A 72,089-nucleotide genomic window follows, 5' to 3' on the forward strand; every position below is an offset into this window, starting at 1 on the left:
AAACCAGTATTTTATAAAGCTTTTATGTAAATATTTTCATGGGAATAGTTAGTTGATTAAATAAAAAAAAGGCCCATTTAACCATAGTGATTGAAGGAAAATTACAGTCTGGGAAAAATGTGTTCAGTAGCCAGCTTCTATTAATCACCAGGATGTCTGAGCCTTTACCCTCTTACTGTGAAACGGATGTTTGGGTCAAAATATTCCATAAACTGAGGTTGATTCCAGCAGATTCTCGGAGCTGCTTAGTGACATTGTTTAGAAACAAGCTTCAGTTTAGGAGGGCTTTGTTTTTGTCCCTGATGTTTTTCCTTTTTCTTTTCCTTGGTTTTAGTAGTTAAGAGCTTAGATTTTTTTTTTTTTTTTTTTTTTTAGGTAAGTATAAACTGGATTAAGCATTTTCAGCAGGTTGCCTCTGTGAAGCCAACAAAAGCTTAAATATGTTTGTTATGGATGAAAATAAAGTTGCTGACACAGTCTGCCAGGTCTGCAAATGCTAGGAGTATTTCCCACAAACCACTACTGTAAATACAGGGTGGGCCATTTATATGGATACACCATAATAAAATGGGAATGGCTGGTGATATTAAAGTCCTGTTTATGGCACATTAGTATATGTGAGGGGGCAAACTCCTCAAGATAGGTGGTGACCATGGTGGCCATTTAGAAGTCGGCCATCTTGGATACAACTTTTGTTTTTTCAATAGGAAGAGGGCCATGTGACACATCAAATTTACTGGTAATGTCACAAGAAAAACAATGGTGTGCTTGGTTTCAACGTAACTTTATTCTTTCATGAGTTATTTACAAGTTGCTCTTTGTTCACAGCCATTGACATGTCGAAAAGGTTAACACGTGAGGAGCGGATCGAAATTGTGTTGATATCTGGTGAACGCAGTAACCGGGTCATTGCAGCAGATTTCAATGCAAGATGCCCTACGAGACCACCCATCTCCCATGCTACAGTTAGCAAACTGCTTTTTCGTGAAACTGGTTCAGTGTGGGATTTGCCAAAATGTGGACGCAAGAAAACTGTCACTAATGAAGAAACATCAGTGGCTGTCCTAGCTTCATTCAGCAAGAGCCCACAGCATAGCACTCGCCGCATGTCACTGGAGAGTGGCATTAGTCAAACATCCCTTCGGCGGATATTAACTATTCACAAATGGCACCCTTACAAACTCCAGCTACTGCAGCATCTCAACGAGGATGACCCAGATCGGCGCACAGAATTTACAGAATGGACAAAACAAAAATTGGAACAGGACCCTCAGTTCACACAGAAGATTTTGTTCAGTGATGAGGCAAACTTTTATGTGAATGGTGAAGTTAACAAACAAAACCACCGCTATTGGTCTGACACTAACCCACATTGGATGGATCCCTCCAAGACTGTTGGAACAACAAAAGTGATGGTTTGGTGTGGTATATGGGGTACAACGATAGTGGGTCCATTCTTCATCAATGGAAACCTCAAGGCCACTGGATATTTGAAATTGCTACATAATGATGTGTTTCTACGGTGGCCCTGAGAGGCCAAATGGACTGCAACTTCAGAAAACACTTGGAAAAAGAAAAATGCTGCAAAAAGAAAAACGCTGCACTGCAACTTCAGAAAACACCTGCAAAAAGAAAACAGCTGCAAAAAGAAAAACGCTGCAAAAAGAAAAATGCTACAAAAAGAAAACAGCTGCAAAAAGAACAACGCTGCAGAAAGCACACAAAACACAACGGAAATAGGAAAAAACACAATGGAAATGTTTCTGGGGAGATAAAACACGACAGACTAGTTGCAGGAACCAAAACATGCTAACAAGTGCACTGGGACTGGGAGACATTTCAAAGAAGTGGAGGAGAGGTAAATGTGTTGTAATCATATGATTCTAATAATACTACAGATATCTGGAATATAGGCTGTATCCCAATTCAGGGTCTGCAGCCTTGAAGGCCGCATTTTAAGGCGGATTAAGTCACAGCGACTCGACGAAGGCTGTTCCAATTCAAAGGCTGCTCAAAATGCGGCCCTCAAATGCGTCCTTCATTTCCCTGAATTTTAAGGATGTGGCGGTGTATGTGACAGGTTGAAGGACTACTGCATATAAAATTGTTCAGTTAATAGTAATTCATATCAGTTGATATAAGGAGGAAAATAATATAAATATGGTAAGAAAATGGTTAAGAGTTTATTATTTTTCATGTTATATTAATGGCTTTCATGTTACTTAAGAGAACAACAAACTATACATCTCTGATTGGCTAGTAAGCCTTTTCTGGGATCGATTAGTATTGTCTCTATTCTCCACTAGGGGGCTTTCGCGCGTTCTCCTCACTGCAATAAACGACTGCATGAGAGACAAAAGTCATAATCACTCTTGTGATTCTTTTCCCCCTGTTTTCAGGTAAATGTGTTTAAAAGTTGATATATTTCCAATGTGTACACTGCTAAGATATTTAAAAGGTAACCCTTCATTGTTTTGTAAGCTTTAGAAACATTATATTACAGTTTTGTGCACATGTACGTGGCGGTTTTGAGCCTTAGTTTTGTACTGTGTAATGGCCATTACGATAACAGCAGGAGCTTAAAAACGCCGCTATTGTCAGCCATTTTATTAGGAAACCTACTCAAGTATATGTATAGTAAGCACTTCAGTATTTCGGCTTATTATTTAGTGTTTTTCTTCCACCATGTGACATTTAGCAGTACAGAATGTGAAACGTTTCTGCTCATTTTCACTGCAATAAACGACTGCATGAGAGACGCAAGTCATAATCACTCTCATGATTCTTTTCCCCCTTTTTACAGGGGTGTAACATGTATACTTCATGGACCAACATATCCGAGACTTCATAGCGCAGTGGGGGGTGTGGATAATTTTGCCAAAAAAAACGGTGGAAGTGGAGCGGCCGAAGAGTAAACTTTCAAAAGCAAGTACTGAATATTATGTCACTTATTTATGTGCAAATGTTTAATAATGAAGAACATTAAAACATTACTGTTGGCCACATGCTGGCAAAGTTATGTGACATTAGCGATTTTTGTACTTTCAGCGTTTACTTTGTTTTAAAGCCTTTACTTTATACACCGTTCGATAGTTGACTTTAATCTTACAGAGAATGTGATGATTTCATGGATAATTAAAGTCAGTCATATATCCATTTTATTTATAAGTTACACTTGTGTTTGAATCCTGCAGCTTATCAAACATTTGATTTCCATGTGTGACAACTGCAAGTGTCCAGAGTGAGGACAGACTGAGGGACCCACTGCTGCACATCATCTGTGAGGCTTTGCACCCCTGATGATCCACCAGGACAAACTCAGCAGTGTGTGAGGAAGAGGAGGAGGAAGAGCCAGCAGCAGCTGACAGATGGAGAGAATAGACAGACTGTTCCCTGTTTGTGAAGGACTGCTAGAAAAGTTTAAAATAACTAACTGTCTGTCCTGAATCAGTCTTATTAGGTAATGTTCAAATCATTTTATCATCCCAGTGTTTTCAGTGTGGGAGAAAGTACTCAGGGTCTTCAAGTTACACACTATGAAAGAAGCAAGTTTAATATTCAGAAACCTAAAGTATGTATCAGCAGCAGAATGCACCTAAAATAAATGTTTGTTTCAGTTCTATGAAGCTTTGAGTATTTTGGATTAGTAGTACTGCTGTGTTTGTTGCATCATATTGCTATAATTGTTTATATGCTTTATATATTCTGAGGTAAGTTGATCTATAGTGTTACATCATATTCTATAAGGAAGTTATGTGTTTGTATACTTTTCTGCCCAGTTTGACCGTTAAAGCTGCGTACTTTAAGGCTGCAGACCCTGAATTGGGATACAGCCATACATACGTTTTGGTTCGTGCAACTGGTCTGTCGGGTTATTGTCTCCCCTGAAAAATTTCCATTGTGTTTTTTCCTATTTCCGTTGTGTTTTGTGTGCTTTTGCAGCGTTTTTCTTTTTGCAGCTGTTTTCTTTTTGCAGCGTTTTTCTTTTTGCAAGTGTTTTCTTTTTGCAGCGTTTTTCTTTTTGCAGCGTTTGTCTTTTTGCAGGTGTTTTCTGAAGTTGCAGTGCAGCGTTTTTCTTGAAATTGCAGTGCAGTGTTTTTCTTTTTGCTGCGTTTTTCTTATTGCAGCATTTTTCTTTTTGCAGCGTTTTTCTTTTTGCAGCGTTTTTCTTTTTCCAAGTGTTTTTCTTTTTGCAGCGTTTTTCTTTTTGCAGCATTTTTCTTTTTGCAGGTGTTTTCTGAAGTTGCAGTGCAGCGTTTTTCTTGAAATTGCAGTGCAGCGTTTTTCTTTTTGCTGCGTTTTTCTTTTTGCAGTGTTTTTCTTTTTGCAGCGTTTTTCTTTTTGCAGCGTTTTTCTTTTTGCAGTGTTTTTCTTTTTGCAGCATTTTTCTTTTTGCAGTGTTTTTCTTTTTGCAGCGTTTTTCTTTTTGCAGCGTTTTTCTTTTTCCAAGTGTTTTTCTTTTTGCAGCGTTTTTCTTTTTGCAGCATTTTTCTTTTTGCAGGTGTTTTCTGAAGTTGCAGTGCAGCGTTTTTCTTGAAATTGCAGTGCAGCGTTTTTCTTTTTGCTGCGTTTTTCTTTTTCAGCATTTTTCTTTTTGCAGTGTTTTTCTTTTTGCAGCATTTTTCTTTTTGCAAGTGTTTTCTGAAGTTGCAGTCCGTTTGGCCTCTCAGGGCCACCGTATGTTTCTCTCTTTATGCACTGAAGCTGGCACTTTCCCTGAGTTTTTCCAGCAAGATGGTGCACCACCACATTATGGGTGCCAGGTCCGAGCATTCCTAGATGAACAGTTTCCTGGAAAGTGGATTGGTCGTCGTGGGCCAGTTGAATGGCCCCCAAGGTCTCCCGATCTGACCCCCTTAGACTTTTATCTTTAGGGTCATCTGAAGGACTTGGAGAAGGCATTCGATCGTGTCCCTCGGGGTGTCCTGTGGGAGGTGTTGCGGGAATATGGGGTGTCTGGCCCATTGCTACGGGCCATTCGATCCCTATACAACCGTTGCAAGAGCTTGGTTCGCATTGCTGCCAATAAGTCGGACTCGTTTCCGGTGGGTGATGGGTTTCGCCAGGGCTGCCCTTTGTCTCCGGTTCTGTTCATAATTTTTATGGACAGGATTTCTAGGCACAGCCAAGTGGCGGAGGGCTTTCGCTTTGGTGGCCTCAGAATCTCATCTCTGATTTTTGCAGATGATGTGGTTCTGTTGGCTTCATCGGGTGAGGGCCTCCAGCTCGCACTATAATGGTTCGCAGCCGAGTGTGAAGCAGCGGGAATGAGGATCAGCACCTCCAAATCTGAGGCCATGGTTCTCAGCCGGAAAAGGGTGGAGTGCCCACTCCGGGTCGGGGATGAGTTCCTGCCCCAAGTGGAGGAGTTCAAGTATCTCGGGGTCTTGTTCGCGAGTGATGGGAGAAGGGAGCCTATGGCCATGAGCTGTGGGTAGTGACCGAAAGAACGAGATCGTGGATACAAGCGGCAGAAATGAGCTTCCTCCGAAGGGTGGCTGGCCTCTCCCTTAGAGATAGGGTGAGAAGTTCGGCCATCCGGGAGGGGCTCAGAGTAGAGCAGCTGCTGCTCCACATCGAAAGGAGCCAGCTGAGGTGGTTCGGGCATCTGACAAGGATGCCCCCTGGGCGCCTCCTGGGTGAGGTGTTCCAGGCATGTCCCACCGGGAGGAGGCCCCGGGGCAGACCCAGGACACGCTGGAGAGATTATATCTCTCGGCTGGCCTGGGAACGCCTTGGTATTCCCCCGGACAAGCTGGAGGAGGTGGCTGGGGAGAGGGAGGTCTGGGCCTCTTTGCTTAGGCTGCTGCCCCCGCGACCCGGCCCCGGACAAAGCGGATGAAGATGGATGGATGGATGGATGGATGGATGGATGGATGGGTCATCTGAAGGCAATTGTCTATGGTGTGAAGATACGAGATGTGCAGCACCTGAAACTACGGATACTGGATGCCTGTGCTGGCATTTCTCCTGCAGTGTTGCTATCAATGGGAGAAGAGTGGGAGAAGAGGGTTGCATTGACAATCCAACACAATGGGCAGCACATTGAACACATTTTATAAGTGGTCAGAAACTTGTAAATAACTCATGAAAGAATAAAGTTATGTTGAAACCAAGCACACCATTGTTTTTCTTGTGACATTACCAATAAGTTTGATGTGTCACATGGCCCTCTTTCTATTGAAAAAACAAAAGTTGTATCCAAGATGGCCGACTTCTAAATGGCCACCATGGTCACCACCTATCTTGAGGAGTTTGCCCCCTCACATATACTAATGTGCCACAAACAGGACTTTAATATCACCAACCATTCCCATTTTATTACAGTGTATCCATATAAATGGCTCACCCTGTACATTGAAAGGCAATGAAGGCTAAATGAATGAAAATGGAATATCTGATGGCCACCAGAGTTTCACACTCCATGGTAACAATAAGCCAAACATTAATCTTGCATTACCTGTGCAATGATTGAGAATAACCAATCATAGCACCTCACCTTCACCTCATTAGACAGACATTCATTCAAAAATGGGTACACAGAAGGAGAGTGATACATTTTTAAGCTTAGAATTTTTTTCTTAAAAACATGCACGCAAGCAAATACAACAATCACAGAAACACGTGTATTTATAACAAGTGAATAACATAACAAGTACATTTGCATTTGTAGATTAAAAAAAAACAAACCCAAAAAAAAAGCACACAACGGAGCCGCCACGTTTGCAAGAGATTGTGCCATGAGAGTTTCTGCATGGTGGACTCTGAAAGTCACACAGTCTGTGGCAGATTGTGTGACCTTAAACTTCTGCACTCAATGTTTAAGTCTGCTTGTCCATACTACTTATGACTGTGTTTTATCAGATTGGGTGGAAACCAAGAGAGAAACTCGGTCTTCTTTTGATCCAGTCCAACTAACTGAAGTTGCCAACACGTTTGTTTCTGTTTTGGAAGAAACATGTTTTGAATTTCACCACAGCAGCTAACAACAGTTGATGATCCATGCTTATAGAGGCCTTTACTTATGAGGTCGGTTTAGTTAACTCTACTAGTGAGTTTCCACAGTCCTTTTAATCTCCATGGATTTATAGGACACGATTACATGTCACTAACATTGTAAATTCCATCTACTGTAATTTGTGGTTTTTCCTCTGTCTACTCTATCTTCCTGTACCTTTCTGTGGAGTGTATCTATAGAGTTGGAGGTTTCAATCTGTGGCTACTGGTCTCACTAACCTGCCTTTTCAATCTTCTTAATTTCCACCTTGGACTTCAACTCAATCCAAATGGTTGGGGCATATGGATTCAGATGCCTCAATTTGAATCTGTTAAAGGTCATTTTGTGTTAGAAATATTTTTCTGACTTTATAAAGAGCTTTCCATTGTTTTCTCTCTATAATGTCAGAGTCATAGTTATACAAAAGGAGGGAAGTTTATGCAATTTGTTCAAAAAGGTTTATTTAACAAAAAGAAAGAAAGAAAGTGGAAGGCAGAGGAAAGTGGAGGAAGTGGCTACCACAACTAACAATGAAGGAGAGTCTAGCTCGGTAAGCCAAATCTCTAAGATGACCCAAGTCTTCTAACCGAGTCAGACTTCTGCAGGGTTAGGCTCGCCCAGAGCATTGTCATGCAACCCAAATGATTACTTTCACATATTTAAGGCTCATAGGAAGCACTGAATGTGCTGGTATGCTGCCCCCTCATTGGTTTGAATACCTTAAAGCTTGTATTACAGGCTTTGAGGGATTAGAGGTTGTGTCGTCAGGAGGATTTAGGTACATAAGTCCCACTGGTTGGGTAATTGAACTTAAATGGAACAAACTGTGGATATGTGTGCATAAAAATACCACTCTAGACACATGGAACTCAGACTTCATTTTCTGAAGACATTTTTTTTTTTTTTATTAAGAAAAAAAAAACAAAAACATTTTACACTTTTGTAGCTTACAGATTGGCCATAGAAAAACAAACAAAAACCCAAACTTTCAAATTCTTTTAAAAATGTTTTTTCTTCTTCTTTACGAATTGGAAAAAAAAAAAAAAAATCCCATGTACATTCTCAAAAAGGAAGGGCTGGTATATGGTGTAATGAAGGAAAGAGACCATGATCAAACAGTTGACAGAATGTGGGGAGAAGGATAAATAAAATACAACTTATTTTCCCAGAAGACCTAGCTAGACCTGGACCCCAACTAAAAGGCTGTATTTATTCATTAACAGATGTGTCACTGTTACATAGCCCAAAATCCAGCCCTGTTTTGTTTAATGCTGCATCTATATTCGAATCCAAATCTTGCAGATATGTTGTTCTCATTAAAAGACAAAAAAACCAAAAACAAAACAAACAAAAAAAAAAAAAAAACCAACCAAAAATAAACAAATGTAGACAATATGACATTTGAAATCAGGCTATTCTTGTGCGGATCCAATAAGGTTTTTCAGCTTAATTTGATAAGCATTCTGATTGGAATATTTTGTAGAGAGATAGTTAGACATGTCTAAATAAGCAGAATGTAGAATTGTTATTTGATATGGTGGACTCATGTTCATTGGATTTACTGCTTTTGGTGCAAAGGGCCGGCTTCTCAAAAAAAAAAAAAAAAAAAAAAAAAAAAAAAAAAATTATATATATATATATATATATATATATATATATATATATATATATATATATATATATATATATCAAATAATTTCCAAGGTTCAAATACACACACATACATGTACATAAACACACACACAAACACACACACGAGATTTTGATATAAGTAGGTAGAAAATGGGCTTAGTGGCAGTGCTACTGTGTTTCATACCCCTCACGCATTCATACCTTTATCAGTCACAAAAATATGATATTTTGCTAAAACAAAATTCAGTTTGATGTGACACATATTTAATCAGTGCATTTCAAATGACAAGACTGTGGATAGTGGTTTAGTTTGGTTAACTTTCCAAACTACAAAGGATTCTTTGTTGGGTTTAGTTTAACTGGAGATTCAAATATTTACTCTTCAGGAAATTACGTCTTACTTAAAGGTTAGTACCACCTGTTGGTACTAAAAAATATTTTGCAGTATTGCACAACAAGTCATAAGTTGTTGTTTTTTTGTGTTTGCTTTTTGATTAATATTTGTACATGTCACTCCAGTGACAGATTTGCATATTTGAAACCTATCTGAAATATAAAAAAGGCAAATGTGACAAACAGACAATCTAAAATAAAACAGAATGAGAAACTGCAGAATTCGACAAAGATCAGTATAAAATAAAAATAAATGACTTTTTAAATGAAAAAAAAAAAATCTTCAGAAACTTTTTACGTTCACCTGCAGGTGACTTTCACATTTCAACATCCATCAGTAAAAACTTGTGCATCGCTAATGCTTTAGTTCTATTGAAAAGTCATGATCTTTGAGAATTAGTTAGCTTATGTTAACAGATGTTTTACATAGGCTAACTGATAGGGAGTGTATGAAGGCAGGAGAGCAGGTACATACTGTAAATATACACTGAGGGGAAGCATAATTCAATAAATGACTGCATTAGTTATTATTAGTCCATATTTCCCTGAAGCAATTTTAGCACTAAGAAATATTCAGCCTTATTTTCAATGCTTAAGGCATTTTTTTTTCTATATACCTTTTTGTTGGCAAGTTTGAATTTCATTTAATATTCAACACATCTGAGCAAATTAAACTGCAATTGCAGATCTTTCTTTAGATCATTAATTGCATTTTTAAAACCTTAGTGCAAAGATTTTTCAGAGAAACTGAGAACCAGATCTATACAAAAGTGTAATAATAGAACAAAGCATTGTATCTGTATTAAAATGGGAGTGGGGAAACGGGAGCTGAGCTATACAAAGAAGACTTATATATGAAAAGTTGTATGAAAATAGATGCCTGATGGATTTGGTTTCACAAATCCCTTTTAATGATATCAACTACTTTATTCTATTTGAAGGAATTAAATAAATGGACACAAAGTTCACAAAGCTTAAATGAAACAAGAGCCAGGAAATGAAATGAAAATGAGGCCCTGGTCTCACTATCACCTCTCATGTGAAGCTGTTGATGAAAATCCTGCAATGCATGTGTACTGTATAACTGTGTAATGTGTGCATCTTGATCTAATTTCAATTTTTTTATTTTTTTATTTTTTGCTTATTTCAGAACCAAAGTGAGACTAGAGTGTTTTGAAAATGTACCAATTTTACTGGAGAGGCCCCTGAGAGCCCAGAATAAAAAGAAGGCAATACATATTTTTTGGCCTCATTGTTTGATATGAAATCAAAAGGATTAAAATGAAAAAAAAAGTGCAATATAGCCTTATGTCAAGTAACTGTTTTTCATATTTGACTGCGGTTAAAATAGGCAGTTATGGTGTGATTTTCATCTCTCTGTAGCAAAGAAGGATCTAATGGCTTACCAAGCTGGATGAAAACATTAGTTTCAATTGCTACCAATGTAGCTCTGTCACCCAGAGTTAAGTGTCTTTTTTTGGATGCTGGGTTAATGCAGCTGTACAGTAGACAAAAGCATTACAAAGAAGATCCTGAGTGGATGGTCGCTGGTGACGCATACACATGAGAAACCCTTTGTTACACAGATATAATAAAATGAACATAACTGTTGTAAATGTTATACCTCTCACGTAGTCTGCTCTTGGTTGCCAGCTATTCACATAATCAAAAGTATGGCCCCTATGTTAACAAGATGAATGTAGTTTTTCATGCATGATTGCTAAAATCAAACAGAGTTCAAGACAGAGTTAATCCATCACAGGGTTAATGGGGTCTGGGTATCACTAGTTTCACTGGTGTGCATGAAAATTGAACAAAAAAAGTGCCAAGGGCATTCTACTGCAACACGTGTGACATAATTAATCCAAAACTATATTTATATTATCTGTATTCATTTATGGGGAAAAGACAGGTTTGAACAGTTGCTGTTAAAAGTGAAGCTTTTCAGGTCTCAGTTGAAGTGAGAGCAAGCAACATGGAGACCCCAGAAAAGACCAAACTCAGCCATCTGCCAAATTTCAGTGTCTGAAATGAACTGACAGTCAGACACTGGTTTATCTACTGGGAGTCTCTTCCAACCATTGGTTAATGTGAGTCATTTGAGTTACTGAAATTTTGTTTAACCACTGGTTGTAGTGTCCTGCCTAGCTAGATTTCTTTGAAATAAATACTGTGTCCTGGTATTTCCAGAAGAGGAAAAGTTAAAAACCCAAGAATTACAAACTTGTGACTGGAGCCATTGCAGGTTTCCAATTCTTTTTGTATGTATAAAAATTGGCCCACACCCCTCTGTAAGAGATAATATTTGGGGAAACAGTTGCATTGTTTATTTCTATGATGCCTAAGACAACTGTTGCTAGGACCAAAGCTCAAGAAATTTAAAGACTTTACTACAATGGCTGCCAATATAGATGTATGGTTTGTAATAATAGCTTAGTATTTTCACCAGATGAAAGTGTTCCTCCTTCTATATAAAACTACAGCAATTCAATAGTAAATATCAATAACATTAATTAAAAAAAATCTAAACACTGACAGAGGAAAAAAGAACTAATAATAATAATAATAATAATAATAATAATAATGTGTCTTCCTTTGTAGTAAATAAAACAAATTCAATCCAAACTTTTAAGCCAAGAGTGCCTAGTGCAGTCACTAATGTACTGTAAACTGGTCTAGAACAGAGAAAGATAGATAAAGAGATAGATACTGATAGACTGATTAGCCACTACTGTACAGTACGTCACAAACAACACAGTCAAGGGTTGAACCTCCACACTTCAAATCCTTTCAGATATCTCTCTTTGTGCAGGAAAAAAAAAAAAAAGTTCCCCAATTCAGTTTCAGTGCTAGTTTTCTCTTTGGCCCATTGTTTGACTGTGAAAGATGAGAATATTTGGGCACAAGGTGAATTCAGAGGATTCTGTTTTCATCATTATGATTAGATATTAACTTAAAAAAAAAGTCACTGATTATAATTTGATTTGGTTTTGGTTTATGCTGAAATTGATTTTATTTGTTTTTATTCATATTTTGTAACACTAACCCAAATATGTGGTAAGCTCATTGTTGCTGATATTTTAAAATCTATGATTACAAGGGGAAAAGAGCCGGCAGTGATAAGCCATTTAACGCTGGTGTCTGCAGAGTTGCGTTTTTGATATTTCGGCAAAAAAGCTAATAACTCTGATATCAACAAGGCCTCTGCCGAACATAATGGAACAGAATATGCCAAAGCGTAATCCTGTGGCACATGCCCTCAGAGAACTATACGATGATCATAGTATAACTGGCAAATAATAATTATTACTATTATTATTATAATAATAAAATATCCATCAAAGCAGCTAAAAAAAACCCACAAAAAAAACAATTTTTGGTGATCAGTGCCTATTGTAGGAATTCTCTGTATATAGTGGCTACAAAAGATGATTTGATTCCAAGACTCAATAACCACTTTCTTCTAGAATAATGGCTGGTTATGTGCAAAAGTAGCCAGTGAAACATGGCCGCTGGCTGTTTCTAATTTGCCACCTTGCCTTTAAAGCAAGAACACAGTGGGACGTGTAGTCACATGAAAATTTATACGGAAAAATAAAAAACAAAACAGTTTAAGTCATTCAGAAATAGATTTGAAATGTGACTGTTACCCTCTTATGAAGACCACCAACAGCAAACTACTTTCAAAACTTTCCTAAAAGATTTGAACTTTTTCTTTAAAACCCTTATCAGTCCACCAGACAGACAAAGACAGACAGATAGACAGAAAGCTAGCTAGCTTTAAAAGCATTTTAGAGGACAGGAGAGGGGAGGAGAGCGATCTCATGGAGAGCCTCCGCCTCATTCCTTTACATCATGGTTTCTACGATGGTGTGAGTGGGGGCCTTCATCAGTAGGCCCTTGTTCCCATTGGGGTCCAGGGGACAGGAGAGCTCCTTAGGCCCACGGTGGTCTGCAGGACGGGAGCTGGCTCCACCACGAACCGGGGCTGCCACTGCCTTAATCCTCTGTGGGGAGAAAGGTGGGATTAGAAAACTGAAGGTAAGAAATGGTCAAGTTATAGGGAAAGTAGAAAGGACAACTGATGAGCAAAGTCTTATGAAAAGATGTCAGGATATGTCAGACAGATTGTAACTGAATTACAATCTAAAAGATTCCATTAATTCCACTAAAAGTGAAGTGATGAATAATAGAGAAGAAAGAGAAGAGCTAAACAGTTAACAGCCAGGCACCCACCTCAATGAGCGGCCCATCAGATCGAATGATCTTGATGACAACCACCATGGGGATGCAGATCATAGAAGCCAAGGCCAAAGTCCACCCTACTCCAATGGCCCAGTCAGGATACTGGTACATCTTGTTGTACGTCAATGGCTTGTATTTGACCAAAGAGAAGATAAAGCAACCCTGGATTGGAAGAGGAGCAGAAGTGTACGTTTTTTTAAATGTATTTTTAATTATTTTGTATCTGGTTATTTGGTAATAAATAATAAATAAATTACTGTGTTATACCCAAAGCATAACGTATAACGTGGTGAAATATCTCTAAACTATATGTAAGAAAAGCTCATGATGACACTAGTACAATTTTCAGTGAATAAAAAGTTGTCGATTGTTAATTCAGAGGAAAAAAGTTGAAATTATTTCTCAGAAATGAGAACAAGTTTAATTGATTATCTGATTGATGAAACAACAGTCCTTACCATACACAGTAAAGGAGTGACCACAGTCCAGCTCCATTTCATCCAAGGATTTGGTCTGTAGCCAATCATGTCCTCAATCGCATCATAGAAATTATCAACGCCTGTGGAGATAAAATACTCAATTGGCTTGCCTCCTAACTGTTGTGAAGTACTGCAGCTGAATTCTTACTGAAATCTGTTACTGTCATATTGCTGTAGCACTTCAGCCAATTTAGAGCATTATTTTAAATTGAAAAAAATAAAGAAATTATGATAAAATGATAAAGAAATAAATATTTAAATAAAATAAAATTTAGATGCTATGACATTAGGCCTCATCCACAAATTAGAAATCTGAAGGCTCAAATCCTATCAGTGTAAATTGAACCAAAATTATGGATTCCAACAGCATGAAAGACACCTGCCAAAGTAACTAACATGTCACAGATTACAGACAGGAAATAATTTAGAAAATTTTACTTTTAGACAACCTCATCCTTTATTAATTGTTTGCAGATTCATGATCAGAAATAAGTATATTTTTTCTGACAAGATAGATTTGAGGTGTCTATGCGGACTTTTCTGTTTTAAGCTGTCTGTCTGTCACCTTCTATAACAAAAGTGTACACACAAATAGCTGGGATATTAAATAGGTAGACATTACTAGGTACTTAATCAGTAAACTTGTTGTTGTCTGAATACACAACACAAGGTCATGTTAACTGGTGTTCATTAGAAAAGCATTAATAAAAAAAAGTATTATTTATGTAGTACTCACCATAAACCCAGGCAACAGCTATACATTCAAAGAATGCCACCCACAGAAGGCACACACCGCTTGCTGCATAGTAGTCAAACAGCTGGAAAACATACATGCCACCCTGCAAAAAACAACAACAGAAACACAAAACAAAACACAGACTTAGTTTTAAAATAAGTTTGTTTTTTTTGTTGTTGTTTTTTTAAATTCTCCTCTGTCCAGGTGCATTTCAGGTATTTTCAGTTTTCATCTTGTTACCATGCTTTACAACAGAAAGACCTGTATACCAGCATTACTGTGGCTTTAAGTGTATGGGGTTATACTACAATAAGTACAATAGTGGTTTTCCTTTGCAATGAGTTGGTGTAAGAATGACAAGTGTGACAAGAACACTCAACTATGAAAAACTGTTAATCATACATGTACTAATTTGACTATTATAGGATGCTAAGGTAAATACAGAGTAAAAGTGAGCAGCCAAAATGTCCACATGTACTTTGAGTGTGCACACGTTTATCCATTGTGAGAAGTTAGTCATGGGAATCCTGAACTGAAATCAGGCCAGTGCTGCCATAAAAAGATATTGTCATGGGAACAAGAGGGGGCGTGAAAGAGAAGGGGAGGGAGCACGGGTTGGGGCAGAAAACAGTGATGGGAGGTTGTAAGTACAGAGATAATGTTTAAATGTTGATCGTAGGAGAAAAAGCGAAGTACGAGGATTGCCGAAGAACAAAACAAAAAACCCACCTTGTATAATTACTGACCTGTAGATTCTCATTTAAGTGTTTCTTACTTTGCAGTAATAAAGCAAGAAAATATTGGGCTTTTCCCACCTTTGGTGTAAGGAAAATTGGTCATTATAGATTTCTGTTTTGTTAAACAAAGAAGTGGAACTGGGTTATCAAGGGTCGTGTTCAAGAAAACAAAAATATGTAATTAAAAAACAATTTAAACAAAAAAATGGAGTTGTCAGGCTGATTGTATTAAGTAACTCAGAATTTCTAGTCAGGTTTGAAAATGAGTGATTGCCATCTCATATCATAACATAATTAAACATTTTACCTGATTTTTTCATGTCAAACATTTCTCATGAGTATGGCCCATGGCATACTGGATGTGGCATATTGTAAAAGTATATACACAATACCAGGTACCTGCTGTATCAGGACTGCTGCATTTTTCAAATGAAGGAGAAAGGTGTGCTTCTACAGATATTACTGCAATAATGAGGAACTGCCAGGAGCCTTATGTACAAGTAAAGAAAGGTGAAAAAGACAGAATCAGCTAAGATGAAGCTTAAGGAGGATGAGGATGAGAGAACATTGAGGGAAACTGTAGATAGGTGCTACAAACAAGGTAAATGCAAAGGGAAGATGAAATTAAATGAGATGAAAAACAACAGACAAAAGAAACAGACGGGAACAAGAGAGAAGAAGGAGGAAGCACGAGATTTAGAAAAGCTATATCAAGTCTACTGTATCTATTAATATCAAACGAGGGAAGGGAAGTTCTCATGACTTGACAGTATAAATAGCCCCCTGTCATCTCTTTTGGGATCGACACTAATAGCTGTCTGAACACTGTTTTTCCTGGAGTATTGAGTTGGGAGATGGAGCCTGAAATGAGGTCAGCAACCACAGTGTGCGTATGTATGTATGTATGTATGTATGTATGTATGTATGTATGTATGTATGTATGTATGTATGTATATTTATCAGTGGGTGTAGTGAACATGTGGAGAAATACTGCAGAAATACTGCAGAGTGATTCATTTCTGTTCGAGTACTGTTTTTGTAATTCACAACACATCAGAGTTTGACTGTTTTATAATTTTCTAATGATTACACTGATTCTAAGTGCTCTAAAAGTGCTCTGGCCATGATTGCTGGTGCTTTCTTTTGTGTTCACTTTCCATTGTGTTGTTACCTTGGTAACCATGGTGAGTCCAAGCACGTAGCTGATGCAGCAGATAATAGCGATGAAGACCTCTCTGCGGTAACCCTTCCTTAGGAAGGACGGATACAGATCCACCAGTGATGTGATCTGCCCTTCCACCTCCACAAACTGCAGGGGAACCGAGAGATACAGTGGCATTAATCAAAAAAGGATAAATGCACTAATAAGTATCCAAAATATTTCAGTGCAACTTTTGTTGCTGAGGTTTGGCAGCACTATATGACGTGGCTGCGTAAAATTTCAAACACAGACTAGTCAGTGGCCATTTTAACGAGTGGGTGAAGCGGAGTTGTTATTGTTGGTTCTTTTGAAATTGTGGTACAATGTGTAAAGTGTCTAAGCTTAGAACTCAGGTAAAAAGCAGAAGTAGTTCTATTGTTATTCCCTTATGAGTCTAAAGACAAATATTCAACCACACAAACCACCTCAGTTGTGTGCTATCATGCACCCACTTACAGGGCACGGGTAAGAAATACATTTTGGGTCACTCCATAGCTGAATGCAGCTCTGGCTTACATGCAGTGGCTCCCTGTGGCTTTGATAAAAGCAAAAACAAGGAAAATAATTATAACAATGAATATGGAAAGGAAAAATATAAATTTTCTATATTAAAAAAAGAAAAAAAATCATCAACTAAAGTGTGCATCGTAGCCTACCTCAACAGGGGGTCAATAGCAAGGATATATACACATGATTGCATACGTTTTATTGGTGTTAAAGACGTTCTCGGTCTGTTGATAATAAAGATTATTGCAGAGTGGTGCAAAGATTCAAAGAAAAATGACCTTGAAAGAGTAATGTTTGTGTAATGTAATGTTGTGGTTTTTTTTAACAGTTTCTCCTGAATTTGAAACATAATCTTATATAAATCTTTTTCCAGTTGTCGTTCACCTATTAATTTCACCTATTAATGAATACTATTTGATGACTTTTTGTGTCTATATTTATGCACAGAAACAGACATTTTAAAGCACGAAATATCCAGCCAAAGTCTTTTTCAAACACTACTGTATTTGTGCACAAGCTTCTTCACACACTTGGTTCTGTGGTTGGCCAATGAGCAGTTAAATGTTTTGCTTATGGGAACCTTAAAAATAGCTGACGCCTGTAAGTGTCATCAGCATTTCCTTTTATGGCGAACCTCCTGAAGCTCCAACAGTCACCCATGTGTGAAAGTTTGTTTTTCCTCTAACCTGACTGTCGAGGCCAAGCAGCAGCAGCATAATGAAGAAGAGGATTGCCCAGAGTGTAGGAAAAGGCATCATGGTTACAGCTTTAGGGTAGGCAATGAAAGCCAGGCCTGGACCTGCGGAGGAGAGGGGAAGGGGGTAAGAGCAGAAAGAAGGGGAAGGGGGTAAGGCAACATTAGAACCATATGATAAACTCATCTGATCTGCATCCCTATGGGGGAGAAAAAGAAGCCCCAAACAATGGAGACGCAGAACAGGATATGAACACATCATAAAAAACTGGCTAAATGTTGGGAACAATTATTTACTTTGGTTTTATGACTTTGTATATAGCTAGTATGCACTAACACCAAAGTATATGTAATACACATACTTACCTCTTATGAGCAACACATTATGGCACACTATAAACTGTATACACTCAACACAGCACAGTTTCATATCATTAACAAGGACATATTACACTGAATTCTTACACTAAAAGGAAAACAGAAAAATAAATACAGGTAGAGTATGACATTAAATGCACGCTTTAGTATAATGTAGCTGCAGCTCTGTGGAAGTAAGTAAATCATGAGATAACTTGTAAAGCATTCAGTAAATGGATGCATGTACATTATGTAATGGAATAAAACTGGTACATGGGTTATGTGGAATAAAATTACCAAAAAGACCATACAACACCACAACACTGCAGCAATTCTATGCAAAATATAACCTCAACTGCTAAAGACGGTTCAACGAATTCACCCAAGCCATTTTGCATTCCTGACTGAAATTAGGATGACCCTTTCTATAAGGAATGCAAAAGGACCAATGCAAAACAGCAGCAGATGCAAAATGAGTGGTCAGATAAAGAGCAAACATGTTCTTTTTTTCTGTAGTTTCTTTTTTTTTTTTTTTCTTTTTTTTTTTTAAATGAGGTCTTATTTGACTTGCTACATCGGGAACTATACAACAGAAGTCAAAGAACAGGGAAGCAGCCATAACAGCGAAACAGCATTGCAGCTGATAACAAGATGTGTCAATGTGTTGCATTTTTTGTAGCAAATTATGATGAGGCATCCAACCAAACACCGCGCGTTGACTCAAAAAAACAAAAACAAAAAAAAAACAAAGAAAGAAAGAAAAAAACAAAAACCTTTCCTATACCTGAAACAAACATATGCTATATTAACTCAATGAAATTGATCAGTCATTTCTACAAATACTTCCAAAGCTGCATTTGAATGCCATGTCGTGTGTGCTTACATTCTACTGTGAAAACCACAGTATTCTTTGAGTATTCAGTCAGCACATTCTGTCGTGCACAAAACATTCAAGCATTAGCAGTTAAGGCAGACTTACTTCTGATGATTTGGGGCTTTTCATAACCTGCTTGCCTGAGTTGGCTTGATGAGCATGCAGATGTTCCAATACTTATTATATTCTGCTGTCTACGTAACCTTCCGTGTTCATAGACCCACAAAGGTGGACAAACTTTCTAAGGCATGAAAACCAAGCTGATAACCATGATATGCAGGGTGCTCGACTCAATTCCTCTGACCAACACTTCTATTCTAGTTCCCTGTGGAGCATCAGCCCACTCACCAAACAACACTGATCTCTGAAAGTTCTGCACACCCCACCAATACGTTGCCACTCTAAGTGTATATAAACTGGGCTGGCAGCAAGGACAGTTTCTCTTTTTTTGACATTAGCAGACTGAAAGCTACATTTTGGGTTTTTTTCTTGGTCGATCATGGGGCAGAGATGAAGATCAGAGCATTTGATGATGATATACCAGAAAAAACAAATATTAGTATAGATTTCAAGTTTGTGACTCATCTGACAAAGCTTCATGTGCCAACACATTTGAGGGTGACTTATACCTTTGCACATCTGCTTTTAACATAAATCCTGTGATTCTGTCTGAAAACTACACTTCCTACGCTGAAAAGATGTCGACACTTACAATTCCCTCAAAGCCATTTTCCAAAATATCTCAATCTCACGATGCCGTGAAAACAACTACTCTTTTTCTTTTACCTAAAGTATACTGATAGTCATGCATTCAAAACAAAATCATGTCTTACATGGACAACATGATTGGAGAGGAAAAGAAACCCAAACAGATAAAGGCGCTGGCTCTAGCTACCATGATTAAAAACAACAAATAAATAGAAAGAATCAAGAACCACATATGCCGATGTCACGCAAAAAAAGGAACCACAATAATGGTGGCAGGAATCTCTCGTGTACACAAAAGGAACAATTCAGAACTACATCACGTTGGCACAAGATCCATGTACAATATGACACAGCTAATTCTAAGTGCACTCCGCTACAGTTTTCAACGCGTGCCTAAAAAAGCACAATCGAGTTTCAGATGCATCTCAGCCCCAACTTGTTTCGTTCGAATGAGCGCTAACAAATCAAGTCAATATTTCTACTTTTTGTCAAGGAGTGTTTGATTTCGGAAGCTTTTATATTCTGATGCCGTCATTCAAGATCAATCAGCGAATCCATTCAATTCCAAATTTCAACTCATTTCGAAACTGGACGTGTAGTCGAATTCTCACTCAGGTTTCGTTGCTGTTTTTCTTCATAATTGCTATTGTTTTATTTGTTAACCAGGAAGCAGCGCCCACCATCACTGCCGCCTTTACAGAACCCTCGTACCTGACTCTGCCACATCAGCAATGTCCACCCCTTGCTCTTGTGCCATGAAGCCCAGGACGGAAAATATTGCGAAGCCAGACACAAAACTGGTACCACTGTTGAGGGCTCCCAGCAGCAAACAGTCCCTATGTCACACATATGTCATGAGGAGGATTTGTTAATGAACACACAAGGATCCCTTTAGCCCCCCCTCTCTCCCCTATCGCTAACCCCCTCACTGAAAACTAATGGCTCACCTGTAGCAGTTGTATTTGTACTTGTTGTAGCTCCCCAAGGACGTCATGGCACCCAAACAGATGGCATAGGAGAAGAAAATCTGGGTGCCAGCATCAATCCACACCTACCAAGAAGGAAGTGGGGACAAAAAGGCTGAGGCTTGCTGATGGGGGGGAATTTAAGGGGATTTTGTACAGCGAAGCAAGTGGGATAAAACTGTGTTTCTGGTTGTTTATGAAAAACCTTTTTTGGCTTTTCTTTTGCCACATTTTACAAATCAGTGTGCAGGCATGTGTTTTGTTGCCATTCAACCAAAAAAAGGACAACAGCAATTATATTATTGCGGTCTCATTTCCTTGTAAACCACATGTTCCATTTTTATGAGTTCAACAATTTTGGAATTTAAATTTGGTTCTTTTCTGTATGAACAGCCGGACAGGTATGTGGTCAAACTAGTGAAGGAAAGCTATAACAGTGTTTTCTTGCTCATGCACCTCAGGTTAACACCTACCTCTGGGTCCTTCAGGCGAGTGAGGTCAGGATACAGGTAGAATTTGATGCCTGCAGTAGCACCTGGCAGCGTCACACCACGGATCAAAAGCACAATGAGCATGACGAAAGGGAACGTGGCTGTGATATAGACCACCTATAAGGGGAGACCACAGGTACAGAAGAGCAAGGTCACACATTTCGGAGACAAACTCTAAATGATCCAGTTTGAATTATTTTACTGCCAATATATTAGCTTATCAAATCTCCATCCACAGTAGTTTTATTTTGCCAGCTAGCTGATACTCTGGCTTTATTACAGATAATGGATTTGATCAGTGTGTGAACTTGGGAATATTTTGGACAACAACAGACCACAGGTGGTCCGTTAAATCAATAGCGGTGTACCAGTATCTCTTATGTGGAAAACTGTGACCACATTTGGCCTTGCAGGAGTGACAATAATACAAGAATTACAACTTGGATCAACTAGAAAGTATCAATCAGGTCAGCGCAATCAATAAAGTGTGTTAGGGCTATAAAAAGAGCGGTCTGGGATTGATTGCCTTTGGTCTTGGAGCAAGCTGTTGCTGCTGTTACTGCAGCAGCAATTCAACGTGGTCTGAAATATTCCCTATATTGAAATACCCAAGATTACATTTATCCTGCAATACTATAGAAAAATGTAGAGAAAATACCAATTTATAAAACAGACAGTTTTCACTTGTCAAGGATATATTAGGCTGGAAGTGAACTGTCATTTTTTTAAATTGATGTTGGAATTGGGAAAACTGGCAAGCATAAAATTTCAGCAGCTGTGACAAGGGCCAAATTAAGATGTCTAGACAACAGGGTCAAAGCATCTCAGCAACAAGAGTTCAAGAAGGGTTTGGGCAAAATGCCAAAATGCTCATGGCATTGACTTGTTGTCCAAACTTCTTAGACCTTCCTTTGACCAGGCATCTGTGTAGCATACTAGGAAATGAAGTGTAACATATGAAACCCCCCTCACGCTCTACAGATTTGCTGCAAATGTCTCAGTACCTGTAAAGAACAGGAGAACTTGTGTCTCAACAGGCCAGAGACATTGTTGTAGCACAAGCAGGGGCATACACATTACAACACTAGTGGCTCTTCACTGTAGATATTATATTTAGTAATAAAACAATTGCAATCTACAAATTCTTAGGTAATTTCTTGATGCATGGAAGCACCCAATATCAATTTATCAGAAAAATCCGTAGTGATTTGTCAAGCAACAAGAAATTGTGTTACAACTTTGTCCTCTTTTAGTCACCATTGACTACATTCTACACACAGTAGTGTATTAAATAGTAATATTGTAACATTTAAAACATGAATTATGTCACCCATATTTGCCTTTGTTTAGTTTGAAAACCTATGAGCTTATTTTTGTATTTACACAAGGAAATGTAAACATAGCAAATTGTTCTCCTGGTCAGACCACAAAGGCGAGAAATAAAAATCAGATAAGCATGACCATGCCTTGGATGTTAGCTGAAATTAATGTCCTGTAAAAACCAGGTCCCTGTATTCTAAGAGGAATAAAGAAGTGACGAAGCAATGAACACGAGACACTACAGGATATTTACCTTTCCAGTGGATTTTACGCCCTTCCAGATGCAGAAGAAGCAGATGACCCACACAAGCAGTAAACACAGGGCCAGGTCCCATTTAATCGGGCCGATCTCGTCTATACCACTGGAGATACCGAGTACATTGTGCCTGTAACAATAAATAAATGGGTAAATAAATAAATAAATAATCCTCTGTAGGTGTGTGTCTGCAAGCTGCAGGTTTCATTGCCGACTTTCTACCTCACCTTGACTGAACTTTTACATGACAAAGAATGAACAATTGTTTGTGGTTATGCAAGTGTGCAGGTGTGTGTGGTTTTATGTAACTTACTCCCAGAACTCTGTGACGGGGGAGGTGAAGTTGGAGGCGTTGGCAGCCACCCAGAGGGTTTTGTTCTTGCGGTAGGTGTCCTCAATGCAATGATCAGTGTTCCAGGGCTGATTGCACTTGGCCCAGGGCAGCTCAGGCTGAAAACACTGGGATATAATAAAAAAAAAAAAAAAAAAAAGATAAATGATGACAACTGCATTATTACTATTATTAATAATAATTACTATATTCATGTTCTGGTAGCAGGCTAGTCACTTCTTTATGCAGCTATTGTTGAATGTGTCCCCTGAAAAATGTAAGTTTAGACAAAACTTGCATGGCAGTTAGCTGGTAGTTAAATTAACAAGAATCAAAGATTGCACTACCCGGATGTAAATTCCTCACCTATCTCCATTGTAAATAATACATGCCTGAAACAAGTGGAAAATGAAATGGAATATTCAACAGCTGTCTTTCCCCCCCTCAAACCTACCTGGAACAGGTAGTAGAGGCCCCAGGCCAGGATGACAATGTAGTAGATATTCAGCAGGGACACAATCACAATGGAAGCATAACCAATGCCTGGAGAGAATAGAGCGGTTCAGGGGATTAAACAAGAAGCGGGTCATCAAACTATTAAATCACTATTAATAATTATTAGTTATACTATTACTTTTCTCTGAAATAATATACAACAATTTCAATATTGCCATTTTCTGGCACGTCAACTTATATAAGACATGATATTTTAGTGACTGTTTCCAAAGCCCCGCAATTTTCAACACACAGTTTTCTTGTATAAGAGGAAGAGGTTTAATGCTGATGTTTGATTGGCCACAAAAGACGACGAGACCAGTGGCAGAGATGTTCAAAAGAAGGAGAGAAAAAAAAACAAAACAAAGATTTGAATCCTAAGCAAAACTCTATGGGAAATTTGTGTAAAGCACAAGATGGCAGTGGTTGAATATATAATACACCATTTTAAAAATAGTTTTAAAATGTAAAAAGAAAAAAAAAAAAAAAAAAAAGAGAACTGAAAATTGCAAACTTGGATTTCACTAGATAAAAAGATTTCTACAAGCCAGTCATTGCATCCTCACAAGTTTGAGTCTCAGTGATACTTCCTGTTTTTAATGGTTTTGTGCACTAAGTGTTACATGCGCTTAACAGAATTTACAGTGCAAACTGCAAGATTTGTACATCTGCAGAAAAGTCAGCAGTATCAGATCCATTTTTTTACAAAATAGCTAGTCCTTATAAAATGATATCACAAGTACAGGACAACATTTACCCAATACAAGGTCTAAAGCAATCATTTATTTCTTTTTTAACCTTCAGTTTTAATTATAGTGCATCTAATATGTTTAATATCAGCTAAGATTCATTGCATCAGTACTGGCCTTGAATGACTTGAATAAGCTGGTGGTAAACACATGAGTTGTGTGTGCACTCCTGTGTGCTCTTATGCACTACACAAGGATATGAAGGGAAGAAAAACCCCAACCCTTGCTTCAGATGAGAACAGATGTTGAAACTGGGATTTGGACCAAGATTTGGACATGGATTAGATTTTAGTTTAGAGGTCACCGACGGTCCTCGTAAGTATATCAGAAAAAGCTTTGTATTGCTTTTGTAAACACAGCCGACTGAGGCCACTCATACAAATTAATGTCCTTCTACGTCACTGGCCTTCTGTGTGTGTGTGTGTGTGTGTGTGTGTGTGTGTGTGTGTGTGTGTGTGTTGGTGTTGTGAACTGCCTGACTAAATTCTAATTTGCAATCTGTGTCTGTGCGTGTTAGTGTGCTAATGAATGCATGGAATATTTTAACATTGTATTATGTTATTTTAATCACTGAGCTAATTGGCAGCGTCATAACCTCTATATGTCTAAAAAACACAGACATGCACATGCTCACAAGATACACACAAACACTTGGATCACATGGTACGCTGCAAATCAAAGAGCTGTGCCCTCCTCCATGACGTCACATCTTGCGTTCATCTGCTGACCTTAGAAGCCCTCATTTTATGAATAACATATCACAACGTTGCCACCCATGTGTTTTACCAAGCTTTGTTTCAAATCAAATAAGGCCAAGTTGTAATTTTGTTTACCCTCACTGACATTGTGTTCATGTTCTGTTTAGCCACAACAACTCAATGACAGTTTTATTCTTCAAGCCCTCATAACTTTCAGTTTACACAGAAGCAGTAATTTATTTGTGTAAGAGTGCGAGATGCAGTCTATAGTTCTTGCTGTTTTTCTATTCCTTTCTAATACTATCTAATACTGTCTAATACTATCTGCTCCGTTTTTATTGGCCTCTCTTTGGCCTTAAAGCCAAAAAATGCCATCAACACTTCAAATTTCTGAATCCAAGCTAATCACATCACATTTCACTTTAAACCCACAACATAATATATTGCAACAACAAATACCAGTAAGTCCATATTATATTTGATAATTTTTTGCTTGGATTTTCTCCCCTTGTTTATAATGTTCTTTTTATTTTTTCTAAGTCTTGTAGTATAGACCTTTCGCTTCTGTTTCACTCATATCCTCTATTTTGTCTTTTGCTTTTACCATGCTTTGTTTCCCCCCCTGTCTTCCTCTAATTCCCTCACTCTCATCATCTCTTCTCCATTCAAACCTCTCTCCTCTGTTAAATCCCTCTCCACCTTTTCCTGTTTTTTGTCAATCCATCTGTCTGGTCCTCAGATCTGTGCTCTGCCTTTTTCCCCTCTCTCTCTCATCATCTCTCTGATGTGTTGCTGCGCTGTTGCCATAACAACGTGTGATTCAGGACACTTTGTACACTGTCTTGAGAGTGTGTGTGTGTCTGTCTGTCTGTCTGTCTTTGATATCCATGTACAAGACTGCAAGAGGATAATGTGTCTGAAAAGAAGAAAGATTGTGTATTTATGTGAAAGCAAGAATAGCAGGACAAGTAAATAATTAAGATCATAAGAAAGAAATGAATGTGTTTATAGCTCTGAACTGAAGCCACGAATGCATTTCAGAAATAATGACTGTTAATGTGCAATTGCTGAAGATGGAGCAGTATAAATATTACAAAAAAATGACTATTCAGAATTGAACAGACAGGGAGGAATACATTAACCTTATTTGGCTGGTAGTGAACAGGAGGAGAGGGGGAGGTGAGAAGAACAGTGAATGAAATGAAGAAGGGGAAGTGGAGATGCCCAGGACAGAAGGACAGGAGGGAAAAATAATATATAAGACATTTAATAACAGGAGGAGAAAGAAGACGTTAGAATTAAAAAAGAAGAAGAAAAAGAAAAAAGAAAAGACTTGAGCTCAGTAAAGTGGAAGAAAATAACTACAGAGGACCTGTCAGAGTACACTGAAGAAATGCCTCTTGGCAGGTGTGAGCCAGAGAAGGTTAAAGCACAATAGAGTCCTCAGTATGTTGGTGTACCAGTGCAGGCTTGGCTGCCTGGTAACGGCTGCAGGGTAAAGTCTCAGCAGCCTGATTGGATGAAAACCTGGTGTGACTCAGCCTTATGTTACACAGCCATTTCTCAGTGGAAAAAACAGAGGTCTGGAAAAATTCAAAGTCTCGGATTGGATATGGAAAGTACTCTGCACTCAGTCAAATTGGCGGGCTATCAAAAGAAGGGGAAGTAAGTGAAGCTGAACTCACAGGTACAAGTGCAGGTGCAGGTGTATGGAAAGAAAGTTTTTTTAAGTCAATAACTGGAATTTTATGATCATTATAATACCCAAGATTTCAATGAAATAGTTATAGTGATGTGTCTGAAATTACTGATTCAACAGCAGTAAGTAATGGGTTTCCTTGAGGAAAGTCCTCATGAGACAAGTTACACCCGAGACAGAGTTAATTAGGGTGAATACTCCATCTAACCACCACCATAATCTCCAGTTTCTTTATTTTAGAACTGATATCGTGGGCACCTATAATATGATTCCTAAGAAAAAGCTCATTATTTGAGCAGGGAGGATCTAATTAGGGACTACATACCAGTAAAGATGGGACAGAGCTTCTCCCAGCAGGTAATGCCACCCTCAGAGGTGAACTGACCCAGGGCGACCTCCAGGAAGAAGACTGGCAGACCTCCACCAAACAGGAAAATGAAGTAGGGGATGAGAAATGCACCTAGATGGGGAACACAAGGGAAACCATTAACCTAAAAATATGACCCCCATGAGTTGACATAAATTGTTGCAGCATTTGAAAGCCTTACCTCCACCATTTTTATAGCAGAGGTATGGGAAACGCCAGACGTTCCCTAAACCAACAAAACCCCCAGCAACAGACAGAACAAAGTCCAGCTTGCTGGCCCACTTCTCTCGCTGGGGGTGCTTGCCCTCTGCTTCATCTTCAGGCCGGGTGCCAGGACTCTTACCGGGAGATGGTTTCAGAGTGTCCTTATGGAAGTCTTTCAGACACTGAAGTTTCTCTTTTTGAGCCATTCTATTGAAACAGAAGACAAAGAAGAGATCAAGTCAAAGCTGCATTCATGAAAAACAAAAACAAAAATATTATTAATGTATAATAATTAAAATATATATATTATTTTTGGTGCCTTCTTTCATGAATGCACTGCATTTTTACTGAACGATTGAGACTGAGTTTTTCAGTTGTGGCAAGGGACTGAACTGGAGACAAAGAACTGTGAGACTAAACACATTAGCTGAGGCAGGAAAACTGCTTAACAGTTGCTTAAGATTCAGGAAGTTGTAAAATTATCATCTGCTTCACAAACCATCCCACTGAATGGCTATTATCAGTTGTAATCACTCCCACAGGCATTACCAGCAGGTTATGCACCCACTCATAAACCATCAGGTTAGGCATCCTCCATTTTTGTCAGTTCTAAGAAGAAAATGACCAAGAATATTTAGGAGACCTCCTGTGGTCATGTAAATAAGTGCATAAAAAATTATCTGTTGGATACATGAAACTGATTACTGACAAAAAACAAACAAACAAACAAACACCCCAAAAAGAACTGTATATCTTTTTTTTTTTTTAATGCTCACCGAGAGGTTTTGTTGCCTAATCCTTACTAAATAGCACATGAAAAAGAAAGCTGGTAAAAATAAACAGTTCAATTTGAATGCATTTTGTTCAAATGAAAGCTAAAACTGATCAGAGTCAAGATAAAAAGATTTGAATATATGGTAACACGTTTAAGATGAAACCGTAAAACTAGTCTTCCTTCTTCGGCACTTCCTCATTGAAACTATTTAATATGGCGCTGTGATTGGCTGAACATTATAAGGGTTACGATGACAACTGTAGCTGTAAATTTCCATTCAGCAATGACAATGAGGGACACAAAGACAGTCGTGGAAGAGACTGACATACTTAGTAGTCAGCAGATGTCTGTCACTGTGGAAAATGCCACATCCCTCTCTTTCCATGTGCTAGGTTGCTGCACCCTCTAGTTCTTTGTCTTCATCTTTCAATCTTATTGTGTCTTTCAGGATGATATTTACAGAAGGTAAAACTGAGGGAAAGACTACTTTTCAGTGGCTATCTGCAGATACAGGCTTTGTTTCCAGTTTATATTTACCTGGATATTTAAATTAAAGTTGTTGGGTTTTTTCTCCCTTGCTTCTACCAGACCCAGGAATGTTAGTCAGAATGCATGATTCTTATGTTTGAATCAGATACAGCATGGAAGTATTTCACTTTAGTTGCACCTACAGCTTTTTTGTTTGAATTTGTTTTTAAATTGGACACAAACTGTGGTCAAGTGACTGGACATGAACGGTTGTCATGTTCAGTGTAACATTTCTTTAAAGGCTTTTATTGCAGAGTAAGGTGTTGATGCCAGCGTCACTGATATCATTTCATCTCACCTGTCTAGGAAGCTAAATCAGGGTCAAATGTTTTATTCATTTGAAAAAGTGATTTGAAACTGAAATTCTAAGTTTTGAGATATACATATATATCGTTGTTTGGAGAGATTGGGGGTGGGGTGGGGTTGTTACTAGTTAGAAATGAGCATTTTGGTTAAGGATGGCCACCACTCCTTCATGAGATGTTGCTGGCATGCTGGCAGCAGCCAGCAGGTATGAAACACTGTTTTTGATTATCCTGTGACCAACTGCATTGATGGGTGAATGCTTGTAACGTATTGATGTACACTAAGGTGGGTAAAAATTTACCCCAGCAAGAGAGTTATCCGTTATCTGAGCGGCTTATAGATCGCTAAGCCGCAAAAGCTATGAAGTCTGAAGAGAAACCTAAGATTATTTGTGTGTGTGACTAGAACTAAAGGGAGGCACACTCACACTGAAACAAAAGGAGAAACTACTGTGTTTTTTAATAGCAGCATTAAGCAGTAGCCTACAAATCTTATAATGAACACAAACTAACTAATGGAAATAAGTTAGTAAATCAATGATTAAATCAGGCACATAAAGGATCATTCCTAGCCTCTTGTTAATTTAAGACTAGTGTATTGGTGTTTGGCATCAGCAGATATCTTCAACCAAGGTAGAATTGGGAAAAAAAAAAAGCTGTTCATGCCTAAATACTAGCTTTTTCTGCCAATATTTGGTTGACTAAGTACAAACAGCCCTGTACAATACCATCTCTCATTTCAAACAAGTTAATGATTTCACAGTTAGTGACACATATATTTATCTTCATGAATAACTTCCTATAGTAAGTTAATGAGTAATGCTAGGAGGAGAGAACTGGCTTTTTGTGCATATATTGTGTGAGTGACTTTCTGCTAGGAGAGACAAAGGACCCCTAACAGCACTAGATATGTGACATTATACCTGTATATATTTGGATTAAGATATTAAATTGAAAAAGGAAACCAGCTAGTAGACAAAAGAGGAATTCACGTGATACTGCAATGTGCTCTGTTGTGTTGCAACATCACAGGAATTAATGCAATAAGCTGAATAAACTGACTCAGGGAGTGAAGCCATTTGCCTAAAATAGCTAGGGTGAAGTTAAATCAAATACATAAAAAGAAAAGCACAACAAGATTAAAATGTTTAGCTGGGATGTACTGTGTACTACCAGTTCTTTTGGAAATTACTAGTGTAGTAGTTGGGAATCATCCAGTAATAAAACAGTTTGACAAATCGGGCACTTCTAGTATCAACAACATGCTAAAAAGCAAGGGAAAGTGGCATAGGTGCATTTGAAGTATTCTAAAGTCCCCAAAAATTGGCAGGTACATAGGTACTTTGACGATTTGATGATTAAGCTTTTGGGGGCCCCAACAGTCTTGTGGAAGTGTAAAGTATAATGGACGGCCTAAGACATTGTACATAGCATATATGTAGTACAATCTATTGAGCTTTGTGCAAGGAGTTTAACTTGTGAAGTGAACAGAATTATATCCTGAAATGACCTTTTTTGTCCCCAGTCAGGTGCTGGTGAACATGTAGGAATAACTTGCTCGCCAAGTGTTTTAAGTCATTTGTGCACAGGAATACACTGACAGGAAGGCCATTGTTTTCTGATTCAATTCATCATGTTGTTAAACTTACAAAGCCATACGAAGACAAACACATACCTTCAAGTTCCCAGCAGGGCCAGTGAACAAACTTCCTTGTATTAGGAAAGCGTGTAGAGGATCAAAAGTAATTCATCGTTTTGCTGCAGGGGAATGGCCTATGTTTAATGATTTGTAACTTTAAGTACTTTACAGTGAATGTAAAGTGACGCAGTGACAGTCAGTTGCTGAAACAGCCAGAATCACCTCTCATGTTTTGGAGGGAATTGCAGAGTAGCTTAAAATAATTTTTAAAAATAAAGACTTGACAGTTATATTAGTACTACTCCCCAATTTTCAGCTAGGAAATCATTAAAATCTCAAGAATTATGAATAGCATTTAGCTTGTCCGTTATGATCGCTAGCACTAGCTCCTTTAACTAGAAATGTTACTGTGCTGAATTCCAGTGAGTACAATTCGGTCAAAGCTGAACGATTTGTTGAACAATTCTTTTGAACTAACTGATTCTAGTGATTCAGCATACTGCAATGAATCGTCTTGAACATCACTGGAAAACAGCATCTGATGAGAATGTTTCCTGGGCGCTTCTAAGATTAGATCTTCTAGGCACATTAACTGCGTTTAAATCCTGGGGCTGACCGAGAACACTCTGAAGTGATGTGTACTCAGTCTGCCCTGGGAGTGCTTCAGGACTTCACAGGAAGAGATAGCTTTACCTCTCTGCCACATCATCTATCTTGTGTAGTCTGCTTTCACTACAGACTTGGACCCAGATAAGTGGTGGAAAACAGAAGTAATTGAGTGGTGACCATGTGTAGCTGTAGATTTAGCTGCTCAGGTGGTTCATCCCAAGAAAAAGGCATCATTTCAAAGAGACTGAACCCAATCTGTTCACGGGAATGTTGCTATTCCACAATTTCCTACAACATGACTCCCACGGAGTTAGACTGGCCTTGGAAACCACTATGAATTGTGGGATGATTTAAAGTTCAGGCCAAAAGTTTTGTGCACAACAGAGAACCATTGTGTGTGAGGGTGGACCTCACTGGACCCAGACTCTGGATATGCATTCAGTGACTTCACATATTTACTACAGTCCCAAAGTACTTACATAACACACTCTCCTATTTTGAGACCATGTACATTTCCACTGGGCTGGCTGCAGCTGCCCGTTACATCCACTCTCCTCTTTATTTGCCTCACATTTCTTTTACTCATCCCCTGCATATTTGTTTTCTTTTTTCCTCGCCCATATTTTGTCTTCTGTTAAAGTCTTCTTTTACGCTCATCACATTGTGCTTTTAACAAACATGTCAATATTAGATATTTCATTCATTTCAAATGAGCTATTTAGGCTATTCAGCCTATTAGCTTATGAGCAATGAATAGAATTATTGGATTTAGGGCTTAAGGATGACAGATTCAAATATTTTACCAAAGACTAGAGATAAGATTGGACGTTTCAGTAACAAAATAATCAACAGCAGTCTTCCAAACACAGTGAGATGCAACACAAAACCAGCTGTCCTCTGCCTTTCCAATTCCCATTTTCTCATCATCTTGGTTGACCTCCTTTGCTTTTAGTTTTTCTACATTTTCTTCATTATACATCCTTCATGTTTCAACCCCCCACAGGGCCTTTCAGAAGTCTCGACCCTTTACCCCCACCCCCACACTTTATTTCCACAGCTTGCTTCTGCTGCCCCCACCCCCTTTTCTTGTAATCACTCACCCTTTTCCTCCTGGGTCACTTTTTAAATCAGCTTGTCCTTGTTTGCAAATTTTCTGTTGTTTCCCTCCAATAGCTACCTTCCCTCTTAATTTTACTATGGTTATTTTCTACAAGGCACTCCTTTAGACACTCTTGTTTATTTACAATTTTCCCCCATTAATGCTACCTCACTTTGCATAAGTACAGACACTTCTCGATGCTCTTTTCTCATTTTCATTTCAGACAAATAGAAATGATCATACAAAACTTGTAAAAGAAAGACAGGAAAAGAAACCGAAACACAGAGTGAATATGAGTAAAAAAAGAGTGAGAAATAGGTGGAACATAGGGACAAAGGAAAGAGTGACTGAAAGCTGTTAAAGATTAACTTGGATGGGGAAAGCTGAAAACACAATGGCATGAAGACAAAAAGAAACAATGAGGTCCGTGTACACATTTGTTACTAAAAATTAATCATGCTACAGAAGGTAACGGCATGTGAGAGTCACATGCAGACAAATACAAAAATAGATGTTGGGCTGATGGACCAAAAAAGAGACTAAAGGCTTTTCTTTGAACACCAAGAATCACAAGAAGTATGAGCATGTGAGGCAACAGAAAGTTATCAAAAGTTACCAAAAGGCTTATCAAGCTACAGTTAACACTCACTGTCGGTTCTGCTAACATTTTTTTTCCACTCTAGTTCTGCAAACTATAACAGGTCAGTGGAGCTGAGCTTCAATTATTCACATACTGCAAATATGTATCTAACAATTAAACATTCAAGAACTTCAAAGATTATGGCTTGTTTTAGTGTCTCTGTAATTTCAACGTTTTGCCCAAAACTTTGGTCATATTTTGGTTTTTAAGAGATTCCTGATAAGCTGAGGTTTATTATGAAAGAATAATGCAAGGTTTTAACCGAACCTTTCGTCATAAACGTTTCGGTTCACAGATTCAAAATTGCATGTCCAGCAGATACATTGTAAATTCGTTGTTTTCATTTTTACCCCTCAGCTGTAAAAGGCCAATGGGGTATTGTCGTCACCTCAACAGACTGGCACTGTGGACACCCAAGTTTGTAAATGCAATAACTTGAAAATAAGGCGACGTAGGAGTTTCAAATTGATACCATAGGTTTGTCTACTAGGAGACTGAAGGATAGCACTTGAAGCTCTATTTTACTCATTATAGTATTCACAGGAGTTTAATTATTGATACGGTCCCTGCCACCACAAGAAGCGAATAAACCCTAGCTTATCTCCCTTGTCTTGAGGGTTTTTTTGCAACTTCCACCATATTCATCAAGTCTACAGAAGTATTGAGTTCAAGTTCTCTGGAATATATTGTGCAAAAATTTTTTCTCAGTGTCTTGTTTTGATTAATCATTTCTTTGGGAATCTTAAAAGAATCCTAAATTTCTACATTTCCTGGTAAACTGGATTGTTAGCCACAAGGTGATGCTGATCTTTTATCTTCTGTCAGTTATCTTGCATGAAATGTATTAAAGTCAATCACCATGATAACGCATGCACATATGCAATTTTCATCAGCCTGATATACAAATATATAAGGTGTTAATCACTATCGTTGTCGTTTTCACCTTCAATAGCCAAGATAAATAAGATCTTTCAAAGCTGTCAATGCTTTTTAAATAAATGTTCAAACTGAGACCTCAACACATTTATACAGTCATACAAGATTAATGGGGCAGCTCCAACAGCAATGAGCTCATAGTGAACTTACATAATGGTGTGAATTTATGTTGCTTACCGGTTCAAGTTGGTTAATATTTAGTGCGGCATGTCTGATGTCAAGGCCACCTGATCATAAATGTTTGATATCAGCACATGCAATGCAACAGTTTATATTTTCATCCTCCACGTCAGTATAGGTTTGCACCACCTTTCTCAGATTTAATCTGTAAAAAGTGCTGTTGTCACCATGACTAAGATTTTACTAATATGCACATGCATGCACACATACGTGAATGTACACAAACACACACATGCGTGAATGCACGCACACATGCACGCACGCACACACACACGCACGCACGCTCCACTACCCTCAGATTACTGACTTAATAAATCATTTAACAGCAACAGCCTACAGTTGACACGTCAGCTTTCAGCAGTAGTTTGTCAGACAAGGGAACAACAAATTCCCACTACATTTTCACTTACATAAATGACTATTATTTACAATACAACAAACATATTAAAATTGAAATATACTTTGCAGATTAGATATTAAAACACAAATATAAAAGACAAAGACAAGCGTGATGTAAAATCTAAGAAGTGCATCTCTGGACAGGCTACAGTGTTTCCCCACACACAGAAATTCTTTTTATTAGTCATTTACTTATTTTTTTTTTTACATCCAAGAGGACAACACAATTCAAAATCACTTCACTACAGAAACATCACCTCTCTTAATTTGAAAAGATCAGTCCCTGCTAACCAGCTAGCTCTGACATTATCCTGAGCTTCCAGTGCTATTCGAGAGTTTCACACATCAAACTCAGCACTCAAACTCACGTGCCTTTTAAGCCTGTTAAGACCCATAAACTGTCACATGTGTAGGGGTCTTTTGCAGGCATTTTAAGCTCATTATGTGCACTCTCGTTCTTTATCACTCCAACCCACCGTATTAACATCACTCCTGACATTGTTCAAAGCTCCACTGTCCCTCATCCCACATGATACCGATGACAGCATCAAACATGTAACTGACTGAAAAGTTTGCCAGCTTTCATAAAAAGACATGAGAATGAGGGTATATGATTCTGATAGACTGAACCACTGAACACTTCTTGATTTTCATAAATTTTTACAGCCCCTTGAAATTAGTCACTTGCCAGCAGACTCAGTTACACGAGATTTTTGCCTACATCAGTCAAGATTAAATGAAACTCAAGGCCACTAGCAGAGAAAATACACACAGAAATGTCTCTGTCAAATCCTAACACTAGCCCTATATACCAGTATATTTTCCACTCAGTGTCATTGGGCTCTAAAACACAGAAAACTGCTCCCCTAATATAGTTAAAAGTTAACAAGAACTGGTAACTGACACTTATAAATGATTAAAAAAAGAAAACACTATTAATCTAACCTTGCACTGAAATCTATGGTCTGTGTGGGAGATGTCTCACTGTTTATCAACTGTTAATCAATTCTGTCAAGGCTGAATATCCAATTTCAAACTCAAATAGTATAAATAACTTCATAGATAAGATTTATTTTCTCTCCATTCGGTTTCCTAAACGCTTTGTAAAGGTCTCTTTGTGAAAGATATTCCATTCCAGGTTTTATCATCTTCCTGAGTTAAAAATCCTGGGTAAATTTCCAACTCTGAAACCAACCCAAAAAGGAAATAACTACTTGTTATCAGAACCAAACCCCTCCAAGGCACACTGAGGCTACCAGTAATCATTTTTTTATTCTCTTCCAACCTTTGTAAGACGTCTAAGAGCCCTGTAGTGTAGTGATTTACCCATTCACCTAACACAAGGTCCCCGGTATTGAGCAATCCACTGTAGCGACCCCTTGTGAATAAATGTGAGACCGAACGAAGCGCGTAAGATTAACGTATACAGACGAAAAACGTAATTTCTCAATACTCTAACAATTAAATAGCAATAGGAAGCTAATGATCGCTGCACATGCACTTGTTACTGGAGACGGTAAAATGTCCCCCGTTCATTGTCACAAATAGTGCAGTTACGGAGACAAAATTAAGCGAAGGAGAAAAGAAAGAAAAAGGACGAGAGAGGACGAGAGAGAGAGAGAGACGTTTTAAGGGGAAGCAGCGTGTGATGCTTTCAGAGCGACAAACGAGCATCTCCGCCTTCTCGTCTCACTTCCCCTTTCTTTTTTAGTTCAGCAACGCAATTATTCGAAACAAAGTCTATATATAATAAACCTAAATGACCAAAAATATAACTTCTCATTTGGTTTAAATAATGTGGATATCCAAGGACCTAAGAATAAAGAGACATATATGTATATAAAAAAGAGAGACAAAGACTGTAAGACTCGCGTAGGCTGTAAAAGCAAATAATCAGATAACAGAACTAAATCCGCTGCTCGCCATCCTAAACAAAGACGATTTAAAATAAATAAATAAATAAATAAATAAATACAGCAAGCAAATGGTAGAAATTAATAAGATCCTCTAAAATAAAAGCATCTGACGTAGACATGTGTGAATCCGCGACATCTCACAGATGACAAAGCTACTGATGAAAACAGATAATTGTACATATTCCAATAATACAAAATGACACTGTAGCCATCTGGGTAACACAAGTCCACCAGTGATCCTTCCTAAACGCTCGCTCACCGACGAGGGGAGAACAGCCTTCACCCAAATCTACCTCACAGCTTCCTCACAGATCTTCACCCGGACATCTCGTGTATACACTGCCATCAGTAAAACCAGCAATAATAATGAAACACATGCGATGGATTTAACTTAGAAATGGACAAGAACTTTTTTCTGTTCCTCGGGGTTTAAAAGGAAAGGTTTCCATTCAGACACAAAATCGAAATAAGTATAAACATCAAAAATCGTAATTTGATATTTTAGAAAAAATCTATAAGAGAATGCATGTAAGATACACCATCATCTCTCCGTGAAATATTTTGTAGGTGTGCAACGAGGGTGCATTTTGTCTTTACCTGCAATGTTGATGTGCTTTCCTCTGTTATTTTGTCCTTTTAATGTCCTTTGAGCGCCGTCCCTTGTCCGTTTCGTCTTGTCCGTGACCTCTTGAGTCCGTTAGAGCGACTGAGGACTGAACGCGTCGGGAGCCTATATTTAAGCCTATTTATAAGCTTCTCTTCCTGACCTTTGTCTCTTAAAACTGGGGGACCAGAGAAGCAGCAGCAGTGGAAAATCACCGGCTTGCCTCCTCTCTGAGCAACAGGAGAGGTCTATGGTGCCTTCAGGGTGCAGCAGCACACTCGGATTTTTTGTGAAGGCAAACTGCGCGTTTGCAAAGCATCAGGAAATGAATATAGCCATTTACTAGCTAGTAGTTATGATCATATTTATGATAATAGTTTAAATTAAGCAATTTTTCCATGTTCTATCTGGGAATTGTTGCTAAATTAGGCTATACTTTGTTTCCTTTGTTTGTTTGTTGTTAGAGTTATTGTTACTTCAACCAGCATGCCTTTAAAGGTTATGTTGGGCCATCCAAAAAAAAAAAAGTTGGTGTTTACAAGCATCACATGCAGCATTAATAGATATTAAAGTGCCAAGTTCTCCATTTAGTCTATGTCTTATCCGCCTCTCACGAGCACGCGCTCAGATTTTCGAGCGCGTTCTTGAATTAGCTCCACTTCCCCACACGCGGCCGAGGACAGGCGAAGAAGTGCACGTGTGGAAATAAACGATCTCTACGAGATAACACCTTTTGTGGTAACACAGATTCAGCAGCTCTTTTTAATGTGTAGCCACATTTTTATTATTTATTTATTTATTTCATTTTATTTTTTTTATTTTCACAATAGAAAAAAAAACGTTATCACAAACAAATCAAGCTCAAATCTAAATCGAAACTAACTTGCCTGACAGAGTTTTTGTTGTGAATAAAAAGATGTTTCTGTTATTTTGTAATCCTATGCTTTGATAAGGAACTGATAATTGTCTTCCTATATTCTGTATGTTTCCGTCAGACTCTTGATGTACACTATAAAAAACAAATAACTAAAAACTCTAAAAAGCACTTTGAGTGCTCCAAGTAGAAAAGCTCTATATAAGAACCAGTCCATGTATAAGGTTATGGCTCCATATACTTTATCCATATTGGTAAATGGGTTAGGGTGATTGAAGGGTTGTTATTGGTAACTGTTGTTTTGAGGCTAACCTGCCATTAACAAATAGATAAATAACACGTGTTTTGTTTTTTTTTAATTTTCAACACCTTTTGGTGTTACTGACCAAAAGGATTGTGTAGAGAAGATGTTGAAGTGGACGGAGGGGCCAAAAAACATTGGACTTAAATATTGGAGATATTTTTGTTGTAGACTCTCAGCTGACAGCGAAGACAGATTATTTTCTCTAACCTTATTGAAGGACTGACTTAAATCCAGACTGTAGTCTCACTATGTAATCTCTGATCTGGGAAACTGATTTATGGTCATTTTTAAAAAATTGATTTGATTTTGGCCAGTGCAACTATACATTACATAGCCATCATGAGAAAAGTTGGATATGATGGCAAATATGTTGCAAAAAGCAAGCGTTTAGATGAGACTCATTCATAACTGGAACTTGCAAATATTGTTTTGAGTTTTTTTGTTTGTTTGTTTGGGATGGGGTTCAAGGAAAGATTATTAATACTAGAGAAGTTGAAACTTGCAACCTGTTGTTGTTGTTGTTGTAAGAAGGGCAGTGCAATTTCTCAGAAACTTTAATGGAAAATTACAGACACAATGTGACAAAACTCCATTCAAACATCTGTTAAATTTGGATTTGAACATTGAATTTCAAAAGCATTATTATTATTGTTATTGTTGTTATTATTATTATTAGTAGTAGTAGTAGTTTTAAAGCACAAACAACAGAAACATACGTATTCAACGCCTCTAATGCAAACTTCCAAGTGCCACCTTAGAAAGCAACTCTTTTCAGGCCTTCAAAGAGAGCCATGCTAGTGGCACCGTTAGTAATCTCTTCAGTAGGAAAACTAGCCACAGCGACAGTGGACTCTTGGAATCCAATACTATCATATATACTGCTCATAACCAAATATGGATACGCAGATGATGAGATCTGTCCCACTAAGCACTGTCACCATAGTGCACAGGATGAATAAAAAATGGGTGTGGATACACAGAAGTAGCTGTGTACCATTCTGCAGGACTTTCCATTCAGCCTTGACCTGGATGACAATTTCACAAAGTGAAGGGAGGAAAGACTTTTCAGTAGATCCCATTTTCTGTTTATTTTGCAAATATGTGTCACTGTGCCAGCAGTACAACAGTGGGGGGAGACACATGTAATACATTTAAAATGCATTGTTGTTTCACTAAGACGAAAAATATATTCAACATTTTATATAGTTCAAGGACATAGACACTGCATATTGAGGAGTAACACTGAATGTAAACACTGAGTTATGTATAACACACACTGTGCTCCTGCAAACTGTCACTAAATTGCTGCTTTATCTATTCAGAGCAAATGGGCAGCGTCCATGTGTCACAAAAGTTAACTAAGAACTTGGCATAAGGTCACTGGCAGGCTAAAGCAGCTGGGTGAAGATAAGGATGTTTACTATTTTACTGCTTTGAGAAACAGAACAAATCATAATATTAAGAAAAAAATAAGAGTTTTGAAACTAACTATTGGCATGGGCAAGAGTTTTTCATGTAACAAGGTGTTGTTTGTTGGAAACAGCGTGGCAAATAGCAGACTTTCCCTACTTTCTTGCTCCAAGCTCTGTGATTGGACAACCTCGACGACTTCGGTTCACTTCCAGAGCACCGTGATGAACTCATTGACCTTACACATTCTGAGAATTGCCTCGGATAATTATTTTTCTCTTAGAGTACCAGATATGACAAAGTACTTTTTGGTCGGTTCTTTATAACTTTTAAGTGATCTGGGTGGAAACTGATAAATGGACTAGCTTCAGCCATATCACTCTTACCTGAAAAATCTGCCTGATCAAAAATAAGAAGAAACGCTCTTGTTTAAAGATGGAAAACATATTTTAGGCATACAGTCAGTGAGAGCTTTCCAATTTTATAATGTTCTCGCATTGCATATTCAGTAAAGGCACTGTATATTTACTTTACTTTGCTTGTAATCTTAAAATGCTGTTAAAAAAGCTAGAGCTGTATTGTTATCTTACCTGTTAAATACTCCTCTTATCTCTCTTCATTTGCATGCTTAACTGTTTCAGTTACAGTACTTCACTTGGTTTTCTTATCATACTCTTTTGCATTTCACATCCACAGAAATGAAAATGATAATCACATAAGGTATGTCCAAGGGGCATGCTACACTTTGGGCAAGCCAACAGTGTAGTGACAAAAACTGCAATTCCTCTAGTGGCCACTTGAGGCTTGCTTCAAAAATTATTCAGTCCACAGACACTCTCATATTAACAGAAATAGCTTTGGCCTCAATGGACAGTTTCTACTTTCATTTAAAATGTACATGTTCATGCTGTTGGTGTCTTTTTCTTCTTCTTCTTCTTCTTTTTTTTTTTTTGCATTTTCAAATTAAATTAATAAGACAACTAATGTGGTTATTTGCCATACTGTCATACTACATGTCATACTACATGTCATACTACATTTCCGTTGAAATAATCTTCTTTGTTGGTCATTGTTGACTCCCAGAAAAAGACATCACTTTTAGTCTGATACATTTACTTTGTACAGTGTGTACTTTGAGTTGAAATGACAATTGCTTTCTCACTTGAAATGAATGACTACATAATCATATTGGTATGTCTGTTGATAATTTTGCTATGATGACCAATCAGTTCATACCGTGCAGTTATGCAAAGTCCTAATTGGAGATGACTAAAAACAATCCTAGATAGTTTAAAGAATAAGGGTGCGAGGTCTGCACAGGTTCAGAACTGTCTTTGATCATTTTTGGATTCACTCACGAGGAATTTTTGAATCATGTATGCACATGCACCAGATGGTAAGAGCAGGTGTTTGCATATTTTTTCATGTTATGAAAAAGATGAGTTTTGCAATACTGATAGGTATCCATTCGTTGAGTGATTTGTGTGCCAATTCTTCACACGTCAGTTTCCGTTGAAACACTCATGAAATGGAACTTAAAACGAGATTTTATGCAGGCGCAAGTTGTATTCAAAGTACCCTAGAGTCGGAAGACGGTGCAGCAGAGGAAAGAGGCATTGAATTCAAAGGCCTCTACAGTTTGTTTGACTATGCTGTCAATTTGGTCTTCCTCTTTTCTTGACTCTCTGACAGAGCAGTTGTTCAAAACAAGTGTACACTTTTTGAGGAGTCATTTCCTATGAAAGTGTGTACACTATATAATTATACTGCCGGCAAACATGGGTCATTTAAAGTCATTAAGTTGTAGGGTAGAGTTTTTTTCCATTTGTGCCTCATTGAAATAGCATGCAAAATAGCACGTTCATTGGTTTTCACTTAAATATATTCATTTACTAGTTTGAAAGAAAGAAAGAAAGAAAGAAAGAAAGAAAGAAAGAAAGAAAGAAAGAAAGAAAGAAACTAAATTTTTGGGTTTCAAATAGATTATATGGACAAACACGATATGTATATACAAGACATTTAATACAAGATATGGCCTCCTCTGGACACAATGCAAAAAGTCACATATCTGTCCAGTGACAGCATGGGTGTCCAGATCTATTGTTTAGGCAAATCCTGAATGAGTGTAGCCTGCAGCAGTGGTCACTGGCTGTGGCTGCCTCTGAAAATGCCAACCCAGCCTTCCCCAGGCATCTTCGACAGAACACTAAATCCTGGGGCTATCAGGGTTAAATGTTGGAAAAGGAAGATTGCATGTGGATATGCTCCTCATCCACCTCATCGCGATACCTTTGTCACATCTATTGTCACAATAGATTTGTCACATCTGACTATTCTTGATTTCTATCAAGAACAGTCAGATCAGAGATGGTGCTCTGATGTTGACAACGAAGGCTGCAGCATCTTGGCCATGCATGCCAACATCCAGCATATCAGCAGCTCATCCTCAGTCAGCTTTAATCGGTCATGTCACAGTGGCGCTTTGACAACTCTGTGAATACATTGCTCTTCTATGTTTTGAGACCTTTGGCTTGATAATGCATCTGAGGTGTACAAGTGAGTTCATTTGTGCCAGGTAAACAAATTACCAGTCCTGCCTTTGACTAAAACCAATCAAGTGGAACTAAAAAATACTTGCAGGATGTTTGGATTTTCAAGGAGACTAAAATGGTGTATAGAGAAATGAATTTAAAACTAAGGTTGAAAACATTTTTGTAAAAAAAAAGAATATCATAAGAAAATGATATTTTCTGATATAAGATATCATTTTGAAGAACCAATATGACATTCCCATGAGTCAAAAGACAATGAAGACAACATGCACCCAAAGCACAGAGAATACCAGGGAGACATGAATTATATCAGTTATAATGCTTTGTTCATGTTACTCTGTCTTTTTTGTAATCACCAAGGACAGATTTGTTTGGGTTAGCTTAAAAACACAGAGAGACGTACGCGCATGCAAATACAAACACACCCATGCTGCCATTTACACATTGAGGAAAACTTCTTCAATGGAAAGATTATATAAACACACACAGTGGCAAATGAATCAGACAAATAACTCACTATGACTTATGAAAATTGTTCAGATGCACCAAACAATTAGCTTACACTGCCAAATGACTTCAAATGAAGTAATCTGGTATGGATAATAAAATAGCCTTCACCAGATTGAGTGTTATGGTGTGATGCAGATGCAGATTTTTCCATTTTTTGTTTTGAATTTTCACAAGGATAAAATTAAAAGCCACCTGATAAATGTTGCAACTGTAAGAGATGTACCATGTGATGTTTTTATTGGTAAGGGTAAATTAAAAAAAAAAAAAAAAAGTAAAGAAGTACAGACCCACCCAGAGTTGAGCTGGGTCGGACCTGAGAGCAGACCAAAACAATGTCCCAGAACCAGTCAACATCACAAAGCGGACATCCAACAGCAAGTCTCAGGCAGAAAGAGTAACACAATCGGCACCTCCTGGAAGAATACACTTATGACTTCATGAATGCCAGGCACCACAAATAAGTGATTGCAGGTAACAGCAGGTACTCACCAGGACTGGATAACACAGGTCAGAACAAATGGGGTCATGAAAGAAGCAAAGATATAGTATTTTTGAACTGCAGGCCAGTTACTTACCTCTCTGCAATATTGAAGCTTCTCTCAGGCATCAGGAGCTGAGTAGGCTCATAAGACTTCCAATGGCCTTCTGAGCTGCCAGATATCAAAGCACCAGCTACTGGTTGATACAGTACACCAGGAGTGTATGACCAGACTGGCTAAACAACTAGACATAGTGCTAGCTGACAACAGGCAGAACACTGCCAAGACCACTGTAATTGGTGCTACAATCCCAGCAGACAAGAGTGTCAGACAGAAGAAGCATGAGAAAACAAAGTAGTACCAGGGGCCGAAGAAACAATTGGAAGTTGTGGAAGATGTCGAAGTTGAAATCCAGAGTGGTTTCAATGGTAATAGGAAGCTCAGGAGCTGTAAACCCAAACTGAAGGAGTGGGTCTAGCAGATTATTTTAATGATAATAATATAATAATATTTCATAAAATATACAGTGACTCTGAGGTCTTTTCAGGAAATAACTTGATTGTGCGTGACTGTCCAATGTGCAGTATAGACTTCTTCTTTTTTGTAACCTAAATACAAATAACGTTTCTGTGTTAAGAAAGACACTGTGTGTCATATATATGTGTGCATACATATGTGTAAGGAGTTAGAAACAATGATTTTAATTTATTCTCTTTGGTTTCTTTCAGATGCCAGAACAGTCTGCTAAGAAAGAAAAAAAAAAATCCCAGGGCACATTGCAGACTCTAACACCATAAAGGGTGTTACTGTGTTTGCACAGCCACTGTTAGTGCAGCTCGAGGTCATGTGACAGGAAAAGTGACAAAGATCTAGATGGTAGACTTCCTGAAAAGGGCAAAGAGAAAATAAAGGCAAAGCTGTGTTCAGTAGTAAATTTAATCAGACTTTCTCCCTTAGTCGTTTATTACTCTTGATATCATTTAATCTCTCTATATATACATTTATATCTATTTATTTATATTTCTGTTTCTTGCTTATAAAATAGAGTCATGGTACCAGGCGTTTTATTCTTTTCAAACTGAATATCTCGTCACTTTTAATTTCCACATGAAATCATACAATCAATGTTTTGACAATAATAAGAAACTAAGCTCAAAGAGATCAGCAGAATGTTAGAAAGAATAAGAATAAAATGCATGCTATTTGTTCACAGAGGACCAGAAGAGGCAGATTTTAAGACTGACTGTGTGCTTTAACTCTCACTGAAACTGCATTTCAAAACAATTTTAATGCTGCACTGTCATGTGTTTCCTGTTAAAATAAAATCTTAAGCCCAAATGGCTCCAGGACGCTCATCCTGTTCTTCATTGCACAAAGCAGCACATATCAGTCCAGAATACCTCCCCCGTGGTATTGAGACTTTGCTAGGAGACAAAGCAAACCTTCTGGCAATGGCATTTATTGATATGCCATCCTCAAGAAGTTGAATTACCTGTGCAGGCATTGCTTCATGTTATCATTAATAACATCCATCCATCCATCCATCCATCCACTTCCGCTTATCCTTTTCAGGGTCGCGGGGGGCACTGGAGCCTATCCCAGTTGTCATAGGGCGAGAGGCGGGGTACACCCTGGACAGGTCGCCAGTCTGTCGCAGGGCCAACACACAGGGACGGACAACCATTCGCACTCACATTCACTCGCACATTCACACCTAGTGGCAATTTGGATTATCCAATTAACCTATCCCCACAAGCTGCATGTCTTTGGACGGTGGGAGGAAGCCGGAGTACCCGGAGTGAACCCACGCAAACACGGGGAGAACATGCAAACTCCACACAGAAAGACCCCGGCCTGATGGTAGAATTGAACTCAGGACCTTCTTGCTGTGCGGCAACAGTGCCAACCACCGTGCCACCGTGCTGCCCCCAGTTCCACACATTTCCACCCAAAATAAATAGATGCTGGTGCACATTAATAACAATGACACTAAATTTAAATTACAAAAAAAAGAAAAAGAAAAATAGTCAGAAAAAAATGTCATTGGCCTCCACCTGTAAAACCATTCCTGCTTTAGGGGCCATCTAATTGTAACCCCTCTAGTGCACTTGTTGTTAGTTAAATTAACACCAAATCAGCTGAAACTGATTAACAATAGTCTCTGGTACTTAACAGACAGGATCATTATCCCAGAAGCTTAATTTATTTAATGTTATTAAAAACATTAGTCGCTAAAAATCATTCCTTTAATTTTGTGAGCAGTGTAATTTAATCACTGCAATACTTAAGAGAATGTAATGCTACTTAGTGCTACACGCTACCTGAGATTTGTGCTTAAACTTAGATTTCATGCCTATAGTAATTATGCTAGCATGCTAACACAGCAGCAGCTCTATCTAAAAAGTGATTGTGCTAGCATCTGAACCACAGTGGTGGTTGTATTGTGAAAAATATTCTTTTACCACGGTACCAGGTTTTACCTTCAATTTTGGTCTGGCTTTTATGTTTATTTATTTCAATAAAATGTACTGAATCCAGGGTACCCTACATGTAGCTCAACCATTTCTACTATAAAACATAACCATAGTGTGAATGTGTGTGTGAATGGGTGAATGACTGAATGTAGTGTAAAGCGCTTTGGGGTCCTTAGGGACTAAGTAAAGCGCTATACAAATACTGGCCATTTACCATTTACCATAGCTTGTGAGTGAGAAAAATTATACCAGTGCAGAAGTGTTTGCATTCTATCTGAAGGCTACCAGATAGAAATAGCTGTAGTTTCAGTCCTGTAGAAGTCCACCAGAAAATGTCTTTCTGTCTTGACCAGTACCTCTACTTTCCTGATGACTTTATTGCCTCAATCATTCATTTTAGGTTTCACTGAATAAAAAAATTTAAAAAAGAATTTTCAGCACATTCAGGTTTTTGAAACCAAGATGGTGATGCTGAAAACCCAATTGTCGAGCCTTCAGCACAGGCCTTAAGACACCAAAATATGATATCATGATAAATATGTCCACCTTTTATGATGTCTATGGACATAACATGGCCATAACGTTTGCTTTTTAAAAATTATGATTAGCTGATGGATTGTTCGTCAACCAGTCTCATTGGTCCCAATGATGAGTATCAAGAATAAGGAGAAGCATCTATGTTGGAAAACTAAGGTTTACTAGAGAGAGTAGCAGATCTGAAATCACTGGTTTATAACATTATGTGAGTTCATGGTTTAAGTAGGTGCTGTATTTCAAAGGGAACACAAAATGTACAAAGACATAGGTCTGAGAATATAAAAGGAAGGAAGGCAGTTGACACAGTTCATCATCTGACTCCTCCACTTCATCAGCGTTAGCATCTCTATTCACCCCACTTGTTGGGTTGAAAGCCTGCTATGTGATGGAGGCATGCTAGGTTTTAATCCCTTATTAGTAAGTAGGCAGTCAGTCAGGCCAGGAGTCCAGAGATTAGTGCCTGTCATCTGACTATCCCGTTGGCCAGCGAGAGGGATTAAACCAAAATAAATGCACCACTTCCCAGTAAACACTAGCATTATGTATAAGGCAGGCAGTTAGTTTCTGTGAAGAACAAATGTTTCTCAATTACAAAAGTCCCCCTTTCCCTGTCCCTACATTTTTGCAGACCTCGTCAAATATTCAGCCTACTTCTCTGTTCACAGTCATGCATTCAGTCAGTGAGCCATGAACAGCTAGGCAACCACCGCTGGCGTCAGGATTGTTTTAAAGGAACAAAGCATTTTTATTAGTTATTGATTTATTTCATATTTTAACTTAACACATTTTTTATGCTTTGTATCATTTTTGCTATTTCTTTAAAGAAAATTTGATTTTTTATTGCGATCTTGAACATTGCAAGCAGCTCTTGGCCTTGAATTCTTACATTTCTTTAATAAAATGTACAAATCCAGATCTAAATATATGCATTTAGTTCTTTTCAACTTGTTAAAGATTTTGTGAAGTCAGCAGAACCTGAAAAACATTTCAAGTAAATGAGATACCTTGCATTTTATCAAAACGTACTTAATGTGTAGGCAGCATTTTGATAGTGTAACTGGTTCACAGTGTTTATATAAAACTGCATGTAATGATTACTTTAATTATGGATTTATGCCAGTGTTTTCATTCATGCATGAATCTGCTGATTCATGAAAAATGCCTTGCAGTTTGATGCATGGAGGAAAAACCACACAATGTAGTAAAACAGAAATACAGAAAACTTCAGTTCTTTTTAAGTGCCTTTATCTCAATAAAATTACAGAGGACCGTATTTTGAAAATGTTCCATAATTTGCAGAGATGTTTTTTGGTTTTCTTTTACTGATCGGTTAACCTCAACCTGTCTCAACTCTGCTTCTCTAAGATGATCTTTTTATATCATGTTACTGATATTTTACAGATGATCTGCTAATAATAGTTTTTTTCTGGTTATTGCCATTTACTTCACAAGCCTTTTGTTGCCCCCATCCCAACTTTTGTTTTAGATATGCTGGTACCATCAAATTGAAAATTAGAAAAAAAAATATCATGTAGAAGCTAAGGCTACATTTAGCTAACTTTTTCAACTCAGTGATGGCACCGTAGGAAACTAAACTGAATGTGTGGAAAGAAGTGCAGCTGGTAAAGAGAGATAGTGTTAAGACTGATCAAACAACACAGGAGCAGGATGTGCTGCTGTAATATCGCTGCTACACTGTGCTAAATGATATGCCTTCACTTCTACAGAAGAGCTAAGTTTGCTGCTGATGTGCCCTTGGACATCTTGTGTGGCTAAATAATATTTATGTTCTATACAAAGAGTATAAGTTATGATTAAAATCTTATCTGCAATGTAAAGACAAAGCATGGCGTCTTCAATCATTGTCATTCTTCTGTCACTTGTTATTATATATGCAAACAACTCAATTTGGCATATAAAAGTCTTTTATTGCCCTCAAATAAAGAGACTTTTGTCAATTCAGTAGGCAAGACGCAGGAACTGAGATGCTATATTATGATTTTCTCAGCACAAAATGAAAATCACAAAAGGACAGAGAAGGCATTACTGTTCAGATCTAGCTGACATGCTTATGATTGTTGCCATGCAACTTTTGATAATGTTGCCATGGAAATAATAACTGCTGCACTGCATGAGACAGAAAGTCGATCTGTTACCATGGGAGAGGCTGTGTTTTGCAGAGCACTCTTGGAGAGAGTTGTGTTAGCCAGAGTCTATTAGCCATGCATGCAAAACATTCCCCATTTTCTTGATTTGCACTGAGGGCAGGTGTGTGTCATGTTGTTTTCATGCAGTATGATTAAATTATATACACACATAGTGGCACAGATAATTCGAGAAAGAAACATGCCTACAAAAATGAGATCTCTGGGGAAGAAAAGTTCTTTAGATGAAGAAACTTGGGAAATGATAAATGTTTAACTAATGCAGATTCTTTTTTTTGTATGTGCAGTCAATACTCTGACAATGATACAAGGAAGGATGATTTTTGAAATTTGGAACCAATTTCATTTTTTCCTGTTTATGCTCATAAAACCAGAAAGAGAGTGGCAATTAGTTTATTTGGTTGTTCAATGAAAGCGTTAAGAGTGAGAGAGAGAAAATTGCATTCACATTTGCAGTTTTGTCTTGCTATACAATATTTGTAATTTTTTTTTTTTAAAGTACAGTACATTTTTGGAAACATTTGTCAGTGTTTTCTTGTTTGTTTGGTTGGTTTTTTTGTACTACTTGAACACTAAAGTGGGCCTCCAATGAGATGACAGTGCCAGCAGTGAACCACAGCTCATTTAAATCTGAGACCCCTGGTTTAGACACAGTATTCAATACTTTGATTACATTTTTGCTCCTATTTGTGGAAACACAAATTGGTCCCATGTGATAGGCTAGACTGCTTAAAACTGCTCCCTTTAGGGGTCACCATCTCACCCAATCCCTAGCATCCTCCTTTGTCTTACCAACCCTATGTATGTTTTTCTTGACTACATGCATGAATTGTTCTTATTTTCCATCTTCCTGGGAAATCCATATTGAATTCCATATTAGATATATCCACTATCCCTCTGTGCATGACCAAACCATCTCTACCTTGCCTCTCTAACTTTGTTCTCAAACCACTGAACTTGAGCTATCCATTGATACTCATTTCTAATCTTGTCCATTCTACTCACTCTCAGTGAAAATCTCTACCTCTAGCTCTACCTACTGTTTTTTGTCTTCTCTTTCACTTGTGATGATATCCTTTTGTCAAAACTCACTCTTGACACTCATCTCCAGGCAAATAAAGAGAGAAATTCAGGGCACAGCACCCAAAATGGTTCCAGGCCTGAATAGGAAAGCTGAGGAGGTGAAGTTACTGGATGAGAGGCTGCAGGTTTGATTATCGAGGCTGTCCCTTTCTTTGAATTCTGTCATAAACTTTGTTTTCTATTCTTCTTCATCAACACTCTCAAAGCAAACATATGCAGTACTCTTTTTCAGCATTAACTATATCACCTTTCTCCTAAACTTAGCTACAAAAACGTTTTCCCATATTTTCATGGTATTGATTATCAGTTTTGTTCCTCAGTAGTTAATACAGCTCTGCACATCACCTTCACTCTTAAAACCCATTATCTTTCTCCATTCTTTAGAAATCCTGTTATACATGAAAAACGTACTATAAGCCTTTGCTTTTTCCTTTGCCTCCTCTCTCTTTGCTGTACACCGAGCCTCCCTTGTCTAATTAAACTAGTCTAATTTCTAAATTTCTATAATTATCTCACTTTTTAACTTTTCTTTAACTTCTTTAACTTAACACATGAGATAGGCTAGACTGAAACTGGTTAAATAAATGAGCATAACAGGCAATAAAAAACACAACTTTAGTTCAAGTGTAAAAATCGGAACCATTTAAGACACTGGCCCTTACTGGTGCCTGCTGCAGCTCCATGACCATCAAACCGCATCTGAGACTGAAGGGCTTCAAAAACAAAAAATGTCTTCAAAGGCCTCATCTCCGTGAACACCACAGAACTGACCGTTTGGACTTTGCAAGAGAGCACCAAACATGGGACATTAAAAGGTTAAAGAAAGTTTTATTCTCTGCTGAGAAAGAAATTTACCCTGATGGTCCCGATGGTTTCCAACGTTACTGGCATGACAAGCAGATCCCACCTGAGATGTTTTCCACACGCCACAGTGGAGAGGGCGCCATAATGTTCTGGGGTGTTTTTTCCTTCAGTGGAACAATGGAGCTTCAGGAGGTGCAGGGGCATCAAACGCCCGCTGGCTATGTCCAGATGTTGCAGAGCGCATCCCTCATGACTTAGGGCCCTCGTCTGTGTGGTAATGACTGGTTTTTTCAACAGGACAACGCTACAGTACACAAGGGACTTCTTCCAGGAGAATACCATCACTCTTTTGGACCATCCTGCATGTTCCTCTGATCTAAATCCAATTGAGAACCTTTGGGGATGGATGGCAAGGGAAGTTTACAAAAATGGACAACTGTTCCAGACAGTAGATGCCCTTCGTGCAGCCGTCTTCACTACTTGGAGAAATGTTCCCACTCACCTTATGGAAACACTTGCATCAAGCATGTCGCAACGAATTTAATGCAAAATAGGATTGTTTGCCATTTAAACCTTTGATTGGGACTGTAGGACCTAAAGGAGTAAACCCCCACCCAACAAATAAACAAACCTTACAATAACTTGGTCAGTTCTTTTTTTTAATTTTTTATCTTATCTTGTTATATAAGTTCAGGGTTAAAAAATGTTTGGGCTTTACTGGCTTTATAGAATTTTATAGTTTTTGAAACTGCTTTCCTTGCTTTCATTACTTTTGTGTAGTTTTATTTTACAGTTTTGTATATATAGTTTTATATATATATTTTATGGAGTTTTATGGAGTTGTGTTTTGTAACTGTTTTTTTCAAGACCAGCAGTACTTGCTATGCTAAGCAAATTTCCTTCTGACATGAACTTTATAGGCTACTTATTGCAGTCAGACTTGAGTGTGGCACTGGTTATATTACTGTAAAATAAGAGTTTTTCACAATAATATGCATTTTTATGCAACATATCCACAACTAAAAGAAAAAGTTTCTACAGCTCTCTACTTATTGTTTAACAAATAACTTCATTATTGTTGTTTGGTTGGTAGTGTTAGGAGGTGGTCGTAGGTGTATTGTTGTTGTTGCTGTTTGGGTGTTGTTTTCCTTTTGGTTATAGGTAGGCGAGGCGGGGCTTGATGGCACTCCTACACACCTGCGACGCATCGGACGTCATCTGTGAGCGCTTTTAGGGAGCAGAGTCACGGACGTCTGGTGTCGGAGTATTATCGCTGTCACAAGTGGTAACGAGCTAGCACAGGCTGCATCTGTTGATTTTATGCTGTGGAGCTGTATGTTTTAATGGATCCACGTTTTGCCTACTTTTGTTGTCTTAGCCTGTTCCATCGCCTGCCCGCCTACCTAGGATTTTCTGTTGGCTATTCTGGATCCGCGACGGAGTGCTACATACCATCAGGCGGCGATCACCGCAGTGGTTTTGGTTTAGGTGGTCAAGTAAGCTCTCCAACTCTCTCTCCGTCCACTTGTGTTTAACGTGCGGCTTTCAACGGTATGCCATAAACTCTGTTTATTTTCCTGTTGTCAGGTAACTCCGGTGTGTCTGCTACCTACCTGTATGCTTCGGCTCCGTCTCATCGCCTCGGTGTTTTTCTCCTGGCACGTTTTATTTTATCACTGTATATAGCCCTTTCCCTTGTAAATATTCCCCCTTACTTGTGGATATAAAAGACTTGCATCACTACTCTGCGTCCGTGTGTGTTTCTGCCACGCAATCCATCTGTGTAGTCCAGCCACCTAACAGAATACTCCGACCATTTTGATGGATTCGGCAGAACACGCAGGTCCCGCGTCCGGCGATTTACTCCAGAAACACGAGGAGTCTTTGTCTAGTTTGTCTCGGCAGTTGGCAGCGTCCGAGCAGTGGCAGGCCGAGTTAACGAGACCTTGTCGGCCATTCAAGAGACTTTGGCTCGGCTAGTTCCTCCTACTGCTCCCGCTGTTCCTGCTCCCCCGCCCGTACCGTCTGCCTCATTGAGTGTGGGCTCTGTTCGTGATCCCGCTCCCCCGGCTCTGGTGCCTTTCACGGGAGAGTTGGGCCGTTGCGGGGGTTTTTTGATTCAAGTTTCTCTGCTTTTTCAGCGTTATCCCCAAGCGTTTTCTAATGATGCTGTTAAGATTTCTCATGTTATCGGTGCCCTTCGTGATCGTGCTTTAGACTGGGCCGAGTCTTATCTCGCTCTGCATCCCGTGGAGACTGTCACGTATGTGCAGTTTGTTCGGGATTTTAAGGCTGTTTTTCACCACCCCCTGCGCTCTGATGAGGCCGCGCGGCAATTGCACGGGCTCCGCCAAGGGGGCCGGTCGGTGGCGGAGTTTTCTATTGATTTCCGGGTTAAAGCTGCGGAGACGGGGTGGGGTGAGGACGCGTTGGGCGGGGCTTTCGTCATTGGATTGGACGATCGCATGAAGGATGAACTCGCCACTCGCGATGAACCGGAGAGTTTCGAGGCTCTGGTTAATCTGGCTATTCGCATCGATAATCGCCTTCGCGAGCGTGAGAGGGAGAGGGGTGGCCGGGTCTGTGCTGAAAGTGCTGAGCGCGCCGTGGTGCGCTCGGTATTCCGTCCTCCTCCTCCCGGTCCGGCCCGCGCACGGTCTCCTCCGGCGTCCGCCGCTGAGGAGCCTATGCAGTTGGGTCGTACACGGCTGACGCTGGAGGAGCGTCGGAGGCGTTTCGAGGGGCGGTTGTGTTTGTATTGTGGCCAGTCGGGCCATTTTGTGTCCGCCTGCCCGTTGCGGCCAAAAGGCGGTGCCCACCAGTAACTGTGGGGGTACTGGTGGGTGGCACTGACTCTCTTTCTCAAATTCCCCGCATGCAACTTCCTGCTGTGGTGTATGCCGCGTCTGGCGCTTTCTCTACTAACGCGCTTTTGGATTCTGGCGCTGAGCAGAATTTTCTTGACGGCGGTCTCACGAGGCGTCTCGGGATTAAGACTGTGCCCTTGCGGGTTCCCGTCTCTGTTGTGGCTCTCACCGGTCAGTTGCTGCCCTCCGTCACTCATGAGACTGAACCGGTTTCGTTGATTCTTTCTGGTAATCATCGTGAGGTTCTTCGTTTTTTTGTTTTTTCCTCCCCGGAGTCTCCCATCGTTTTAGGTTATCCGTGGTTCGAGCGTCATAATCCTCATATCGATTGGTCCTCCCGTCGCATTGAGAGTTGGAGTAGCCACTGCTTGTCTCACTGTTTACAGTCTGCTCTTCCGCCTTCGCCTGTCTGCTCGTCTGAACTGGCGCCTGAGGAGGTGGATCTTTCGTCTGTACCTGAACAATATCATGATCTGGGGGCGGTTTTCAGTAAACGCTGTGCGCTCTCGCTTCCCCCCCATCGCCCTTATGATTGTGGCATTGATCTGTTACCTGGGGCTCCTCTGCCCACCAGCCGGCTGTATAACCTCTCTGGTCCTGAGAAGGCAGCTATGGAGAGGTATATTACGGAGTCTCTGGAGGCGGGCCTGATTCGTCCATCGTCTTCGCCGTTGGCGGCGGGTTTTTTCTTTGTGGACAAGAAAGATGGATCTCTCCGACCCTGCATTGATTTTCGGGGTCTTAATGACATTACTGTGAAGAACAAATATCCTCTTCCCCTGATCTCTTCTGCTTTTGAACCTCTACAGGACGCGGTCATTTTTACGAAGCTGGACCTTCGCAATGCTTACCATCTGGTGCGCATGCGCCAGGGAGATGAGTGGAAGACTGCCTTTAACACTCACCGTGGACATTACGAATACTTGGTAATGCCTTTTGGTCTGACGAATGCGCCGGCAGTGTTTCAGGCGTTGATCAATGATGTGCTTCGGGACTTTTTGAATCGGTGTGTGTTCGTTTATTTGGATGACATCCTTGTTTTTTCGCGGTCATTGGAGGACCATGTGCAGCAGGTGCGCAGCGTTTTGCAGCGCCTCCTGGAAAACAAACTTTTTGTGAAAGCGGAGAAGTGCGAGTTTCATGCTCGTTCTGTGTCGTTCCTGGGCTATGTTTTTGCTAAGGGGCGGGTGGGGCCGGATCCTGGCAAGATCAAGGCGATTGCTGATTGGCCGACTCCTTCCTCGCGCAAACATCTGCAGAGGTTTTTGGGGTTTGCTAATTTTTATCGCCGTTTTATTAAGAACTTCAGTCAGATCACCCTTCCGCTCACCCGGCTTACGTCCGCGACTCGAGTTTTCTGTTGGTCTCCTGAGGCCGAGCAGGCGTTTGCTCGGTTGAAGGGGTTGTTTTGTTCCGCGCCCGTTCTCGCCCACCCGGATGGTGCCAGACAGTTTGTGGTGGAGGTGGATGCTTCTGAGGTGGGTGCGGGGGCGGTGTTGTCGCAGCGCTCGTGCGATGATGGCCGTCTCCATCCGTGCGCGTTTTTTTCGCGGCGGTTTTCTCCGGCTGAGCGGAACTATGACGTGGGTAATCGTGAGCTGCTGGCGGTTAAGCTGGCTTTGGAGGAGTGGCGTCACTGGTTGGAGGGGGCGGAACAGCCGTTTGTGGTTTGGACTGACCATAGGAACCTCTCTTATATTCGGAGTGCGAAGCGGCTTAACTCCAGGCAGGCCAGGTGGCAGCTGTTTTTTAGCCGGTTCCATTTTACGATCTCGTTTCGCCCGGGTTCTCGCAATGTTAAGCCAGACGCTCTGTCCCGTCAGTTTTCCCCCGCGTCTGAGTCTACGGGGGTGGTTCCGATCATCCCCTCGTCTTGCGTGGTGGGGGCCGTGACTTGGGAGATCGAGAGCTTGGTGCGCCAGGCACAGCGGCAGGATCCAGACCCGGGTTCGGGCCCGCAGGGTAGACTGTTTGTTCCGGCGGCCGTGCGCGCGCGTGTCTTGCACTGGGCGCACGCGTCTCGTTTTGCTTGTCATCCTGGCGTGCGTCGTACGGTTTCTCTGCTGCAGCGCTCCTTTTGGTGGCCCGCTTTGGCGAGGGATGCCCGCGAGTATGTGCTGGCCTGTGACATTTGTGCGCGCAATAAGAGCCGTCACCTGGCCCCTCCCGGGTTGCTGCATCCCCTGCCTGTCCCTGGTCGACCTTGGTCACATATTGCAGTGGACTTTGTTACCGGGTTGCCACGTTCCGCTGGTCACTCGGTGATCCTCACCATTGTGGACAGGTTCTCCAAGGCGGCGCATTTTGTCCCTCTGTCTAAACTTCCTTCTGCCCTGGATACTGCTCGCGTGCTCGTGGATCATGTTTTTCGGTTGCATGGACTTCCTTTGGACATTGTATCGGACCGGGGGCCTCAGTTTGTTTCTCGGGTGTGGAAGGCTTTTTGTACTGCGTTGGGAGTGGGGGTGAGCCTTTCTTCGGGCTATCACCCACAGTCTAATGGACAGACTGAAAGGGCCAATCAGCAGCTGGAGTCCGCCTTGCGCTGTGTGGCCTCCTCTGACCCCGCTTCCTGGAGTGGTCATCTCGCTTGGATTGAGTATGCTTATAACTCTCTCACCTCGTCAGCTACGGGGTTTTCTCCGTTTGAGGTCTGTCTGGGATATCAGCCGCCGTTGTTTCCTTCTCAGGAGGTGGAGATTGCGGTTCCGGCCGTGCGGGATCATCTACGTCGCAGTCGGAGGATTTGGCGCCGGACCAAGGCGGCGCTGCTCCGGACCGTGTCTCAGACTCGCCGGGCTGCTGATCGGAGGAGGACGCCTGCGCCTCAATACACCGTGGGCCAACAGGTTTGGCTGTCCTCTGCGAATGTTCCGTTGAAGTGCGTGGCCAGGAAGCTTGCTCCTCGCTTCTTGGGTCCTTTCACCGTCCAACGCATCATCAATCCTGTGTCGGTTAGGCTGCAACTACCGGCTTCTATGAGGATTCATCCTACATTCCATGTTTCTCAACTACAGCCAGTCTCTCGCAGCCCGCTGTGCCCACCCGTGGAGCCTCCTCCGCCCGCCCGGGTGGTGGACGGGGGTCCTGTCTATTCTGTCCGGCGGCTGCTGGATGTGCGCCGTCGTGGCCGAGGTTTCCAGTTTCTGGTGGACTGGGAGGGGTATGGCCCGGAGGAGCGCTCCTGGGTCTCGAGGGCCTTCATTGTGGACCCAGCGCTTATTGTGGATTTTTACAGGAGGCACCCTGACAAGCCTGGAGGACCGCCGGGTGGCGTTCCTTGAGGGGGGGATACTGTTAGGAGGTGGTCGTAGGTGTATTGTTGTTGTTGCTGTTTGGGTGTTGTTTTCCTTTTGGTTATAGGTAGGCGAGGCGGGGCTTGATGGCACTCCTACACACCTGCGACGCATCGGACGTCATCTGTGAGCGCTTTTAGGGAGCAGAGTCACGGACGTCTGGTGTCGGAGTATTATCGCTGTCACAAGTGGTAACGAGCTAGCACAGGCTGCATCTGTTGATTTTATGCTGTGGAGCTGTATGTTTTAATGGATCCACGTTTTGCCTACTTTTGTTGTCTTAGCCTGTTCCATCGCCTGCCCGCCTACCTAGGATTTTCTGTTGGCTATTCTGGATCCGCGACGGAGTGCTACATACCATCAGGCGGCGATCACCGCAGTGGTTTTGGTTTAGGTGGTCAAGTAAGCTCTCCAACTCTCTCTCCGTCCACTTGTGTTTAACGTGCGGCTTTCAACGGTATGCCATAAACTCTGTTTATTTTCCTGTTGTCAGGTAACTCCGGTGTGTCTGCTACCTACCTGTATGCTTCGGCTCCGTCTCATCGCCTCGGTGTTTTTCTCCTGGCACGTTTTATTTTATCACTGTATATAGCCCTTTCCCTTGTAAATATTCCCCCTTACTTGTGGATATAAAAGACTTGCATCACTACTCTGCGTCCGTGTGTGTTTCTGCCACGCAATCCATCTGTGTAGTCCAGCCACCTAACAGGTAGCGGGTTTAGCCAACAGGTCAATCAGCATCTCCTTATAGAAGCATTATCCAGTTGGCTGGGCTCCACACATTAAATGTTCTAAGTCACTTATTTTTTTCTCCTTTGAAATAAATGACAAATCTCTTTTTCACTTGATTTCAGGGATAAACACATTCTCTCTCTAATCCAAGAACAGTTTACACTGGGCAGTCTCTTGAAAAACTCCCTCTTATTCAAACCTTTACCTCTCTCAGTTCAGCTCTCTCTCAAGCTTTGAAATTGGTCTCCCTGTGGATTTAATGTTTACGTTTTTGTCTTTGTTCATAATCTCCTTTTTTCCCCTCTAAATTTTCCTCCCCTCTTCACAACACTTAACCGTTTTTATGGATATAAACATTTTCTACATTGTTTACTTTTACCTCAACATACTCTCAGTTGCTCTTCCTTCTTTACCTTTCTTTCTCTCTTAGGGACCAGGGATGCATGCCCTTAGGAATGTGTTTATCTCTGATCTTGGCTCCAGCTGGTTTTGGGTCACTTTGCCTTACTGCTGTCATTCTGTTGCTGCTCAGGCTTGCCCCCTCTCACCTAAAATAAGACCAGGTTCAGACCAGGTTCATCTCCTTTTGACTTTGATTAGACTACTGCACTAACACCTGTCAGTTAAAAAAGTTCAACCTTTCTTAACATGTTTACTGTTTCAGTCTCATATATTAACCGATTTACCATAGTTCCTCTTACCATCTTACTAATCTTATTTTTCCAACTTTGTCTACTTCTCTTTTTTATTTACCCTGAATGATTTCTTGACATCCTTCAAAGTGTCTCATTGCTAATACCCCTTTGCTTCTTTTTATTCTTATCAAATGTAATTAACTTATCTTATTCTGGATTTTCTATCCCTTAAACCAACTTTATTTTCACGAGATCTTTTATATGTTCTTGAAAACATATTTTCTGGAGAACCTCATGGCAACACCAACACAAAGATGAAGAAAGATGAAGACATCTGCGGCCACTTGAGGTCACGGGACCAGCATCTTAAAACCTGTTCCATGATAAAGTTTATTTGGTTGATTTTATTATTATTATTATTATTATTATTATTATTATTATTATTATTATTATTATTATTATTATGATAAAAATAGAGCCCTCTCTGGATAGATTGGTGGGCATCTTGTTCTGGCTCTGTTGATGATGCGGTAAATGAGTTTCAAGACATAACTTTTGAATAATGATGACTTTCCTTTGGAGGGCATCTTTGATCACTTATAGATGTCAGCTTGAGGATCAGCTGCATTTTACTACATGAATCATTCTCATGTAGTAAAATGAGCACCGCAATGTCCCAGAAGTACATAAGATTGGGTCAAAAAATTACAATTTTTAAGTTGCTTTATTTTAATACAAACGCTTTTGAGCCTTTGTAACTCGGGACATCGGCTAGCCTCATGAGATTTTCAGTGTTAAAAACACATTGAAGCTCTCTTTACAAACAAAAGACTTACCAGATGAAAAAACTTCAGATAATAATACTGAGTGTGTGAGCATTGCAGGAAGAAGGAGTGGATCAAGCTGACTTCCTAAATGTGATTATGTTTGACCCAGATGTGGAAGATGAATAGAAAACCTCCCTAAAATCTAATAACAATATTAAAAAAGCATACTTGCAAAAGAAAATTTTGCTTTCAGAGTGTGTTGGTCAAACACAGATGCTCACAGTATCTTTTTAATTTCACTAAACTGATGTAAAACAACGTGACATTCATTCCTAGTATGCCTTTGCAGCACAGTAAACAATCAAAGTGCTAAATACATGACCAAATCAGGCTCAGTTTCAGAGCCTCTAATGATAATTCGTTTTCTTCACATAGCCCAGAAGACAAGTATAACAGAGAATTCGGGAAGAAAAATAAAGTCCATTTAGCTTTTAGCAACCAATTTAGTTACATTTTTTCTGCTGATATATAGTCTTGTTTATCAGAGCTTTTATCAGTTGAAGATAGGTGTCTGCTGCTATTAGAAACAGGGTTCATGAATATTGATGAGGACTAATGAAGATATAAAATGTGTGCAGCAAAAAACAGCAAAGCAGACAGCTTGTAAAACTTGCTTCTACATGCGATGCCTTCCGATTACCAAATGTTAATATAAGTTATGCCTGTAAAATTAATGAATGATACACATCCAAAGATGCCAAATACAAAAAACTGTGTGACATAATTTTGTTTGTTTACTTAACAAACTAAGACAGAGCAGAGAGGTAGAGATAAATCTGAGAAGAGAGTGAGAATATATGATGATATTAATGTACAGACACAAAGTAAACAGCATTAACATCATGAGAACAGGAAGGGTGCACACACATACACACTTGAGCACTTTATGAGCAGAATAAAACTGAGAGCACAGCACGCATCATCCTGTTTGTGCAGTATTGAACCAGAGAGAGGCTTCACATCCAGCCTGGTATTGATGTACAGTTAACTGGTAATGTCTAATGTTTTCCCTGTCAGTGTTCCTGGAAGCTGTCCTCCCTGTCTTACCGGATAGTTTATATCATTCTCAGTGCTATTTAGCAGATACCTTTATCCAGAAAGCATAGGTGCCTTTAGTTGTAATGAGAGGTGGGAAGTAACAAAGTACAAATACTTCATTACTGTACTTAAGTACAATATTCTGGTATATTCTGGTACTTACCCAACTATATTGGGTAGTTTTCCTGACAACTTTTTAATTTTACTCCCTACATTTTTAAACAAGTATCTATACTTCCTACTCCTTACATTTTTAAAACAGGCTTGTTACTTTTCTTTAACACATGTGGGTCAAGTTATTATTTTGTCACTGCTGCCTCCAAACATCAAACCAATTTGAGTCTAAACAGTAACACATGAAAGGCAATCCTATTGATATATTAATCACCAGATGTTGCATAACAGAGATGCAGTTTTTTTTTTTCAGGGTTGGGGGGGGGGGGGGGTACCACAACAACGGGATGACTGGTTGTGGTTGTGGTATTTCAGCATCTAGCTAGCGCTACTGAAGATGAGCAAGCATAAAAGGAGTAGCAGTAAGTGGCAGGTAATTTCAAATGCAACATTTTGATGAGCTTAACAAAAATCAGGACTGGTACAAACTGTTTGTGTGTAGTTTGTCACACAGTGTGCTGCTAGCTAAAGGTCACTCAGAGATGGAGAAAGATAAGACAGAGGAGGACGATGAGAGGTTAGATTTAAAGGTAAGGACTGCTCAGTGGTGTTTGACAAAGTGCCGATTTAAAACTTTCATGTAAGTCCTCATTTTTTTAAAATCAGATATTGGGTCTGTACACGTGACATTGTGTTTTTCTAGTTGTGAAACATGTTTCCCAACTGAAAAATGCTACAACTAGACTGGATTAACTGTCTTATTTAAGCGGGTGAAAAACATTTACAGGTAAGTGCAGAAAAAAACAGGTTAATTTGCTGTACAGTGATGGATTTAAAGCAAACAACAGCGTGTTGGACTGGTGCACAGTGGCTGTGGTTTAACCGTCAGTGTTAGGTTACATCAACTGTAGTAGAAATTCATATGAATTTTGTTGATGATGCTTAGATCCACTGACTTTATGCAATCCAGAAAAAAGACGGTATAAACAGTATTGTCAGGGTCCTGGGTCTCCTGACCCAGCGTTTTAGTTCTTTGTGATTTTTTGTATTATTGTACTTGGTGTGAGTTTCTATGGTTTCTAGTTTCGATCCCTTGCCCTTCATGTTTCTCTATGTCCCCTCTGTTCTGTGTAAGTCTGTGTCTGCATGTTTGAGTTCCCCTCCGTGTCTATCGGTTCTTAGAGTCCTCTGCCTTATGGTTTATGTCTCTGTGTTTCCTAGTTGCTGTCTCCACTGTGTCAAGTTCGCGTCTCTGTGTGATCCTTCCTGTTTTACTTTGTAGGTCCGTGTCTTATGTGAATGTGTCCTGCTTTGCTTGTCTCATCAGTTCTAATTTCCCCCAGCTGTGCTCTCCTTCTGTGTCTCATTCTCCTCGTTACTTCCCAGTGTATTTAGTCCCTGTGTTTCTCTGAGTCAGTGTTGCGTTTCCAGTTCCAGTTCAGTGTTTTGTTTCCAGTTCAGTGTTTTCTGCTTCAGTGTTTTAGTCCACCAGCGTTTTTGTTTGTCTTTTGATGCCTTTAGTTAGTAAGAGGGTTTCCAGCAATAAAGCTGCGCTTTAAGTTGAACTTCTGTGTCTGAGTCCTGCATTTTGGATCCACCACTCCTGCTTGCCCGCCTGCCACACAGCCAACCATGACAAGTATACTGTCAAAGTACAGGATGGAAATCAGTCAGGACAACTCATGAAATATCTGCTTATATCTGGTTGAATTAAGTTGTGCACATCCACAAAGAGCAGCAGGTCAACTGATCACAGCTTGTACACTTAGAAAATCTACTGGAGCTCGCAATAGAAATTATTGACAGTTATTATTCTTTTCCCCACAATTAGCCTCCACCTGTTGAATCCCACTTTAACACCTTCCCTTTATATATTGTGGCAAGCTCAGACAAGGAGGAGACAGAGGTGTCGTTTGGTCTTGCTTCCCGCGAGTTAGCCAGGGAGCACAGCCGTTTATTAGCATTCAACAGAAAACACAGAACAACAGAACATAGCTGTCAAACCCCAAACAGCCCTGACCCGCTACATAGCCCCCACCTAAGGGGTCAGTCGTCCCCGACAACCCTCTTACCCAACACAAAGTCCCGCAAATGTCCAGGTGTCTTCTTTCGGCGCACAGGCCGATCTCGACCAGCAGGGGAAGAGTCACGCGGATCAGAACATGGGGTGCCACCAGCATCCCCTGCCCCTGCGAGTGCTGGAGCAAGCGGTCGGTACGGTGAGAGTCTGTCCTGGTGCAACACCACCATGCGCCCCGGGCCCGGCATGCAGATCCGGTACACCACTTCTGTTGGCCGCTCCATGACCGCTGCACAGCCTGGGGGACACTCCTCTCTTTCGAACCGGGGAGTACACCCAAACCTTGTCGCCAGGCACGAAAGCTCCCTCCTCAGCACCTGGTGTCCCAGGCTCTTTTCTGTCGTACTGGGTGTAGTCATTAGCCACCCGCAGCCGCTCCCTCCGCCTCCTGTAGCAGTCCATGGTCATCAACACGTGCCAGTTCCCTGACTCGGTGACAGGGAAAGGCCCTAGAACGTCCACTCCCACTCTCTCCATTGGGGCCCCCACCAGGTGCTGCTGCAGGGGTCAGTGGAGCATTGAGTGGGGCCCTTCCGTGCCGTGCAGGTGTCACAGCAGTGCACATGAAGTTCCACACCCCGTCGACAACCAGGCCAATAGAACCGTCCCCTGAGACGGCGGAGAGTTTTGACATTCCCATAGTGGCCGGCCACCACCGAGCCGTAGATATGCTCGAACACCTGCGACCGCAGCAACCGAGGCACCAACAGCTGCAGGAGATCCTTGCCCTGACCGGGGGCCCGCCATCTCCGGTATAGGAGGCCGTCGTGGGTCTCCAGAGTGTTGTACTGGGAGTGGTAGGCCTTCACTTCGAGCCCCTTTCCTGACACCCCCGTCCAGCCTGGGCGCTGTGCCTCCTCCAACCAGGCCCCCACCTGAACCAACGTCGCGTCAGCCTCCTGCTCCCGCTTCAGCTGCTGCGTGGTCAACAGGAGCTATCCTCTTCTGCTGGCTGTGGCCTGAGCAGTAGCCTCGGCCCGCTCCTCCTATCATTTCGAGAGGGGCAGCCGGTGTGGGCACAGACGGATGGGTTGAGCAGAGCCGGTGTCGATGGTGTGCTGAACCAGCCGTGTATGCCTGGAGTTTTGTCACTAGCGGCAAAGATGTCCACATTCTCGTCCAGAAGGCACCTCAACCTCTGGCACTGGTCAACAGTGAGACCTACGCTGCTGAGCTGCCAGAGGTCATCAACAGCTTGGGTTGTGTCGGTAGAGGGAGGTTTGTCAGGCCTAGAGGCTGGGGCTGAGGCGAGTAGAGATGGTCCAGAGCCACCGGCATCTGAAGTCTGTTGAGTGGCAGATGCCTGAAGCCCGGCTTGTCTGTCTCTGGTCCCCTCCATTCCCTGCTTTTGACCGCACTGGAGGGCCAGAGTCTCTGTACCAAGAGTGATAGCCAGCTTCGCGGTGTCAACGCAAGCCAACCAGCTGGTCAGCAGATCAAGGCTGATGATGCACTGGTCTTGGATGTCAGCAAGCCAGAAGTCATGCACCAGCTCCAGATCCTTCACTCGGATCCGCAACGGTTTCTTTCCTCGCATGTCAGTCCTCTCCCCTGTCACCGTCATCAGCTGGGTGTCGGTGGGTGACCAACCCATCACAAGCGGCCCGGACGTCCCAGGGAGCACCCCAGGTCGTATTAGGGAAATGGTAGACCCCGTGTCCACCAGGGCCCGGCAGGGCTGGCCCTCGACATAGCAGCTCAGGTAGAGTCCCTTGATGTGCCCAACTGGGCCACCAATGTGCATCGTCCTTGGAGGGGGCCAGGAAGCTGGAGCAGTGGTCCCCGTGCTACACCGCTCCCCCCCTCGTTTCCTTGAGGCTACGTAGTTCTGGATGAGGACAGGCTCATCGCACCAGTAGCAGCGGTCGGTCGGTCAGTGGGGACGCCTTCGGGGCAGCGAGGGCTGCAGCTGGCATATCTCCGCGACCTTCCCCTCCCTGTCGCAGTCTGCGGCTCTGATTTGGGGGTAGTTTGGGGGGGTCACCTGCTGGTTAGGTGAGCACCAGCTCGGCCCTTTCAGCCTTACCAGCCGTCAGCTACGTAGAAAAGGATCCTGGTGTAGAAAATAATATTAAATAAATTCTAGCAAAAACGTATCAAGCTTAAACGTGCTGCTCTTGTTCAGCCGCTGGTTTCCTCTTTCTGGTGCAAAGTGGGCCAAAAACAAACAAGAGAGACGAGAGTGGCGACAGAAAAGCCGATCAACTGATCATTGATCAGTTTCATGACTGAAGTAGCAGCAGGAGAGGGAGGAAGAGAGAACAGGCAGTCGCTCCACATATTGGGTGTTAAGCTTAACGTGGGAATGCTGTACAAACATTCAGAGATGAACTAACACACTTACTTTACTTCTCTCTGGGATAACTTTCTCGGAGATGAAATGCCGGTTTCGTAACGAGGCTCCAAATGCTCAACCAGACCGCCGACAGGTCTGGCACGCCACAGCCGCTCTATCACATGATGCATACTGCTCCGATGTGCTAAGGTTATGAGCTGGGTTATGCCATGTCGCAAGTTTTGTGAGGTGCTTTCTTGATATTTAATGGACCGATTACATTTTTTATTTCTCTCTGATATCCGATCCAGTAATTTAGGTCAGTATCAGACTGATACCAATACGTAATATTGGATCGGTCCATCTCTACTCACAAACCTGTCAAACCTGCATTTGAAACATTGGCTACCATAGCAGTATAGTATTGCAACATGGGATTTGGGTCTTCTAACTAAAATAGAAAAATAGGAACATAAATAGTGCCTCATTGCCAGACCTTGCCCGCATCTGGTTGACATGCACTCTGCCATGACACCAGTCAGTCAGGAGTGCCAGCTTGATGCCGGATCCAGGGAAGACCTGTTTTCTATGGGCCTGGGCCACATACACCAAACCACAATCGGGCCAGATATGGCATGCCATCGCATAAACAGTGGCATCATTGCCAGACCTGGCCCACATATGGTTGACATACACCCTGCCATGACACCAGTCAGTCAAAAGTGCCATCTTGATACCAGATCCGGGCCAGACCTGTTTTCTATGAGCCTGGGCCACATAAACCAAACCACAATCGAGCCAGATGTGGCATGCCATCACATAGACGGTGCCATCTATGCCAGGCCTGGCCCATATCTGGATGACATACGTCTTATCATGCCAGAAGTCAGCCAGCAGTGCCGGCTTGATACCAGATCCGGGCCAGACCTGCTTGCAATGTGGGTATACTAGTTTTATCCCACTGTAAGAATATTTTGGCCAAAGACTATGCTTACTGTTACCATACACAGTTATTTTCTTTTAATATAAGACAACATGTAATGTTTATTTATCCTGCAGTGTTACTTCAGTACGTCAAGTGTTATTTTCACTAACCGCAAAAAGCACTGTGATCTGCATTACTATGACAATGTTGCACATATGTGTCATGGCAGTCCCATTGGGAGTCATTCAAGAGGGACATCTCATTCAAATCAGATGAGATTTTCCAAAGTGTGTGGGCATGGTGAAGGATAGGAGTTAACAGATGGTTGGCATGGAAACAAGGTGTCTTCAGAGCCCACTGAGATTCTGCATCCTACTCCTGGCAGACAAGATTTCTCAGCTGACAGCCTGGAGAATGCTGACACACAGATGGAGATGCAAAGTACAATGATAATGTTTGGTGATTATCCTGCAGTCATTAGAACACTTCGCTTTCTGTCTGCAACCATTGTTGCAAAAGTGATTCTTCCATAATGTGTAATCAACCATTTGAAAACAAGAAAGGATATCTGTTATTGAAATAGAATTGATGTTTTAAGGATAATATATCCTATTAGTCAAACAAGCTTGTAATCTGAACAGTAATATTTTGATTCTTGAATATGGTACATCACCCCCAAGGACCCAAGGTTCATTATATTGCAGTTGTTGTTTTTTTTTTTGTTTTTTTTTTCTTTTTAATATCTTTACTTTTAGTTTATTTCTTAATGTTGTGTATTCAGGATTGTGCTAAACCCACCCTGAACTACGTGTTGTTTGCCTCAAGGGTTTCATACACAGATTAATTCAGCAATAAAGGTGGGCTTGTCATTTTTTATGTATCTACTGTAGGGTTTAGGTAAAAAGTCACAAGGAAAGATGTGCACTTTAATGAATGTGGAGAATTGGGAATTGGGAAAAGTGAAGGGGGGCATAAAGCATTAACTTTATGTCCTCCTTCACTGTATTTTCACAAGTTTACAACTTTTACTATGAGTTTAATGAGGAGTTTAACTAGTCCAATCCACTTGAGATCAAAATGAACTGTATGTAGCCCACCATTTAAAGTTTGCTTGACATCTCTGACTTAAAGTGTCTTAACCATGCGAATAACACAATGAAATACAGCTTGACATGGAAATAGAAAGGAAAAGCATTGTATATAGAGTATTTAAAACTGTTCTTATATCCGAAGAACAGCAGACATTTTTGGTGTACTAAAACCAAACTTAACAAAACGTTTCCTTTTATTTCCCAGAAAAATACTGCATCCTCCAACACACTGTGAATGAGTATCTCAAAAATACAATACTTGCCCAAATCTAGTTTGCTTGGAGTGTACATGTAATACAGTATATGGCGAAATAATAAGCCAAAAGTGTATGTTTTGTAAAGGTAAAGTGCCTATTAAATTTATTAAGTAAAGTCTGAATATATTCAGTTGAACTGAATACAGTGTTTGTTTAATATGAAATCAAAATTAAACCTGGACTGTCAACATGCTTGCAAGCATCTCTTTAGTTTGAGTTTGCAATGAGAAGGCATCCTGAATGAACAGAACTTCTCCTGCTAAGGTTGATGTGAATTAGCAGTAAACTCAGTATGTCTAACCGTCATCTACGCTTTACTCTCACTCCCAGTTCCTTAAATAGAATGTGAATTATACCCCAAGATATTGCCTTCAGCTATAGACAGATCATAAAAAAAATGCTCAACGTGTGTTTTGCTATTCATTATTTTATTAGAATGGTTAGGGTTAAAACCATTCATGGTGAAAACCACTAACAGCTGCAAATGTGTGTATCTGGTCTTTCAATCCTGTGTGTGTGTGTGTGTGTGTGTGTGTGTGTGTGTGTGTGTGTGTGTGTGTGTGTGTGTGTGTGTGCACTGATTCTTATACAGCACTTTTCTACTCAAGGACTTTATACAACATTCCTCATTAAACCAGCACTTATTCTTCTACAATTGCATGGTTGCTAACAAAAATTCACACTCCTAAACAGTGTGCATCAAAGGGCATTCAAGGAATATTGAATATTGTGCAGTCAGCAGAAATCACACAACCATAAAGCAAACATAATAAACGGACAATAAAAACATACAAAAAAGGGAGGTAAACAACATTAAGGACAGAGTGAGTTATTTAAAAGACCAGTAGCACTTAAGTCAAATGTGTTATTCAGTCTCTTTCCCCTGCAAGTTGGCATCTGTATCTGTGGCCAGAAGACAACCTCAACTACTGGGATGACAAAGATCTGCCAGGATAGACTGGGCTACAGTGGCCCTGAGAGGACAAACACCCTACAATTTAAGAAAACACCAGAAAACAAAATAACACCGCAAAAACACACAAAACACAACATAAGATGAATAATAGACATGTAATAATGTAAATAGAAAAAAATAGAAATTGTTTTTTTTTCACAAAACACAACTGAACTATTTTGGGGGAGACATTAAAATGGACAGTGGAACAACTACAGAAATCAAAACGTGAAAGATTGTGAGTTGCAGATGATTTTTTGGTGTTTTGTGGGATAAAAACATGCAAGGTAGTGTGTGTTTCAATTGAATTATGTATGTTATACTATGGGCACATGTATCTATGAACATATTAGCTGTTTACTGTTAGTTAGTTAGTCACTTCCGAAAGTGTTTCATCAGGAATTTCCCCCGCAAAGTCTTCCATTATTCAATTTCAATTTATTTCAATTTATTTATTTATACTGCACCAAATCACAACAACAGTCACCTCAAGGCGTTTTATATTGTAACGTAGACCCTACAATAACACATACAGAGAAAAACAATCATATGGCAACAGTGGGAAGGAAAAACTCCCTTTTAACAGTAAGAAAACTCCAGCAGGATTAGGGAGGGTAGGCCGTCTGCCACAACGGGTTATGTTTTGTTGATTTTTTTTTTAAAGTTATTGCAGTGTTTCTATTGCGTTCTTCTGTTGTGTTTTGCATGCTTTTGCATTATTTTTCTATTTGCTGGTGGGGTTTTTTTTTTTAAGTTGAAGTGCATTTGACCTTTCAGGGCTACTGTAGTGGGCCTCTTCAAAGTGCTAACATAAAGGTGAGGAAGGTCATTAAAGGTAGCACCAGCAATTCTGCTGTATACTGTGAATGTACGAGTTCATTTGGACAACCCAGCTGACAAAATGTAATGTGAGAACATATTCAATAAAAAAGTAATAAAACATTCTCATAAAAGTCTCATAAAACACCCAAAGCTTCCGATAAAAAAAATATATGTGCTTGTCAGCTTTTCTACAGATAGCATCCACCTGGAATTCAAAGGTCAGCTTCATGGTCATGTGAAAAAAATGTTTTCACAACTGTATCTTGTGATTATAGTTCCAATACAAGATATTTAAGTTTCTTTTTCTAAATCTACTAGCTATTGTAGGCTGTTTGTATATGTATAAAACTAATAGAAGAGTGCAGATGCTGCAGAGCCACTTAGCAATAGCAACTTTTTACTCACTACTCATGCACTACATAATCAGACAATGAGCATAGTTTTACCACAATGTTTATCTACTCTTTTGAGATCTGCCTTGGTGCCAAAAATAAAGAAATGAATATAACAAGTTGCCTTCTACACCAACAAGGAAGGGTTACAATAATATGTGCTCATATTATATGTAACACTCAGTATCTAGTTAAAAGATAGGTCTACTTTCTCAATGATGCAATCTTTCTGTGCTTGCACTGAATAAGATTCACAGTGTAAACTGGTAGTGTCAGTTAATACAGTGTAAAGGAAAACCATGCAGAACATCAGTTATGCATGAGGATAGAAGGGAGTGAAAAAAGAAATTTCTTCAACTTTATAAATAGAGTGGCATTTATTATTGTAGAATGGCCACTCCTTTATTAGCCATTTTAACAAAAGCACATTACAACATTCTTTTGTTCCTTGATGTTTCATAAGAATTCAAAGACAGAGTTAAATGAGGATGGGAAAAGGACAGAAAAAAAGAAGAGATCAATTTGAAACCCGAAGTCAGGGGGGGGGAGAAGATGGTAACCGAAAAACACTTATTATGGAGCCAAAGGGAGGGGATAGGGGCAGGGGTTCAGGAAGGAAAGGTAAAAAGAGAAAAAATAGGGAAATACTTTAGGTCATTATCTCGATTGAGTCGGGTGTGGTTGGATAAAAGTGATGAAAGAAGGGCATGAATATTAAGGAAACTGCCGCAATGGAGACAAAAAGTTCAAGGAAAGGGTGTAGCCATACTATTGCTGGTGACAAGCAGTCATGATGGACCATGATGTGCAGTTCTGTTATCCAAGAAAGATGGAAAACAGGAGTTAAGAAAAAGACAGACTGTTAGATTTGTATTGTTTATTGTCATTTATGCTTAGAAATACTTAACCATATATGCTTAGAGGTGTATAATCGATTGTGTAGTGACAGGATGTGTGATCCTTAATAGTCTGCAAAGGCTTTGTGTGCATTCCAGAGTGTTCTGGCAGTCACACCTACATCCTGGGAGCATGGGATAGGTCATACCTTGTCTTATTGTTTTATGGTAGGATAAACGTAGCTATGCCAGTTTTAGGCTAAGAGCCTTTTGTTTAGATGGACTGCTAGACTCCTGGCTCTAGCTTTGGGGAGTCTTCACAGGGTCACATCTTGACCCCCCCCCCCCCACACACACACACACACTTACACAACACACAGGCAAGGTACTCTTTGTTTGTATGCAGACGTCATATGTTAATGAACCTATGTATATTCATGTAACCTCAATAAAGGCAGTGTTACGGGGGAGCAGACGAGAGCAACTGGGGTCGAGTGAAGGAACGCCGTTTGTCCAGTTCTCTCCCGTGCACGAGAAACATAAAGAACTTTGCCTACTCGTGTCTTGCTTTGCTGTGTAATTAAATTATCTTGAACATTCCAGCGAATAGGTTTAAGCTACAAACCTATCACAGACAAAAAACAAAATTGTTCACAGGTGCTGAAAATCAGTCATCTGAAGGTCAGGCATGATATTGGGTACTTAAAGTATGTATTATGGTTTGGGCATATTTAGATTACAGTTGGGGTTAAAATAACTACCTGCTAAAGAGAAGGGAAACAATATTGGTCTTCTACATGTGTTTTTTTTTTCTTTTTCTTTTTGCTGTAAAACTACTATTATTACTAGACTGGGTGTTAAGCCGTTGAAGAATAACAAAATCAAATGAGCTGAAAGGAAAAGGAAATATTGTTACAAGACATAACATGCAATATAAACTATTGTACGGAAGGATATTTAAGTATGTAGGTGTTTATCATTAAAAATATTAGAAAATATGGATATCTTGGAGGGGTTATTAAACAAGCTGGATTCATCTTTTAAAACCTGTATTTAATGTCACAGTGGAAAACATGATAAAGTAAGCTTTAACCTCTCGTATGAATCATATATCAAATAAGGACCCTCTTATTTGGAAGCGCAGAGACTTACTAGAATCATGGGTTGCTCTACATGCTTCACCACAATGTGCCACCATCTGCTGGATGCCTGTCATGCTCTCCGCGTGATGCTAGAGACAAATGAAGTTGAGAATGCCATTGTGCCTCGGGTGCAATTTCACTGCTGTAATATATCCTCTCCTTTCTCTGAGCAAAGGTGGAGCTGCTAACACTGTTTCTGTCCATCAAAGGTTTGAAGACATTAACAGTCACTTGCACTAGAAAGATTAATATTACAACTGGCAACACATAGTGTTCAATTTTCACTCAAACAATATACAGTATAATGTGCTTAACTATGTCCATGTGCAGTGTATTTAATGCCAGGCCTACTGATCTTTAAAAAATATATCAACCAAAGTACAGTACTGTGGAAAAGATTTGAGTCAACCCTCATTTTTTTATATTTTGTTTCCAAAGAGCTAAACATTTCTGTAATCTTTTAAAGTGGTTTTGAGCAATATTTCTCCAGATCTGAAGGGTTTTATAAAAACATTTCTTTGGACATTAGCTTCATGCATTGTCATTACAGAGGAATGTTTTTTTTTGGGGGGGGGGGGGTTTGTTAAGCTACCTAACCTTGGTCTATGAATTATGCAAGCATTAAAAAGGTTTCTAACTTAAGTGATAAACTAGTGTTGTATGAAACTACTTAAGAAAGAGTCGGTTTTAAGTTGTATCTTTAGACACTTTGTTACTAGCAACCTGTTTGCAAAAAGCATACAGTTTGTTGCCATTACTTTAGATGAAACTATGAAAAAACAGAACAAGGCAGCCAATATCTAAAGAAAAGCTTTGGGATTGTCGAAAGAATGTGCAGAATTATTCCACTCAAAGAAGTTTAGAGTAAATCATTAGTTTCTGACCAGACTGGTTTCACAGAAGTAGATGAATTGACCTTGACCTCAAAGCATCATATTATATGGTGGCATTTGGTGTGTTCAAATTACATGCTGGTATGACAGTAAGTGACTACCCTGTCATCCATTGACTTGTTTGACAACTCAGACACCCAATGTGCTGGTGATAAGACCATCCATTGTTTAAACCCTAATTTTTACTTGTTTGCTTATTTTTGTTAGGTCTGACTACCTAAAACTGACAGCAACCAAAATCAATGACAACCATAAACCCTCCATCAGCAAGTTTTAAGTTACATTCATGTTCATATAATTACTGATAAATATTTAGTATGGGAATAAGTTCACATTATTCCTAAACCATAGTGTTAAATAATAATCTATGAGTTTCAACAAAGATTAAATACAAATAAAAAAAGAGAACAAATGCCTTAACTAATCATGTAGTTTGAGCTCTGTGCAACAAATGGTCACATGATTTTCCTCATAAATCTAATGGTCCACCTCCCACTGGAATATTAATCCTTTCTGAATGAGGCTTAAATGTTTGAGTTTGCAGCACAGATTCAGAAATAATTGGAATGCAAGAAAGATTAACTTTCACAGCAGATGGGCTGTAACACATTAAACAACTTTATGGAGCAACTTGAGTACTTGAGATGTTAAGATGTCTTCAGATGTCTTGTTAAAAAAATATAGCCAGTTATATTTTGATAGTTACATGATTGATTTTTTTTCTACTGGAAATGTGTGTGAAAAATGCTTGTCAGCTTTTTTTTAGCGTGTGGAACAAGTGCCTTGCTATTTCACAGGGCTCCCATATTGCCTGTCTCAACCCTATTTATTTTGACCAGCTGGCCTTTGACCTACCACTCTTCATACCGCCACTCACTGTCGTCTGTTCTCAGGCATCCTGGTCTTGCTGTTAACCTCCTGCTTGCCTTCCTAAAGTGGTCCCAACATGCATATA

The 72,089-nt window shown here is 40.0% G+C and overlaps 1 protein-coding gene across 1 annotated transcript; it reads right to left on the reverse strand.

Annotated features, from left to right (window-relative positions):
- Positions 1-11,591: 11,591 nt before the first annotated feature.
- Positions 11,592-37,031, reverse strand: LOC113022171 (sodium- and chloride-dependent taurine transporter-like). The gene is made up of 15 exons (XM_026167302.1): positions 36,759-37,031; positions 27,113-27,342; positions 26,890-27,024; positions 23,378-23,466; positions 22,906-23,051; positions 22,590-22,722; positions 20,999-21,133; positions 20,508-20,611; positions 20,272-20,396; positions 17,614-17,726; positions 16,391-16,528; positions 14,483-14,585; positions 13,726-13,826; positions 13,259-13,429; positions 11,592-13,029 (listed from the first exon to the last, which is right to left on the reverse strand). Exons 2-15 carry the CDS (start codon positions 27,339-27,341, stop codon positions 12,871-12,873), a joined length of 1,881 nt encoding a protein of 626 aa, XP_026023087.1. The 5' UTR covers position 27,342; positions 36,759-37,031; the 3' UTR covers positions 11,592-12,870.
- Between the last annotated feature and the right edge of the window lie 35,058 nt (positions 37,032-72,089).

Source organism: Astatotilapia calliptera, chromosome 5, assembly GCF_900246225.1.
Source record: "Astatotilapia calliptera chromosome 5, fAstCal1.2, whole genome shotgun sequence".
In the NCBI taxonomy this organism is placed as follows: Eukaryota; Metazoa; Chordata; class Actinopteri; order Cichliformes; family Cichlidae; genus Astatotilapia; species Astatotilapia calliptera.

Excerpts from the sequence above, each read along its gene's own strand:
- LOC113022171 (XM_026167302.1), bottom strand. The coding sequence starts at position 27,341 with ATGGCTCAAAAAGAGAAACTTCAGTGTCTGAAAGACTTCCATAAGGAC. Across the intron at positions 27,025-27,112 it reads CTGCTATAAAAATGGTGGAG|GTGCATTTCTCATCCCCTAC; the intron begins GTAAGGCTTTCA and ends TTCCCCATCTAG. Across the intron at positions 20,397-20,507 it reads TACAAATACAACTGCTACAG|GGACTGTTTGCTGCTGGGAG; the intron begins GTGAGCCATTAG and ends TGTGTGACATAG.